General features: G+C 31.1%; 6 protein-coding genes, 1 long non-coding RNA gene and 1 pseudogene across 10 annotated transcripts; 4 read left to right on the plus strand and 4 right to left on the minus strand.

Moving 5' to 3' along the window:
- The first annotated feature begins 662 nt into the window (after positions 1 to 662).
- On the plus strand, positions 663 to 6,079 carry LOC108335616 (calcium-transporting ATPase 2, plasma membrane-type). Its single transcript, XM_017571641.2, has 7 exons — positions 663 to 1,236; positions 2,347 to 2,401; positions 2,477 to 4,422; positions 4,508 to 4,666; positions 4,801 to 4,972; positions 5,087 to 5,385; positions 5,510 to 6,079. Exons 1-7 carry the CDS (start codon positions 1,060 to 1,062, stop codon positions 5,747 to 5,749), a joined length of 3,048 nt encoding a protein of 1,015 aa, XP_017427130.1. The 5' UTR covers positions 663 to 1,059; the 3' UTR covers positions 5,750 to 6,079.
- A 184-nt stretch (positions 6,080 to 6,263) lies between these two features.
- On the minus strand, positions 6,264 to 12,974 carry LOC108335615 (uncharacterized). The gene is made up of 5 exons (XM_017571639.2): positions 11,761 to 12,974; positions 10,700 to 11,164; positions 9,553 to 10,614; positions 8,392 to 8,575; positions 6,264 to 7,414 (listed from the first exon to the last, which is right to left on the minus strand). Exons 1-5 carry the CDS (start codon positions 12,808 to 12,810, stop codon positions 6,450 to 6,452), a joined length of 3,726 nt encoding a protein of 1,241 aa, XP_017427128.1. The 5' UTR covers positions 12,811 to 12,974; the 3' UTR covers positions 6,264 to 6,449.
- A 151-nt stretch (positions 12,975 to 13,125) lies between these two features.
- LOC128194463 (uncharacterized) lies at positions 13,126 to 14,220 on the minus strand (annotated as a pseudogene).
- Positions 14,221 to 17,982: 3,762 nt separating this feature from the next.
- LOC108334777 (BTB/POZ and TAZ domain-containing protein 4) lies at positions 17,983 to 20,109 on the plus strand. Its single transcript, XM_017570714.2, has 5 exons — positions 17,983 to 18,249; positions 18,513 to 18,643; positions 18,877 to 19,183; positions 19,572 to 19,882; positions 19,977 to 20,109. The coding sequence occupies exons 1-5, from the start codon at positions 17,983 to 17,985 to the stop codon at positions 20,095 to 20,097; spliced, it is 1,137 nt and encodes a 378-aa protein (XP_017426203.2). The 3' UTR covers positions 20,098 to 20,109.
- A 4,474-nt stretch (positions 20,110 to 24,583) lies between these two features.
- Positions 24,584 to 32,371, plus strand: LOC128194224 (uncharacterized). Of its 4 annotated transcripts, none has more exons than XR_008245573.1 (5): positions 24,584 to 25,778; positions 26,566 to 26,832; positions 26,909 to 26,972; positions 27,061 to 27,165; positions 30,629 to 32,371. It is a non-coding gene; the product is annotated as an uncharacterized LOC128194224 (long non-coding RNA). The 4 variants fall into 4 exon arrangements; XR_008245574.1 differs by having other exon boundaries at positions 30,592 to 30,746; XR_008245572.1 differs by lacking the exon at positions 26,909 to 26,972 and having other exon boundaries at positions 26,973 to 27,165.
- On the minus strand, positions 26,430 to 31,960 carry LOC108335721 (formin-like protein 6). Its single transcript, XM_017571837.2, has 4 exons — positions 30,555 to 31,960; positions 30,259 to 30,458; positions 27,806 to 28,047; positions 26,430 to 27,696 (listed from the first exon to the last, which is right to left on the minus strand). The coding sequence occupies exons 1-4, from the start codon at positions 31,958 to 31,960 to the stop codon at positions 26,905 to 26,907; spliced, it is 2,640 nt and encodes an 879-aa protein (XP_017427326.1). The 3' UTR covers positions 26,430 to 26,904.
- Positions 32,372 to 46,480: 14,109 nt separating the features above from the next.
- Positions 46,481 to 48,416, plus strand: LOC108335210 (glucan endo-1,3-beta-glucosidase 13). Its single transcript, XM_017571174.2, has 3 exons — positions 46,481 to 46,761; positions 46,871 to 47,983; positions 48,099 to 48,416. Exons 1-3 carry the CDS (start codon positions 46,713 to 46,715, stop codon positions 48,128 to 48,130), a joined length of 1,194 nt encoding a protein of 397 aa, XP_017426663.1. The 5' UTR covers positions 46,481 to 46,712; the 3' UTR covers positions 48,131 to 48,416.
- Positions 48,417 to 60,487: 12,071 nt separating this feature from the next.
- Positions 60,488 to 62,555, minus strand: LOC108334731 (probable N-acetyltransferase HLS1). Its single transcript, XM_017570662.2, has 3 exons — positions 62,036 to 62,555; positions 61,715 to 61,887; positions 60,488 to 61,629 (listed from the first exon to the last, which is right to left on the minus strand). Exons 1-3 carry the CDS (start codon positions 62,216 to 62,218, stop codon positions 60,765 to 60,767), a joined length of 1,221 nt encoding a protein of 406 aa, XP_017426151.1. The 5' UTR covers positions 62,219 to 62,555; the 3' UTR covers positions 60,488 to 60,764.
- Between the last annotated feature and the right edge of the window lie 9,534 nt (positions 62,556 to 72,089).

A 72,089-nucleotide genomic window follows, 5' to 3' on the forward strand; every position in this document is an offset into this window, starting at 1 on the left:
CTATCATTTCTATTTTAGTCCCAATTGAAAAAATCAAAAAAACAATATCTTTGTAAAGAGTTGAGTCATATATATATATATATATATAAACAAAAACACATGATCCGATAAATATATTTTTCTTTATGATTTTTAAATTTACAAATACTCTCAAAATATTTATAAATACTAATTAAATTTCATTTGAATTTATTAAAAATCTAAACATGAACTTAAGTCTTATTAAATAAAAATAAAAAAACAAATTAAAAACAAAATTCACAATTTTTTATTTTCAGATATTGGCATAAAGATAATATGAAGTCTCTCTCAAAAAAGGCCCTATGATATGAGTGAGGATGGTCCTTGGGGACGACGAGTGTTCTTTAAGAGACTCATTGGCAGACCAATAATAAAGATCCTTGTCAGAGGCGTCCTTTCACGCGTTTTGCGTTTTGTTATAGGGAAATATCTTTACGCGTTTTGTCTGCGACATCAATAATCGAACGTTTTTTAGCATACACGGTGAAATAAAAAAAAGACACTAGTAATTAAAGATGAAAATGAAACCCCTCTAATAAAGATTTTCCACTAGTAATTAATTCTTTTACAAAATTTTCCAACTTTCTATATATAATAACATAAAACCACACAAGAGTTACAACGACCAGCAGAACAAGCATTCTTACTATTTGACCCGGTTTTTCCACCCTATAGCCTCCAAAAATAGTTATTCTATCTACTGCTACAAGACAAGAAGAACAACTTCTCTTACACAAGACGAGGTCTTAGAAAATTCATCCTGCTTTTCTACGAGGTCCACCCACACCTTCCTCTCTTTCCACGAAAGTCCATTCAAAGTTGGTGTCTAATTTCCGAGAAAGACGGCTATTACTTGTTGTTATAGAATTGTTTTAAAACCAGGGAATTAGGAACATGACAAACATCCCATCACCCTATATGACCCCGGTCTGAGAGTCCATTTCACGTTCATAACTTCTAGTAAAGGCATCCACAAAGGATAATAGCTCATAGCAAAGCTAAGTGTTTTTTTTTTTCTGCTGTTGTTGTTGTTGAAGGATGATGGAGGGTTATTTGAATGAGAATTTTGAAGTGAAGCCCAAAAACTCTTCTGAAGAGGCTCTTCAGAGATGGAGGAAACTGTGCGGGTTTGTCAAGAACCCCAAACGACGCTTTCGTTTCACTGCCAATCTCGCCATGAGAGACAAAGCTGCTGCTATGCGTCGTACCAATCAGGTATCTATTTTTATTCACCATATTCTGATGTTCAGATGATATTTTAGGTATCTATGCTCAGAAGAAAAATATATATTTTCTATTAAACACTGAGAGAATTAAATTAAAAAAAAAAACGAGCAGTGCTGTGTTTGACAGTCCTCAGTATAATATTGATGTTCAGCTAAATCATACTTGATACTCCCACGGGTCTAATTGAATCCATAATTAAAAGTTAATAGCCATTATGTCATTTTTTTCACCTTTCTTAATTTTGTTTCACAATTTTTTTTCATAAACATGTTTCTTATTGTATGACAGACTAAATAGTTAAAAAATTTTAAGATACCAAATAGATAAATAAAATATATATGAATCATGTAGCATCATTGTACTTTGATACTTCTTTTCTGTCATTCATTTTTGGGATTAATTGTTAGACTCTTTGGATATTTCTTTTCATTCACAGCCTCGTGTTACTGAGAAATGGAAATTGGTTTTCTTTCTTCCACTGAATGCAATAGACTCTAGTCAATTTTCGCAGTCAATCAGACACTCCTTGATCCTAAAAAATGACTGATAGAAGAGTTACAAGTGTTAGAGCAGCAATTTTGAAATTTAGCCAAATCGCCAATGCATGATGATGCTCACATTATCTTCCTTCCCCCCTGGTTCCTCAGACTTCATTCTGTTAAAGCTAATTTCAAGATTGTTGCTAATAATAAGTACATACTCGGCACTAAAGAGTTTGTATGTTTTATTGAGTTTATATCTAATTGGCTGTTGTTGAGCAACTTCAAGATACAAAATGCATTGCTACAAGTAATAAACTTCTCAAGATAATCATGAAAACATTGGGAGCTAGCTGGTTATTATGACCAACATTTGACTGCAGTCACAGTTGCTCTATACAAGTTTAATAATAATGTCATGTTCTTATTTTTCTTTTATGGCGTACTGTTGATTTCTCATTTTTGTTGTTGTAGTGTACATTCTTTTATTCATTTTTTTTAAAAATTTTCTCTTGGTTTGATAATTTCATAATCAGTATCATGCTTTTATCTCCTCAACACGTAGAAGGTGACATCTCCATGTTTTACTTCCCCACGACTTATTCTCTTCTTGCTGCAGGAGAAGCTGAGGATTGCAGTTTTGGTTTCCAAAGCAGCTATTCAATTTATCCAAAGTAAGTTTCTTCAGAATTATTCTTATAGCTTTTCTATTTAAGAGTCAATATGTTAACTTGTGATCACATCCGCAGGCGTGCAACTAAGCGATTACAAAGTTCCAGAGGAAGTTAAAGCTGCAGGTTATCAAATCTGTGGCGATGAATTGGGGTGTATCGTTGAAGGCCATGATGTAAAGAAGTTCAGACTTCATGGTGGGGTTAGTGGCCTTGCAGAGAAGCTTTCTACATCAACCAGTGAGGGGCTTAACAGTGACAGCGAGTCATTGAATAGGAGACAGCAGATATATGGAATCAACAAATTTACTGAAAGTGAAGCTACAAGTTTCTGGGTTTTTGTTTGGGAAGCCTTTCAAGACATGACTCTGATGATACTTGGAGTGTGTGCTATTGTGTCACTGCTAGTTGGCATTGCAACTGAAGGATGGCCGAAGGGAGCTCATGATGGTCTTGGAATTGTTGCAAGTATCTTACTTGTTGTCTTTGTGACAGCAACTAGTGATTATCGCCAATCATTGCAATTCAAGGATTTAGACAAGGAGAAGAAGAAAATATCCATTCAGGTCACAAGAAGTGGATACAGGCAGAAAATGTCTATATATGAATTACTTCCGGGAGACATTGTGCATCTTGCCATTGGTGATCAAGTCCCTGCTGATGGACTCTTTGTTTCAGGATTTTCTGTGTCGATTGATGAGTCAAGCTTAACAGGCGAGAGTGAGCCAGTTATGGTGAATTCTGAATATCCATTTCTTCTTTCTGGAACCAAGGTCCAAGATGGATCATGCAAGATGTTGATTACCAGTGTTGGCATGAGGACCCAATGGGGTAAGTTGATGGCTACTCTCAGTGAAGGTGGAGATGATGAAACCCCGCTACAGGTGAAGTTGAACGGTGTTGCAACCATTATCGGGAAGATAGGTCTATTCTTTGCAGTGGTTACTTTTTCAGTTCTGGTGCAAGGACTTGTAAGCAAAAAACTCCAAGAAGGAAGCTTGTCGAGCTGGAATGGGGATGATGCGTTGGAGCTGTTGGAGTTCTTTGCAGTTGCAGTCACTATAGTTGTCGTTGCCGTTCCAGAGGGGCTGCCATTAGCTGTGACATTGAGCCTTGCATTTGCTATGAAGAAAATGATGAATGACAAAGCCCTTGTGAGACATTTGGCAGCCTGTGAGACCATGGGATCAGCCACAACTATATGTAGTGACAAGACTGGGACACTAACAACGAACCACATGACTGTTGTGAAAACATGCTTTTGCATGAATAGCAAGGAAGTGAGCAATAATAAGACCTCTGGTTTGTGTTCTGAACTCCCAGAATCTGCTGTGAAACTGCTGCTGCAGTCAATATTCAATAATACAGGAGGAGAGGTTGTGGTTAACCAAAACGGAAAACGTGAGATTTTAGGGACTCCAACTGAGGCTGCAATATTGGAGTATGGTTTGTCTTTAGGTGGAGATTTTCTAGGAGAGAGACAAGCATGTAATCTTGTTAAAGTTGAGCCATTCAATTCCACGAAGAAAAAAATGAGTGTGGTGGTTGAGCTCCCTGATGGAGGCTTAAGAGCCCACTGCAAAGGTGCTTCCGAGATAATTCTGGCTGCTTGTGACAAAGTTCTCAACTCAAATGGCGAGGTTGTACCCCTTGATGAAGAATCAACGGGCCATCTTCAGGCCACAATAAACCAGTTTGCAAGTGAGGCACTTAGAACACTATGCCTTGCTTATGTGGAATTGGAAGACGGGTTCTCTCCTGAAGACCCTATTCCTGCTTCTGGATATACTTGCATAGGAGTTGTTGGTATAAAAGATCCTGTTCGTCCTGGTGTTAAGGAATCTGTGGCAGTGTGTCGCTCAGCTGGAATAACAGTACGAATGGTTACTGGGGACAACATTAACACTGCAAAGGCTATAGCCAGGGAGTGTGGAATTTTAACTGATGACGGCATAGCAATTGAAGGACCAGAGTTTAGAGAGAAGAGTGAGAAGGAGTTGCTTGAACTGATTCCCAAAATTCAGGTGCCACATACATTCTATATGCATTATATTTTTATTCCTACATACTGTTGATACTTTAACTAACATAGTGTGTAATTTCTTTTAGGTTATGGCTCGATCTTCACCTTTGGACAAACATACATTGGTGAAACACTTGCGCACCACGTTTGGGGAAGTGGTAGCCGTAACAGGTGATGGAACTAACGATGCCCCAGCCCTTCATGAAGCTGACATTGGACTTGCAATGGGCATTGCAGGAACTGAGGTGAGTGCAATGATATGCAATGTTTCCCTTTGAGAACCACTCATTCTACCCAGCAAAAGAAAAGGAATTTATTGTAATGTTACTCCTAGCTTTTTAGTGGAAGAAGCTAATATCATAATATGTGTATGGTACAGGTCGCAAAAGAAAGCGCAGATGTCATAATTCTGGATGATAACTTCTCCACGATAGTAACAGTGGCCAAATGGGGACGTTCAGTTTACATAAATATTCAGAAGTTCGTACAGTTTCAGCTGACCGTTAATGTGGTTGCATTAATAGTAAACTTCACGTCAGCTTGCTTGACAGGTTAGAAAGTGTAGCTTATTTTGATGTACTTCTCCCAAGCCTGCATGACAGGTTGCAAAAATGTTTTGTTCTTGTTATTTATCTTATGATCTTACGAGCATTTTCTCTCTCCAGGAACCGCGCCCCTCACAGCTGTTCAACTTTTGTGGGTGAACATGATAATGGACACACTGGGAGCACTTGCGCTTGCTACTGAACCTCCAAATGATGATTTAATGAAACGCACACCTGTTGGAAGGAAGGGGAATTTCATCAGCAACGTCATGTGGAGGAACATCTTGGGACAATCCTTGTATCAGTTTATGGTGATATGGTTTCTGCAGTCAAGAGGAAAATCAATCTTTTTACTTGACGGCCCCAATTCGGACCTTGTCTTAAACACGCTTATTTTCAACTCATTTGTCTTCTGTCAGGTAACTTTTCTGAAAAGTTGACAATTTGCTTAGGATTATTTATAATCCAAAATGTTATTCGAAATGTATGTTTGATTTTTGTACAGAAGTGTCTTACCAGATGTGGGCTGATTTGGTTTTGCAGGTTTTCAATGAGATAAATTCACGTGAAATGGAGAAAATAAACGTTTTCAAAGGCATATTGGATAATTATGTTTTCGTGGGTGTGATCAGCGCTACAGTTTTCTTCCAAATCGTAATAGTTGAGTACTTGGGAACCTTCGCAAACACAACACCTCTCACCCTGACACAGTGGTTCTTTTGCTTATTCGTTGGATTTTTGGGCATGCCAATTGCTGCTCGCTTAAAGAAGATCCCTGTTTGAAGCACGTGAATGGATAATCTCTTCCTCAAAAAGCAATCATTGATTATCATCATTAGTTGCTTCAAGGTCCCATTATTCCTATTCATTCTCTAACTTTGGCTTGGAAGAAAATATGGAGCAGCGATGATCACTGGAGTCTCGGAGCAAATGACCAACCATTAACCATTTTCTTTGATACATATTTTCTTAGCAAGCACAATTATTTATGGCTTGTTGCTGTAAATAACTAAATTTTTACTAGGATTCCTCTGTTTATTTCAATTGTTATTTACAAATCCCATTTGTTTTTTCTATAATTGTGGTCCTGAATCGTCCCTTCCATTATTTAAATACACTATTTCCTCGAGCATAGTCATAATCTTGTCGTGTTCACTGAGTTATAGCAAGCCGTAATACCAAACTAGAACCTCGATCCTCGTTGCTCCTTAGTTAAATGATAAATTTCTGTGCAATTCAGATAAAATAGATAACAATGTTTTGGGAAACTAGATGGGGGTTGGGATGTATGTAATAATAGAACAAGCTAAAACAATCTATAGAGGATTTGGATACATTTCTGTACACTTCAGGAAAAAACAAAACAACAATGTACTGGTGAACTATCGTTTTAATGTTGCCAAGTATAAAAGTATGTACATACAAGCTTTTATAAATCATACTTATATCCCTACAGAGGAAAGAAACACACAAATCAAATTTTTTAGTCATCAATCAAGGTGACTCTTCCAGTTTCATACAGATGATAAATCCACTGAGGTTCAATCAACTCCCTTGCACGAATTAGTTTTTCCAGCTCATCTTCATCATTTTCTTCTGCAATTTCCCTGTCTATCTTGGGAAAAAGTTCTTGCAGAGATGACAGCATAATGTCACCCCAATCCCGGTCATCATGTTTAAACAGCTTAAGACAAACAAACCGCAAGAGTCCTAATAACAGCCCAAAGTTCTTCTGTTCTAGCCCAACAAGTGAAGAAACCATGAAAATGTTGCCAACTACATCCATGATATTGCGATTTTTTTTCAGTAATATAATCAACATTGCAAGAAGCTTACTGAAAGCTGAAAATTTTTCTGGTTGAGAACATTCATCATCTTCTTCAGCTTCAGTTACTTCAAAAAGTTCGGTCTTGGCTACAATCAAGGGCCATTTTGGAAAATGCAACTTCATCTGTTCAGATACAGATGAATGTTCCTCATCAGAGTCAGTATTTTTTTGAAAACTTGTAGATCCCAACCCTAGAAGCACATCAGGCAGCCAAGTCTTTACTGATGCAACAAGACGCCATGCATACCCAGAACCCATACACGATTCAATTGAAATGATTAAATCAAGCATGTTATTTGCAAGAACAAAAACTTCTGGTAAAGTACGTGAGGATCCACTAGACCCTGCAAGTATCACATTAAGTATTTTCGCTGCATACGTGAAAGAGCTTTTCAGGCAAATAGAAATATTTCTTTTATCCTCTTCCTTAAATTGAATTTGGTTACGATGTAGTTGGTCCAATGACGATATGATATGTTGAACACATTTTGATGTGCAATTTAAGAATAATCCATGCTTGTGAGGAGCAAAACACATAGCAGTGACATCAGCCATGAACTTGAGAACGGCAGTGAGCATCTTTACCATACAAAATACTTGTTGGGCATCATTTGTGGATCCTATGCATGTGTTCGCAGATAATTAGTCACGGATAAAAGAAATATACAAAGAAATAACATGGATCGTGTCTGCATACACAAATATAACTTGTCAAAAGTTTTGATCAGTGTGTTAGCAACAATGGGCAAAGACAAACACCACAATACAAACACATTCTCTTCTCTTCTGCAGAAAATTGGAGTTTGTCGAGTCCCAAGCTATATAGAAATCAAACACGCTCTTTTGTTCTTAATAAGAAAAAAGCAGATGTCTTCTCAACAGACTCATATTTAAATGCAAACTGAGCCTTTACAAATTAAATAACACACATGTTTTTGTAGATATTTGGATGATATTTAATTCCTAACAGTTCAGAATAATAAATTGACATATTTTGCTCATTCTGTAGAACCAATAATATAAACGGTTTGAAGTGCGACATTCTCTTTATGATAGGAATGACTAATGGTACTTATTAAAAGCAGATGTCTTCTCAACAGACTCATATTTAAATGCAAACTGAGCCTTTACAAATTAAATAACACACATGTTTTTGTAGATATTTGGATGATATTTAATTCCTAACAGTTCAGAATAATAAATTGACATACTTTGCTCATTCTGTAGAACCAATAATATAAACGGTTTGAAGTGCGACATTCTCTTTATGATAGGAATGACTAATGGTACTTATTAAATATGAAGATCAAAAGACGAGAAACCTGAAAAGACTCATTAGAACTAAAAAAAAGTATAAGAAATCTGTGAATGATAATCCCCAGACCCAATAAACCAATATCTTGTTCAATATAAACCATATAAATTTATTTTAATCCAAGGATTGACTCAAGGGTTGCAATCAATTGAACTTCAGGTATTGTGCTTGAGCTGCATTTTTTTCCCTTCTATCCAGTGTGCTTGAGTTACTTACATTGGGTTAAAAGCACCTAATCCATTAGGTGACCAAAAAAACAGTGCCTTATATGTATTTACTCACCTCGGTTGCTTGGGCCACTTGCATCCGTAGGAGATAGCCTACGCCTTTTTGTGGAATTTTGATCCGTTCTATTAGTAGGCTGCGACTTACATGAATCTGCATCGTGGTTTTTCATGATGTCACCTTCTCCAAATAGTTTTTCCAAACAGTTGAGCACATGATCTATTGTCAGCTCCAAGATATTCTGCTTAAATGATTTTTTTTTTTAGAAAACAGAGGGAATCAAATCAGGTAAGCCATGATTGAAACATCAATCTGGTCAATGGATGATGTTATCAGACATTAATTCATCAATAAAAAGAATGGGAGTGTTATGAAAGCTGGCTCAGACCAAACTGTTGCGGCCTAGACGCAGTGATATATAAATGGTTTTAGCTGGTTGTTGTACAAAAAATGTAATGGAATCGATTACTCAGTAAAACCAATTTGAATACAAAATATGAATCTTTAATATTTTTTTTAATATAAGAACATTTTCAGTAAAACCAATGATTAGTTTGACCAATAAATTGGTAACCAAATGCTCTGATCAAGTTAATAACTGGTATAAGTCCAAGAACATGGTAGAAGGTCTTAAAAATAAAATTAATTAGTTCATGAAGTATAAACATTATACCATAATAATCTGCTGGAAACCTGAAAATTTCAAGAGATAAACAAATTCAACAGTTTGCCAGACAATTGCTTTTTTTTTTTGTTGTAGAAAATAATGAAAACGAAAAATCACCAAAAAAACTGGCAAAAGAAGATATAGGTAAATCAAATTCCATGGCAAACTTATGTTAGTCAATAAGTCAACATGAAATTGCAGTTCCCATAAAGCTCAAACTTTATTGGTGCACACTTCAATTCACCAAGCTAATGCATTTCTAAACTTCCTAGAAAGATTACATTGGTGCTGGCCGCAGGTATCATGCATGTGATCAAAGTTTATAATATATATTTTAAAATTCAAAGAAACAAGAGAAATGAGACGCAAGACAATTATAATTTAATAAATTAAGAAAATCATTGGCATTAATGTGCAAGGCAATGAAAATGTACAAAATCATTCTACGAACACATTAAAATCTGAGAAAATCAGAAATCCAAAAAAAAAGTCAGGTAGATAAATTATAACGAGGCGAATATTTAAAAATAAAGTGCAAAGATTCTACTTGCCTCCGACAAAAATTTAGAAGAATCAATCTTAGTTTTCTTCCTCTTTGAATCACCGTTTTGTATACTTCTGCCAACGTTATCAACAGTCATTTGCAGAGCAAGGGCTATATATGCCAAAACAGGAGATACGTCCATTTTTTTACAGTGCCCACAATGCACAATACTGACTTCAGAAATCACCTTAAGAGAAACAAACAACATCTCTAAACTCTGAGATTTCATAATAGCCTTTCTGAAATCTTCATGCAGAAGCAAATCTCTAACTTGCCATGCCACTCCAATAGCTACTGAATAATCGTCCTTAAAAGACTGCTTTCTGTTAATTATCTTCAATTTAATAGAAAATTGTCCAGCGAATTTAGATTTCTTTCTTTTGGCAAATGAAACACTTTGATTTGGCATGTCTGCACCAAATTTAATATGACAACGATAGGCAGCCTTATGCAAGAAGGCCGTTAAGGCTTCAATCAAGTCATCAAAACCACCCAGTGAAAATAATAACTTATGTACAGACCTGATTTCAGTTTGTCGACCAACATCCTCAGTTAAACCACTGCAGTTTGTGACAACACCCATGCATTCTTCAAGAAGTCCAACAACATCATCTGGACACACAGTAGAGACAATGTTGAATAAAGAAGAACGGACTTCACCTTTAGACACCAGAGATAGTAAACCTCTTAGTTTCTCTCCATCAAGTAACTCTTTGAAAGCATTTATATAGTATGGTTCACTAGCTAAGTCATCACAAACATAGCAAATAGCAGCAAGGAAACCCTCAATCTGATTAGCATCTAGCTGATGTGGTGACAAAATCAAACTCAGGAATACTTTAACCAGTTCCATAAGATGAGATTTAGATACTCCTTCCAAGATGGCAAACTTGCAAAATCTTGCGCCAGCCGTTGGAGCCCTTTTTACAAGTGTAATGCAGCGATTACATGCTTCCTCAACGGGTACTTTTGAGGGAAAGTACGAAGGCATAAGTAATTTTGTTATCTTCTGAGCTACAGGAGGTTGATCGATAGCAAGAGCAGACAATAGCACATCTAGCTCCATCACCTATATAACAAATAGGTAACGTATACTACTAAGAATTATATTAGACATAGAACCTTACTAAACAATTATAATTTAACTCGTGTACCTTGTTGAACTGAAAATTTCTAACATCCTTAAGATGGACTAAGAGATCTACTGCAGCAATTCGTACTGCCAGGGCCTTGTCCAGCATTAGGTGCTGCAGTCTTGGCAAGAGCACCTTAAGGATTTCGTGAGAATGGGGACTTCCAAGCAAATAAATGATTCCGTTTAACGTGGAAACCCTAACATCAGTGCATTCATCACGAGACATATCAACAAATATTTTTGTCAATACCTTTGTTATGATTGGTGAAGGAATAACTTCCCAAAACAGATGGAGGACGCGACAAGAACCTTCAACAGCAATTGTTCTCACTTCTGGACAATCATCCATAAGTAGCCTTTCTAACAGGAAAAACTGCTTATCAAGTAATGTATCCTTCTCCTCTTTGGTGGAATCGGGATCTTCAAGGGGAAACATGTCCAGAAGTAGATGCAAAGCATTTTGACGAACATTTGAGTTTGCAACCTAGTAAAGAGAAGGCTATGTAAAACTCTGAATGCAGAGACAAAAACGAGAGATTAATGTAGATGATGTATACATCAGCAATATCACTTTTACTAGTTTAAATTTATTGCAACTCAAACAAAACGGTTTTCGAGAAACTCAACTTAACAGGTTCCCTTTAATTTATATGAGCAGCTATAAAATTATAATTTAGTATAACAGTCATAGAATTAGTTTGGTTCAAATGAGGGGAACAAAGGAAAAGAATGTTAGCGGAAGGAAGGAGAGGAAGAACCCCTTGTTTGGTTAAAAAAGAGGGAGTTGGGAAAATAAAATAATCTACTAGTATACCTTTTCAACAAACAAATTAAATCATTAAACTTATAAATTATTCAAGAAAACTCATATAACACCATTACAAAAAATACCTTCTGAACTTTTTAAGGATCCATCAGTTTCACCTTAACACTTCCCCGCTAGTGATCTTAGCAACCTAATAATCAACATAGTCTACCCGCCAAAAACAAAATCAAAATCAGCATACAACAAAAGTAAACCAGAAGAGGGAGGAGTGCGGGGGCGGCGGGGAGGACTTTATTAACTCTATCTTCATTTACCTGTAGAGACCTAAAGACGACAGGCTCGGCGAGACGAAAAAGCATTTTCTCAACCCCATCGGTGGTCCTCTGGTTAATAAAAGCTCCCAAGACTCTCCTAATATACGAAGCAAAAGGTCCAGAAGAAGCATGTATGGCAGCATCAATCAAATCCTGCAAGAACCCATTCTCTATCTCACTTTTCGAATCCCCTTGGGCAGCTCTCCACGCCCGAAACAGAATGTCACCATAAGCCTCCAGCATCGACTTTCTCCCGAAGGGAATTTGGGACCGAATCATCGCCAACAGTTCCTTCCCAACCTGATGGCTCAGCCCAAAGACAAATGCAAGAAATCTCCTCCCATCCTCCGCTTTCAAATACAAGGGCGAAATCATACACCGAATCAGCAACAGCTTCAAGTCATCGATGCTCTCGTCGTCGAAATCGAACAGAGTGAACGCCTCGCGGAGCAGGCAGACCTTGTGCACGTCCACCTTCTTGTTGAGCGTGAGCGACCGAGACAACAGGAAAGGGAGACTCTGCGAAATCAGCGACTCCCTTCCCACCAAATTCTCCTTCCACCATTCCTCGCACAAACCCTCAATCGCCGACGACAGAGACAACTCCGACTCAAAAACAATCAAATTATCGTGCAGCGCCTGAATGCCGGGAAGCAGAGCCGAGAGCAGGAACGGTTTTCTTGGATGCGAAACGCACAGCAGAGCAATGTGGGCGAGAATTTCGAGGCGCGCGATAAGTCCATGTTTCTCGTCGACTGGTTCAGGTTCGGAGCAGCGGGAGGAGCTTCGGCGACGCTTGGAGGGAGGACAGTGAGGGGAGCCAGGGTTTTGTTCGGAGTTGGACCGTGGAAGGTTCTGGAAGGATTGGACGGAGGCGGAGATGGAATCGGAGAGGGTGGAAGGGAGAGAGGTACACAGAGGAGAGGAGGGTTTAATGGAATGGATTAGGGTTTTGAATGAGGATTTTGAAGATTTGAGGTTTTGTTTGGTGGCTAAGGAAATGAACTCTTCCGCTGAGGATTGCAGAGAAGAACGAAGCCTCTTCTCCATCACGCTTTCTCCACTGTAACATCACTCACCTCCGACCTTCTTTTTTCAAATTCATAAAGAGAGGGAAAAGATTCATTTTCAAATTCTCGTCTTCATTGGGCCTTTTTAAAATTCAAAGCCCAAGGTTCTGGAGCTTCAAATTTTGAGTGTTACTCCCTCCACCATCACACAATACTTTCTACATCTTCTCATTTCCCTTTTGTCCTTATGTAATATTTAATTTATTGTGGTTAAAATTTTTAATTCTCATCAGCATAATTTATATCTTGAAACGGATGTGAGTATCAGTTGTATTCTTAATCAGATATCAACACTCGTTCACGTATCTCTACGTCTGTTTAAGCATAAACGGATCTCGATAATTAAACAAATATTGTTACAGTTTAATTTTTCACCACCTAGCTTTAAACTCTTCCGCATTCTTTTAAACTCTCCAGCATTCTCTTAAGTTCATATATGGTCTTGTTATATTATGCAGATCATCAAATGTCACATTTTCCTTAAATAGGTCAGAACTACTGATTGAACCGGAGAATCAGAGGACATGTTTTTCGAAAAGACTATGACGTTATCTTGATTTGGGATGGGAGAAACTTCTTCAGGAACAACAAATACTAACCACCTAATTGGGCAATTAGAATATGAGTGTTAATAACTTTAGTGGATATTTCAACACAAATTTGAGTTGAATCCAGACACAAACTTAATCTACTACCGATAAATATGAAATAAATAGTGGTGCGTGATGCAGATGGGAAAAGACAAGGAAAAGGTGAAGAAAGAACAGTAGAATAGGAAGAGCAATGCTGCCATTGCCGCAACCAACTTCCAAAAGCTTAGAGTTTGGGGGACATGAGAGTAATTTTGGGAACTCCTTCAACAAATAACGTCTTTCCTGAATGGCAATAAGCGGTTAGGTTTGGAAATTTGAAAGCGAAAAATGCGAAGAGGAAAACGGAAGGGACCTTGAAGAATTTTCCAGAAGCGTGACGGATGTGAAATTACTTCCATGTTAGGACGTTAGATTCGGGTGGAGAAGACGATGACGAAGAAGACGCGGATTCAAAGTGGTAGGCATAGGAAGGGTTTGCTTCCACCTTTGCTCGTAGGTCTTCCCAGTGGAAGTCCTTGCAGAAGTATTGCGCTTCTGCTTCTCCTTCACTACTAGTTGTCCCTTTCTCCATTTGCTTCCACTCTTTTTTTATAGCTACAGTGATCAACAACAAGTACTAATTACCTAATTAACATTTGCTACAAAGAGCATAAACAAACCTTGACCATCATATCTATCACATGAGTCAGTGACAATGGAAGCAAAAAAATGAAGGAGAAAACGAAAAAAATAAAGTAAGAGAGTTAAGAGGAGGAGAGGAAGAAGACAGTGAAAGGGAGTAATGAAGGTTGTGTGAGGGTGTGGGGGCAGTGAAAAAGGAAATGGGGATGAGATAAAGGTTTTATATTAAAATATGTAAAAGTAAAAAGTAAATATTTAGATAAGGTTACTTTTGGAAATATGAAAAGTTGGAGAGATGCAGGAAAGACTGTGTGGTGGTGGAGGGAGTAACACTCTCAAATTTTTTTCCTTAATTTCCAAATTTTTTTAAATACCTTATATGAAATTTTTGAATAGGGTAAAAAAAATCTCTCTTTTAATTTTATTTATTTTTTTCTTTTGTTTAGAGTTTAAGATTTATTTTTTGTGATCTTAATTAGTTTATTTATTTTCTTTAAATTTAGTTATTTGTTAGATTAATTGGTTTTAATCTTTATTTCAATTTGTTTGTTATAGAATTTGTAAAAACACACCATGCTTCTATATATATTGGGTTGAGAATTTTACACAAGGTGAAACTAGGACTGAGACTTTCAATATCTCTTGGTAGAAGGGTCGTGATGGTGAATCTAGAGAAATTGCAATATTAGTCGGTCCTGGTGTTCAAGAGAATTTATTTAACAATAATGGAAAGTTATTAAGCACTATAAGAATATTGTTCATGAAGAAGATGAAGTGGTTGGATATTGACCCACATGACACTTTTTTACTGACGATTTATTCTTATCATGTTGTATATTCATCGTGGGAAGGTCGAGTTAGTAAATTTTTTTATGGTTGATAACTTTTTAAAATTTTATATACAATTGTTATGTGTACATCACTGAGAAATAAAATTAATAATTTTTATTGACTTAAATTCTTAAAATTCAATTATATTAGCATAACTTTATTCACTTAAATTCCTAAATTTCAATTCTACTAACATAAAACTTAGTAAATTTTTTTCAAATCAACTTGTTTCTTTCTTAGTTTATCTAAGAGTAACTTGCTTGTTCATGTTCAATAACAAATTTTAATAATAATATCAATAATAATAATAATTAAACATCTATATTTTTAAAATGAAATAAATAATACAATTATGCATCTTTACTATTAAATGTAAAAAGTTATTTCACATTAAAAAAAATTACAATGAAAGTTAATTTATAAAAACAAATTGTGTTACATAGATGTATACGTGAAAATTATATACAAACTTATAATACAAAATAATTAACTGAAGTAATACAAACTTTTAAGTGACACGGGAAATTTAATTAAATCACTTAAAATTAAACGAATTGCTTATGCAGGGAAAATCTCCAATTTTTAAAATAGCTATAAAAATGGAGGTGATCATTTCTAATCAATATCAAATATATTAAAAAGGCATATACTATATTTTGAAGTATTTTGATTAACTCATTTATTTATAATAAAAACCATTTTAGTAAAATGTGTTTTTCTTTTCATTTTTAATTATAATTTAAACATGTTATATCTCTCATTATTACAAGTGTATAATGTGAGACATCTTGCAAAAATAACAGAAACACAAACAAGTGAACATACAGTTGCACAGTTTGATGAGGTATTACAGCTCTGACATGCACGATTATTTGAAAATTATGTTAAAATATAGCAAACAAACAATAATTTTGTGAAAAAAAAAACTTTGTGCATATGGCATGTGTTATTAACAGATGTTGATATTTATAGCTAAAAACGAGTGGGGGATAGATTTGAGGTGTTTTTTTAGCTTTATGTTTCCTTTTTCATGGAAACGTATGCAAAATTGCAGTCAGGCTCTGATAACTCATCCTCCTCGCTCTCCTATTCTCTTTTGCATCACCAATCTTCACCCATATTTGAATTTCTTATGCAAAAGGTGGTGATCTTCTTGAAAGGAGAGTTTTACTTCAATAATTTATTTTAATTATATTAGTTAAGATTAAGGTCTTGAAGGATTTTATTGTGATTCCACAATTTTTTGTTGTGTTTTTATCCTCTCTGGGATTGTAAGTTTTTTGAAACAATATTCAGAGGAGCACTTTAAAAGTTCAGACCAGGTAATCCAGTTCACTTTCTTTCTTTATTTTTCATTATTAATTTGGATCATAATTTGTTCTATTGATATTCATTTGTTTATCTTTTGTTGTTTATTTAAGATTGTCAATTGATCCACATAAACCATATCATTTAGATCCTTTTCACATATGTAGAAATTTCATTTGTTTCACATGGAAAAAATCTCGATTATTTAATGCAGTTTGTTTACAAACCTGCTGAGAGACAATATGCAAAAACTTACAAAAACTTTTCTCAAAATGATATATAAATACATTTTTTATTTGAAATTAAACACTCAATATATAAATACTAATTTATCACAAACTCTACATCATTGTTGGACTTTGCTGTTGTTGCAATTTCTAATGTCATGCTGAAATTTATGAAATGAACCAACACTTCTGGATATGGTATAAAGTATTTGGTATGAATTTTTTAGATGTTATTAGAAAGTGAGTTTATGCCTAACTGTACTCACTTTCTAATATGGTATCAGAGCAATGGTTAGAGCCTATCCTAGCGAGTTCTAAGTGGGCATTCTATTCTTCTCTTCCACCCGCAATCGGGCCGCTATCGGACCACCCAATTTCTACTATCACGCACGAGATGTCTATACCTCGGCGTGAAGGGGGTGTGTTGGAAGTCCCACATCGACTAGAGATAAGGCCAAATGATAATATATAATTGAGGTGCAAACCTCACCTTACAAGCCGGTTTTGTGGGGATGAGTTAGGCATAAACTCACTTTCTAATAGATGTTTAAGTTGAAGGTATAGATCCATTAAAGCTTTAGATTTTTTTAGTTAATAGTTTGCTTTTGTCTAATTAATTGATATAAAATCTCTCTACAACAGTCAATTAAGACAACTGGTTTTCAAAAGTTAAAGAACTAATTATTTCTGAAATATATTTAAAACTATGAAAATAAATATAATATATCAGAATTTTCTTAGAAAAAATAAAGAAAGATGAAACCCACTTCACCAACCTTGGTGTATTAAAGATGTGGATAAAATTTCATATGATACTTTCTTTTCAATTATTTGTGTGAAGCTACAATCAGATAAATCAGCTTGGGTTTATATTTTAACAAGATCATAATAATAATAAACATTGCATATAACATTGATAGTGTAAATGATATCATATACATAGAAAATATGAATATTTTGTTATGCTTCTGATGATATTTATTATAAAGAACAAGACACTTGAAAGTAAAACGATGCTGGGTTTTAATCTTTAAAAAAATGGAATGGAATTTCATGGATGAAAATGTGTAATATATTTTTGTATATTAACTTTTGTATAATTATTTTTAAAATTATAGGATTATTTGTTATTACTCATGTTTCTTTTTTTATACTAAGAGTACAAAAAATTAAACAAATTTTAACCAAAAATTAACATAAAAAAATAAGGATCTAAGATATTTTCATCGAAGACTTAGAAAGATGATTTTATTTTTTTTAAGATTTAAAAATAAAAATTCCCCGTAACAGAGAGATTAAAAACATTTAAATATTATATTCAAATAAATGTTCGATGTTTAAAGTGATGCATTATTAAATGATAATTCAATGTTTACATAGGTATATAATACACATGTTTCTTATTTGCTCTTAAAATATTGTCTAAAATTAAATGTAAACTAAGTTATGAAATTAGAATAAATATTTTTTTTAAAATTACTTATATGTGATATGAATTATATTATAAATAGTAATTTTTTTACTAAATAACATTTTATATTTGTTTATGTAGGAAAAGAAAAGCGTAAAACAATGACTAACATGATTAACGATCATTCTAAGTCTCTTCAAAATGTCAATAAATTAATTCCTATATCACCTCCTATGTCACGTTCAATATCAATCAATTCATTTTACGATTGTAAGACATCTTATAATTCAAAACCAAGAACACAAAACAACAACGACTCTTCATCAAGAAAGGATTTGTGGGAGCGCCTTTTCTATCAAGGTTATAAAGCAGATGTTTGCATTAACACTAACAGTGGTGATGTTGTTTATGCTCATTCTAACATTATTGTAAGTTCATTCATCCTATTCCATTAAAGACTCATCTTATGATCGTATTACGAGATTATGATATGATGTTAAATTTTTCTAAAGTATTGTTTACACATAAAATAAAGTCATTCATATTGAGTTAAGGATATTTGGAATGTTTTGTATTACTTTATGATATTAATCATCGGAAAATAAATACATTATATGATCAGTCCTTAAAAACACATTGAATTTTTTTTTTCTTCCATTGTTGAAGTCATTAATTCATATTAATTGAATAGGCCATGGCTTCTCCTGTATTAAAAGGCATGCTAAAGCAAGCACATCGACATGGACGATGGCGAACAATATCAATCATTGGGGTTCCACATGATGCAGTCCAAGTTTTTATTCGATATTTGTACACTTTTAGGTATGTTTGATCCTTTGTCATGATGGCATGTAAATCATTAACAACACACACAATTATACAATAATGTTTGATAATATTTTGAATTTTGTTTACTACACTTAGATGTAATTGATTTGTTAATGTAATCAAACATGATAGTGAGGGTTTTGACCTTAATTCATTGTCTTTACTCTTCTTTATAATATATTATTTTAATATACATTTGTTAAAACATTGTTAAATTTTTTTTATAGATACGAGAAAGAAGATATGGATGAATTTGTTCTACATTTGTTGGTGTTGTCACATGTATACATGGTTCCTCACTTGAAGTGTGAATGTGAACAAAAACTAGAATTGGGTTTACTCACCATGGATAACTTGGTTGACGTGTTTCAACTAGCGTTGTTATGTGATGTTCCAAGACTTAGTCTCATTTGTCATCGCAAGATATTGAAAAACTTCAAAGTTGTTTCAGAGTCAGAAGGATGGAAAGCAATGAAGTTGAGTCACCCACTTCTAGAAAAGGAAATTCTAGAGTCAATGATCAATGAAGAAACTGTAAGACCATGTTTTTTTTTTCCTTCATTTTATCTTGGCTAACCGATCCATTCTATTTTTTTATATTTGTTTCTATTTTAAACTTTAGCCTGTGTAAAATAAAATATATAAATATCTAAAGTAGTTTTTATGACAATTTATAATTGTTAAAAATATTTTTGTTGCAAAGTTATACAATTCAACCTCTTTATAGTCTTAGCAATGTAGATTAAACTTAATTTATATTCACATTAAGAACTAAACTTGTCGTTTTTGTCTGTGAAAACTAAAACTCAATAAAAGGACAAATATATTACGAAATAAACAACTCAACCTTTTTTATTTACCTTGTGGTGTGAAATTTGATTAGTCATTTATCTAATTGCTTTTACATTAATTTATTACGCAGATAAAAAAGGAAAGGATCAGAAAAATGAATGAAAGAAAGGTATATCTACAATTGTATGAGGCCATGGAAGCTCTTGTTCACATATGTAAAGATGGTTGTCGAACTATTGGTCCTTATGATAAAGATCTTCAAGCAAACCAACCATGTAAGTATTCAGCATGCAACGGATTAGAGTTGCTTGTTCGTCATTTTGCTGCATGTAAGTTGAGAGTTCCTGGAGGATGTGTTCATTGCAAGAGGATGTGGCAATTATTCGAGTTACATTCTCGATTATGTGTTAATCCGGACGATTGTAGAGTTCCTTTATGCAGGTAATTAATAATAATATGTGTTTTATATTGAAAATGTACTTTTTTACAACTTGTTCATCCACTGCAATAGTAACACATTTTCTTTTTATTTCAGGAACTTTAAGGAACGAATATCAAAACAAAGCAAGAAAGATGAAATTAGGTGGAAAATTTTGGTTGAAAATATCTTGAGAACAAGAGGAATCAAGATAGCATCATGTTTTTTGCAACAATGATTGTGATGTTGTGGTAGATGCATAAATTTTGGATACTAAGAGTTGGTCTAAAACCAAATGCTAACTGTATATTCAATTTCTGTAAGTGTTAATAAGAAAATAAGGTTAAAGATGAAAATTTTCTCTTTGTTACCTTAATTAAAAAAAAAACAAGTAGAAGAACATCTTTTTCTAATATGTTTATTATTTTTTTATGTCATTGTTTTATATATTTATTTAGTTTCTTATTCATTTGGTCATGGAACTATTTATTTATACTAAAGTGTGGATATCAATCTATCATTTACATTTATGAATAGAAATTTAATATGTATATGACTTTCAATGATGTCATCTTACATCATTAGTAAGTACATCTTTGTTAACTACTAAGAGTTGGTCTAAAACCAAATGCTAACTGTATATTCAATTTCTGTAAGTGTTAATAAGAAAATAAGGTTAAAGATGAAAATTTTCTCTTTGTTACCTTAATTAAAAAAAAAACAAGTAGAAGAACATCTTTTTCTAATATGTTTATTATTTTTTTATGTCATTGTTTTATATATTTATTTAGTTTCTTATTCATTTGGTCATGGAACTATTTATTTATACTAAAGTGTGGATATCAATCTATCATTTACATTTATGAATAGAAATTTAATATGTATATGACTTTCAATGATGTCATCTTACATCATTAGTAAGTACATCTTTGATTAATGAGCGGTATGTATTTGAATTAAGCTTTCAATAAAGTGGGTACTTACAATAAAGAAAAACACATAATAGCAAATAAAAAGATTAAATATGTTTTTCATTTCAAACTATTTATTAAAATTGTTATTCGTCACTAATTAAAAATAGGGTTAAATATGTTTTTAGTCCCTAAACTATTGGTCGTTTCTGGTTTTCGTCCCTCTTTCAAAGTAAGGTACGATTTGGTCCTCAATCTTTAAAAAACGTTCGTTTTAGTCGAAAAAACGAACGTTTTGAGGACTAAAACGAACATTTTTTAAAGATTGAGGACCAAATCGTACCTTACTTTGAAAGAGGGACGAAAACCAGAAACGACCAATAGTTTAGGGACTAAAAACATATTTAACCCTTAAAAATATTCATAAAAAGTAGGTAAAATGATCCGGAATGATAAACCAATTTTTCTTTGATTTTTCTTCAACTTTCCAATTACTTTCATGAAAAACCATTTATCTTCAAAATCGGCTTGAGAACCCAATTATTTTATCAACAAACCCTAAACACAAAGAAATTTGATAAAGATTGTGAGAGAAGTTTGTGACAAAGATCTTCAACCCCAACCAGCACCATTCTAGGGTGTACTTCAAAACATTTGAAATAACTCTAACCCCTTTCCCGAATAAGTAGTTATAGGTGAAACTTCGTGGTGGAGATTTGCCCTGATAACCACCATCACCACCACCAAACTCGTCACCTTTAGGGATACCTCTAAGTCTGTCACCACCAGAAAGAGTTGTGTAATAAGGAGAAAAAGTGTTGTAAAGAGGGAAAAGAGATTTTGACGTCATTAATGTTGAAAAAAATTTATATTTATTTATAAATTTGAGGAACGAAATTGATATATACTTCAAAACAACAATGAAATGCAAGTTTAGTAAATAGTTTAGAGACAAAAAAAATATATTTAAGTCTAAATAAAATAAGTAAATTATAGTAGATTGGATTTTCTATAATATTTACTTAATATTTTTGTTTATTTTGTAGACAATTTTTTTAGGAATTTTATTTGTTTTATATACATCTCTTTTCAAAGGACCTAGATAAGCTAACCTAAGTAATTTAATACTTAAATTAAATCAACTTTTAATTTTCAGCAAGTGCTATTAAAAAATAGTAAAAGAGTGTTGTGTTTTTTTCCTCAAAACTCACGGTTTCTTTGTGCAACTTCTTGAAGTGCTTGAAAACTATTTGTCCGTGTTTTAAAGTTTTAGGTTGTGAAATTTGAAAACATGTTTTAGATAGTACAATTTGAAATATATTTTAAATAAAAAAATATATTTTAGATTATGTAATATATATATATATATATATATATATATATATATATATATATATATATATATATATATATATATATATATATATATTCTACACCACACAATCTAAAAATGTATTAAAGAACGCATTTCACATCTAAGTGTAATTTGAAATATAATTTTTAGATTATGTGATGTAAACTACATTTTTGCACAAAGTTAAATAAATTTCTAAATTAAAAAATATATTCTAGATTATGTAATTTATATATATATATATATATATATATATATATATATATATATATATATATATATATATATACAATTTTATTTTTGAATTACACAATTAAAAATGTATTTCAAAATGGATTTCACATATAAAAATGATGTAATTTTAGATAAAATATATATTTTGGATCGTATAATTAAAATCATGTTTTTGGACTATGTGATGTAAAATATATTTTTTGAATTTTAGGTTACATAATCCATAATCAATTTAGAGATTATATAATCCAAAATGTTTTCTATAGTGAACAATTGAATTTTTTTCACATATAGAATGGCAAAAAGAAAATACGATGATGTTAACAACATAAAAAATAATGGTAAATTAATCATTTATAATTAAATTAAAAAATAATAAAATGATGCAACAAATTAAACAGTTATAAATAATCTAATATACTTAAAAAAAATACTAAAATAATAATATTTAACACTATATAGAAAAATTTTTAAATTTTTCATATCATTTTTATATAAATTTATCAATCTTAAATAAATTTAATTTTTTTCATAAATTAAATTAATTCATATAAATTATCTAATTAAACATTTATAAATTATCTAATTAAACATTTATAAATAATATAATAAAATATTTTAAAATAATATAATAAACATTTATAAATAATATAATTAAAAAATTATCAAAAACATTACATCGGATATGAAAATCCGATAGAAAAAACACCAGATTTCGAAATCCAGTGTTTTTTCTTTTAGATTTTCATATCCGATACAATGTTTTTGATACTAATAACTTCTGTATCCTACATGTTTTATTAGTTTCATTGGTTATTAAATTTTTTAATTTTCTAGCACAAATCAAAATACCAAACACAACACAAATGCTAACTTTAATGTATGACAATAAAGTCATAAATGAGTAATAATAATAATAATCAATAATACAGTGATTAAGACAATATTGATAATCATAAATAATTAATTGAGATCTAATATATTATTACTTAAGAAAGCTAAAATCATTAAAACTGAAGTAAAGCACAAAAAGCAAAAATGATAATAACACTAAGAACATGTTAAACACATGTCAGATATCAAAATCTTAAAACTTATATCAGATGTCGAAATGTGATTTCTTTTATATCAGATTTCGAAATCCAAATAAAGGAAGATTCAGATTTTGACATTCAATATACATGTTTTCAAATTTTGACATTCAATATACATGTTTTCAGATTTTGATATCCAATCGAATGTCAATAACTAAAGGGTATGTGTTGGATTATGAAATCCGATCAAGACCTGAAACTTTCAAATAGACTCATACACCAGTCTGACACAAAACTTAAAAAATCACTCCCCCTAACTCTAATGTCAACCACGAACACAACAACACTTTCACCACACTTTTACAACGAAAAACTCTTTGCATATACACGAGGACCATATACCAGAAAAAACAAAATGAAAAAAAATGAAGAAGAGTGCGGGCAAGATACTATAAAATACAATCAGCTCATTAAATAAGTTAGCTAATCACTTCATTTAACTTCATTAATTTTCACCTGACTTCGTTAATCAAAAGATAAATCTAAAATTGTCCTAAAAAGAATTGTCCAAATGTTTTTTTAGATCAACTCATTAGAAAAAAAATGCATGACCATTTATTCTGCACCCCACTTTGTTTGTTCTGCATCCAATAAAAGTGTTAATATTGAGATTATTCTTTGTTAAAATAATAAAAAGGTTACATCTCTTACTCTTAATATTTTTTGAATTAGATAATTCAAAATACTTTTAAATTGGAAAAATATCTTTTAAAACACGAAAAATAAATATAATCTAGATGGAATGTTTTGAAAATATTTTTCAAAATATTCATTTTAGAAAGTAAAAACAAATTTTGAAACATATGTTCTAGAAAACATTTTTATATCCAAAAATTTCTTGCAGAAAACTTATTTCAGAAATTTTTTTTCAGAATTAATTATTTCAAAAACAATCAGAACATCCAATCTCAAATTATAATTATAATAATAATATGATAATATACTTTTGCATTTATTTGATACATACTATAAAAATAAAATAATTGTTAAACTTTATATTATTTTAAGAAAGAAAAAAATAAATTTGTTTTAAGAAAGAACAGACTAAAAAGTAAATAACAACAATGTAAAGTATTTAGGTTGTTAAATAATCTTTAGTCTTATCACTATTATATAATTATTATTTTCAGAACTAGTGTTCCAAAAGAAATTTGTATGTCTTTTGAAACAGCTAGCTTCAGGGTTTCTTCTTCTCGAAATTTCCCTTCTCCATGATCCTTCACCGTAGTTACGATCCATCTTCTTCTTCTACAAAAAAAATTCAATTCTTTCTTTCCGCTAAACTTTCCACCATCACCTTCCACTTCACAAATATAGGTAGAATCTGGGTCAGTTCCCTGAAATATTGTCGCCGGCGTCGATGTCGCTGAAATCGCCTGGGCTTTTCTAGAAACCGCAGACAACGTCGTTTTGGCACGACTTGAGCCCGTTTTGGTCAACTCACAGCTTCGTCTCAAGTTTGTTGGGGGCAGCTCTCTGCCGCCACGATTTCTCCGTTGCCGTCTCCGGACATCTTCAATCGTGGCAACCTGTGCAGAGCCCTTCCGAACGAGCAGCTGCGAAGCGTGGGTTTTAGCAACCCCTGCTTAGCAATCTTTCGGTGCCGCCGTTCCCTCAACATTCTCCGCCAAACTCGCTGCCAAACTCACCGGTGCAGAAGGAGACTGGTACAGGGGCCGGTACGGGGAAGAAGGAGATGACAAAATCGTCTTTTAATCAAGTCTAGGGAGTGCAGGAAGAAGAAATGGAGGTGCAGGAAAAAACAGCCGAAAGCATGAGTTTGAGGATGCAACTCAGTCCAGTACAAGATAAAAGAAAAAACAATGGACATATACCTCTAACTTTCTCTCACCCCTCTCAAGCAAAAACCAGAGAATGAGGAGAAAATAAGAAAAATTAAGACTATTACTCTCCTCTTATTATCTAATCAAACTTCAATAGTTTATTTTCAAACCCACTCAACAGCAACATTTTAATAAAGTGAGCGTAGTTGTTCAAATGTTCTAATAGACTCATTTTGACCAGTTCATGCCAACAATATTTTATTTGGTAGATAGTTAGATATTTTTGGTATATGTTACCCGTGTTATTCATGCGATTAAATGGCGTCTTAGTCATTTACCTACCGTTGGCATTTGAATTTCTTTGTCCAAATATTTAAGATCATATTTCTTTTGGTATCATATAGAAAATGTTGTATATTGTTCAAGGATCCTGTCTCTCACGCGTGTCTTTCAGGTATTATCTACAATGGTTCAAGCTGGAAGCTATTTTAGCAGGATTTACTGTGGATAAAGTTACTCCAACGATGATTCACCCTAGAAAGGTACATATATCAGTGTCTGATTGTATTTTAATTACTGGAATTTATTGATGATGGTGACCATTATAACAATGAAAGACTGGTTTAAATCTAGTCAACGTACTACTATCACAATGTTTCCTTACATTTTAGTTTATAAATTGCTAGAATTTTATAGAAATTGATTTTATGATAAACTGCTGTAGAAAACTATCGCCATATTCCCTTCTAGGAGGTATTGGGGTATGCTTAAACTGAAATAGGATTTTGAAACGAAAGATTTGCACAGTTTGTGTGAATTATTAGATTCTTTTTAGATCTCATTTCTTCCTTCCAAGTCTTCTTCAGTGGAAAAAAATATAATAACCCAGTAGAATACGTAACGATAACTTTTTTTAAAATTTATACGAGATCTTAGATTAAAACAAACATAAAAGTTATGTATATATAGTGTTCAGAATAGAGGATTTTGGCTCGGTAACCAAGCCAGTGGAACGTTTTGACGATGAAATTTGCTTACTGGTAATGTTCACTTTCGAAGCTCACTAACGGATTGGTTTTTCCATAGTGAAACGAGTTCTTAAGAGATTGGGGTTTATCACCCACTGCAACATTTATTTTCTTATCCCACGTGCTTCAAACATTAAATGTATTTTGTTGGGCACACACAAAGAGTTGCTGCAAAATTGATATTTATTATTTATAATTGATTTAAAAAATACATATAGGAGCCTCTTAAGTGAAATCGAAACGTTCTACAATATGACAATTGTGTGGAGCTCTGACCTAATAAAATCTATTTTGACTGTAGAATATGCATTGGAGAAGAAACAAAATGACGCATTCGCTGAACTTCCCATTTAAAATTTTATTTATGCTTCATATGAAGTAGGATGAGGATGCCACGAACCTTTGCAGCCCATTTCTGTATACCGCCGGTAAACCAGCGAGTTCAGTTTCTTAACCCCACCCCAGCATGCATTTTGGAGTTTTGATGTTTGATGTTCAGTCTCACGGAGGGCTGTCTTTTCACCACCATTACAATTGAAATGGCCCCAATGAATCCAATTCTGGGAAGGTGGTTATCGAAAATCATTCATTTACTTTGCCTGTTATTCTGAATGACACTGGTTTCTTTCATATTCACACACTAGGGGGATGAACTTTCCTCGTCTGAGCTTCTATCCTGCTTTGGATGGTTGTACCTATTGATAACAGGTAATGATACATTTGGAGGTATTCGGAAAGATCTGCCAGAACCACCAACAATTTTATCATGCATTTTTTCCACTTCTTTGCACACTAGATCCAAAATACTCAGAAAGTCTCTCACAATCATGAAAATTCTGAGAGGGTGGGCTTCTTCCTTTGCTGCATTCCCATGAAAGTATTCGGTGACTTCTTTTACAAGGTACAAAGCTTTTCTCTCATCCGCTTTAATCCTTACAATTTCATCTTCAGCATATTTCAGAAATAGCTTCGTAGAGTTAAAGAAATTGCCAAGCACATCTGGCTTTTCATATTGCAAAACCAATCGCACTTTATCAAGTCCTGTTTCAAGCTTTGAAAGATAGCTGCTCAAGACATCTGAATCCATTCCAGCTGCCTTTTTTACATTACTAAGATCTCTACTAAGCCCTGCCACAACCTGCAATCCTTGCTTCTTAAACTCATCCTCATTAAATTTGGAATCCATTTTCACATTCTCATTTGCAGATTCAGCTCCTGCACCTTCGGATCTAATGATCTCTTGAACCACAAAGTGGAGCAATGTGGTTTTTCCATCTGTTCCCTTTATATCTACTAGTTTCAAGAGTGTCTCCAGTTTGAAAGCTTTAGCATCCCCTCGATTAGTGCCAACATTCATTCTGTTTCCCGTCCTTAGAACAGCTTCAAGGAGTTTGAGGAATAAGCGGCTGTTCTTTAATTCATCACTTGCAGCCTGAAAGATATTAACAACTGAATGATCACTTTCCTGTAAGAGATCAAGAAATCAAAGATAACAAGGAATTTGTGCAAAAAAACAAAGATATAAAGGGTAGAAACTAGACCTCCATGGTTTGAAAAGACTTTCTAAGGTAGTTAATTTCTGCATCAAAGTTGGCTCTATAGAGCATAGCTTCAACTCTTTTAAAGGCAAAAGGGATATCAAGCACTGCTTTAAGAAACCTTTCTGCAGATCCCAGTTTTGAGAGATCACCATCGTAGTTTTTAAGCTTTATCTCTTCCTCTTTAGTCGGAGCCATCTTTACTAGTGTTTCCAATAGCTCAGTGCCCAAACCTTCAGGATTCCCTGTTTCATTGAAAGAAATACTGCCAATTAGCAAAGTGAAAATACATCCTTTGCTGTTCTCAAAGTGAAAATACAGGATGCAGATAAGGAATTGCTTTTGAAAACAAACAATAGGCATGTCAAGGAAAATTTCTTTCAGTACCCTTCTCTTCCTCTACTTCTTTTCAAATGGCTATATCCCATGCAATTTACTTACACACAGTTGCCTACAATGGCCTTCTTTGCCTGTATCCAAATCACCTTATTTTCTAGTTTCTATCAATATTTTCTAGATAGGTATCACACCAATATCTCTTCAATATACAATAATTATGTATTCTTTATTCTCTCGTGTAGTCATACATACATCCATCTTAATATACTCACTTATGCTAATCCCATTTTTTTCTCTTGCACCTTCAAAGCCTAACATTTACTACCACCATAGGTACGGTCAGATCATATAGAAGTATAACAACTTTTGAATATGTACTTTAGAATAAAAAATAATTCCTCATGTCTTTCTCCATTTTAATCACACAACTTGTAACCATATTCATATACTACTCTATCATTATGTAATATTGATCCCCATGTAAATAAACTCAGAAACTTGTGGTATTACACATTTTTCATTTTCTTCTCCTCAAGCAAAAAAACTTTGATTTCAATCTGTCTCCAAAATTCAAGTTTAGAATTCTTTTTATTTTCTTGATTACTCGATCAAGAGAATGCCATCCTTAAAATGCATGAACTTGAATAAAGCTTCTATATATCCCTGTAAACACATCCAGGACTATATATTAAACAAGGATTTAATATTGAGTCATGGTGTAAACCTATGGTTACAGGAAAGTCCTCAGTTTTGCCTTCACGGGTTTTCATGCTAGTAATTACCCTATCATATGTCTGCTTTTAGAAGGATAAAAAGCCTTACGTCCGTCTTTTTCTTTACCTCGGTACTTTTTATCAACCCCCACAGAAGATAAACACTATTAAGAAATAAGAATAGCTTTACTTTAAATTTGAGTGTAAAATATAATGGCAGGCTTTTTTATAGAACACGTTACAATTATTAGTGCTATTTGAGGTGGATGTACAAAAGTAAGGCAGACCCTCTGTTAACAATAAGAATGAATAGACAGTAAACCTGCATGACGTTTAAATCTTTGACAGCAATATACTTTAAACCGTTTCTAGGAAAAACTGCTGACAGGCAATGGATTATAAGGAAATTAGAACTGCTTACTGGCTTGTCCACAGTTTATATCAAGGAATTATATATCAGTACTTCTAAAGAAAGGATATACACCGACACAAAGACAAAAGATTAAAGAAGAAATGTCGTGATCCCACAAGGAAGAATAATCCATCTTTTGGATTACAGCACAGGAAGCAAACATGGTGTGTTGGTCTGGTTGTGCCATGTGTGAAATTCATGTGTTTGTTAAACAAGGTCGCCGCTCTGTTTAGTGACAGTCAGAGCCCAAAACTGCACATCTTGGAAGTTTTGGAATTGTAACAGTGATAAGCTAATTAAGTACAGTGACCATGTCAGTATTGAGTTTAGTGACAATAATTCCAATAGAAATAAAAGAATAGTATGTGAATAAAAGATCTTTCTCAGTTTGGAGTGGAGGATGAAGTGGGTGTGATCCCACCTTGGTGGATGTTCAATTATTCTTTTATACTTCTAAAGGATGTTTTATGACCGAGAGTATTATAATTTATGAGTTGGATTGTATCTATATCGCACTTTTAAGATCACAGTTACTGAATACCTAATTTCATAGCTTAACATAATAATGCACATGGCATGATGCTGCTTAGACATTCTCATACTTAATTTCAGATGCTATGATGGTGACTTCAAGATGAAGTCCTTGTACTATGCACTCTGTCTTCTTGTATGATTTATTCTCTCTACATCGCTGGCATAAACAGTGATGGAACTTTATGCCCCTCACTCCATGTTTCCCCACACAGTATACAGAATCGAATATATTAACATATCTTAGAAGCATTGTTTTGGTAGGTGATATTAACAACCTAATTAAGGGAATACTGCAGATGAACTCAGTAGTCAACACTGTAGCGTAGGGCCCCAAAAATGTCTAACAGTAAGATGAACGAATCACCCTTTTAGTATAATTTACCCAAATTAGAAATCTGTCCTCAAGTATCAAGTCTAATTTGATCCCCTAATTTGAAAAAATGAGAAAAGCAAGTTACCATCTAAAAGAGCTTCAGACACCTCCTCTCTGGTCACATTCAAAGCCCTGAGCAGTATAGCTATGTTCTGTGACTTCTTCGGGTCTAACACCCTGTTCTCCTGATCAACAGAAGGAAAAACTGATTTTCTGGGAGGTTCTTTCGGAGCAGAATTCGTGGCTTTGCATCCAAACAACGATTCCATCATGTCTTCATTTAACCTATTTAAAGAAAAACGCCATATCATAGAAACAAAGAAACATTAGCTTCCAGTTATACTAATATCTGAATACTGTTAGTTAACTAATTGAACTCACTGAAACGAGCTTGATTTTATCTGGTCCCACACTGTAGCACGGTCTGAGGTCGCACGCACTTTATCCCAATGCAGAGCCTTTAATTTTGGTTTGGCTCCATCCCTGTCATTGGCTTGAAGCCTCTCGGAAGAACTCACACTCTGTTCAACCTCTTCTGAACCTTTCGTCACACTACCTTCAATTGGTGACAAAGACTGCCTCTTTACAGATGCAGAATTAGAGGAGACACTAACAGCCGGAGACTCTGATTTTCGCGGCGGCGGTGGAGGAGGCGGAGGTGGAGGTGGTGGAGGAGGATTGAGTAAAGTATTTGACACGTGCGAAACAGTGTCGGTTGTTGACTGAAGATGCTTCAAATTCGGAGGTGGGGGAGGCGCCGAAAATTTCGGCTTTCTGGAATGCTTAGGTAGCGGCGGCGACGGTGGAGGGGGCTGCTTTATCGACGGAATGATGACACGGCGTATCTCCGGCGAGGGTGCCGAAACGCGTGACTTGGGCGAAGTTCTCTTGGAAAACGGAACAACGGGTGTGGGCGTGGAATTCGTGTCACGCTTCGCGGGACTACCGTTGACAAGAGAGCTCTGCCGCGAAGCCGGCGTGTAGTACCCATCGACCGACGAGTTCTGCGGCGAGTGAAACACCGTGCCGCGGCTTTCCTCATCGGACTCCGATGAGGAGGAGACCGCCGGCGGGTAGTTTCCGTCGGGAGGCTTACTGAGCGGTGGCATTGGCTGCAACTCAGGACTTGGACGGTAGCGATCGGATCGCTTGAGCTTGTGATACGGCGATCTGTTGGCCTTATTAACATCTCTGTTGTCTCGCGAGTCGTTGGTAGAGGCTCGCGTGGGTTCCACTGTCCCAATGTAGAGGAAACTCGACGGTGGCGCAGTTGAATCAACCTCGTTTCTGTTTGAGATATGGCTATTGTTATTGGTATTCCCACTCCCAGCGACCAGTTTCTGAGACTCCACCGGGTGTTTGGCTCTGTGTTTGTACAAAAAGAAGGCCAACGCTGATAGCATTCCAAGGGTCACAATCCCCACTGAGATCGCGATTGCTACCTTCTTTGTTCCCTTTGCGGGTTGTGTTGCAGTTGGGTTTGCAATTGAAGTGTTGGAATTGGACGGGGCTGCTTGGCTCTGATCCGGTGGGGGCCCCGCCGGGTACTCGTGGAAGAAGGGGATGTTTCCGCCTTCCGGCGATGGAGGACTCTCCACCGGAAGTGGTGGCGGTGGTGCCGAACTCGCCGGGAACAATGGCTGGTGCAGAATTCTTCTTGTACCAGATTCATTAGCGCTGGTATTACTATTGACCCTTTTTGCAGTGTTGACTGGTATGGATAGGAAGAGGAACAGTGTGAGGAGGATGATGTAGAAGTAGAAGAAGCTCAAGTGAGGAGCTTTCATGGCGAATTATCGTGGGGTTCGCTTGTTACCTTTTGTTTCACCCAATTCATGTCTGGGTTTCGTTTCTTTCCCGCAAATTCCTCTCCTCGAAATAAGAGAGAGAAAGAGAGTGTGTGTGTGTCTGAAAAGAGAGAGAGAGAGAGAGAGAGAGAGAGAGAGAGAGAGAGAGAGAGAGAGAGAGAGAGAGAGAGAGAGAGGAAACTTCTTTCGGCTGTAATGTAAGATCTGGATGCTACAAAGCTTCCGTCAGCAGGAGCCGTTTTTATTTTATTTTTTTTATGTTTTTTACTTTAATCTTTTTTTAATTTATGTCATTCTCAAGTGCAATGTTGTTTCTAAATTTTACTAAATTATGAATTTACGGTGTAGTAAACGAAGTCAATGAATAGAGAGGAAAGATTATAACCATTATACTATTAGTGGGAATGAAACGTGGCAATGTTCTACGTTCTTCATTTTCGCATTATACACGTGGAAGTAGATAAACATACTGTGGATATATAAGGAAAATATGACATATGGTTATGTAGTGGTAATGTTAAAAGAATAGTACCTTAAGATCCCTCATTTTTTGTTTGCAAGTAATGAGGGAAAAGCACAAATTCCCCCTTGTTGGTGTTATATTCTGCTTGTATGGCTTCCCTTCTACTTTCTTTATCCAAATGAATAATATTTAAATATAAGTTAAAAATTAGTTAATTCTATGAATTGTTATCATTATAATTTTCTGCACAGTTAGGGTTAATTTTGAATAGAATCATTTTGTCTACTAATCTTTTACCATTGTGTCTTGAATACACTAGTCAGAAGAAAAAAATAGTAAAAATAATTCAAAAAAAATAGCAAACAGGGATCTTGTGGAGAAAATGTGACCACACACCAAAAAGTGGACAAGCAAAATAATGAGAAGACATAGCCATTGGATTCTAGAGGTGTGTCTATCTTCGTCTTGGATTGTTTGTTTGTGAAAAAAAATCAAATGGACGGTTTGTTTATTGATGGAGATCCTTAATTAATAAACAAACGTATATTTTACTGTCAAAAACTATCATAATTTTCATGAAGATAAATTATTTTAAAGAGGGGAGCTATTGTAGGTTTATTTTAAAAAATGTTTTAAAAACATACTTTTGATTTAATATTGTTTAGATAGAGATATATACAAATTGAGATTTCCTCATTTAATATATATATATATATATATATATATATATATATATATATATATATTACACTTAATAATTATACTAAAAAACCATAATAAAATAGTACTAATATAAAGATAAAAAAAATAGAAAAAAATGAAGGAAAGGGATAAAAAAAAGAAACTAACAAATAGCAGAAATAATGAGTTTTCATTTTATAATTTTTGTCGTATATAATGTTATCTAATTTTCACAAGCATAATCACATCCGAAAGAATTGGTAATTGGCCTGGAGGGTTTTTTTAGAGATGATGATTCAACATATGCAGATGATGAAATTAGAGAGATTAGTGAAGATGGTGAAATTGAAGAGATCTAATGAACCTTTGCCTAAAGGTGAATATGTCAATGACTCAACCCTTTACAAAGGTAAATTGTTTAAAGGCAAACGTTTCTGATTTTTTCAATTAGGGCTACAGTAGGGATGACAGAAAAAAAGAAGTTGGAGTGAGAGAGATGAAAGAGAAAGGATTGAGAGGAATGAGGGAGGTGAGTAAGGGTTTGGGGGGTTTCTTTTTTTTTTTTTAAGTTTTGAGAATGGAAATTATTAAAATACCCTTAACCTTAAAACTTAGAATCCATGGTATATAAGGATATTTTTGTCTACTAAAACCCGATACACATTACTAAAATGTACCAACTGAAAAACAGGCGTACGCGCGTTAGCAAACCTATATATATATATATATATATATATATATATATATATATATATATATATATATATATATATATATATATATATATATATATATATATATATATATATATATATATATATATATATATATATATATATATATATATATATATATATATATATATATATATATATATATATATATATATATATATATATATATACACACACACACGAACAGAACCGCTAGTATATATATACGTTTGTTATAATGGACATTAATATTTATGACTCATAGTCATGTGATAATTCAAAAATTTATATCAAAATAAATATTTTCATTTTATTTTGAGAACATCTAGCTTTTGATTTGTCTTTAAACTCAATTACTTATTCTCATTTTAGTTTTTAAATTTAACCATTTATTATTGTTAGATTATTGTTAAATTTAACTCAAGATTGTCATTAAGCACTAAAAAAAAATAATTCAATCCACACATTCTCGAAATCGATTGTGAATGTTCTACCCTTTTCTCACATAAAATATATCTTAAAAAATCATCCATGTAGTCCTTTAAATCTCCACTTTGTCGTGTTCGTTCATATACACCACTAACAGATAAAACTTATAGTGGGAGCACTTTAATGTTCCTTTGTTATCTAAAATTTACTTCTTTCTTTGATTGTATTTTACTTTTCGTGCTTTTAAAATTTTGAATTATGGAATATATATATATATATATATATATATATATATATATATATATATATATATATATATATTGCTGACATAAATATGCTAATAATTTTAGATACAACAGAGACTTAATTGAAAAATTAAAAATACTTTTATGAATGAAAGCAACAATAAATTATTATATTCAAGGATCACATTGATAGATTAAAGATTAGACTAGTAATGGTATATTTAAGACTTCATACATATATTTTAAAGAGTACTCTAAACCTCATGTTCCATATATAATAAGAAAATAGAAGTGGTAGCCTTTAGCATTTGTGGAGTAACTGAACAAATAACATATCCTGGTTTACTGTATATTTTTTTAAAAAAGTCAAACATGTAAACTATAATCCTTTTTATTACAATAACCAATGCGTGTTAAATTATAATCACTTTTAGCTTGAATTTTTAAATACGTCCCTGGTTAGAGCCTGGTATGTACGAACATGATCAACAATATTATTATAACCTATTTTATTTATTAATTTAGTTATTACTGCAGATCTATCAATTGAGGCAAAGGTAGGTTTCACCTGCTAATTAGAGATTAATTTATCTGGTGAAGTATGTCTAAACCACCTCAAATATATGTTATTTTCAAGTAATTATTAGAAAAGTTCATCGCCTTATTATATATTATAATTAATAGTTTAGATGATAAAATATAAAATTTCTTCTTAAGCAATTAACATAAACAATGATAAAATTATAGAAATTTGTAAAATAAAAAATATTAACATCATTTATTTATTCTAATAAAGTCTACTTTTAATTCTTTAAGTAATAAAAAATAAAGAGCCCATGATGTCTTTTGATATTAACATTTAATTTATCCACTATATATCTTATTTTTTTTCCTCTCCAATGTGAACTCGTATGAAATCTCTTAATTCGTAAGTATTTGTTATTAATAATTTTAGCCATGTGTTTCGTAGCTATACATATTGTGACAGGAAACATGGGTGAGGTTCAAGCTTTTGGCGTCTTGCCATGAACCATGTGAATAGGTTTCACTGTATTTGGTCATTTCTATATCAACAATTCAAGCTAAGCAACAATCTTCTGAACTAAAACTACATATTTATTGATAATTTAATTGACTCCAAGTGTTATGAGTCTTATATAACAATGGTAGTTCGATCCAAAATTAATCATCAACTCTAATGTTGTTGTTGGATATTTACGTTTATATAATGTTTAAATGTGAAACTTATGTTTATATTTAATTTTTTAATAATATATATTAAATTGACTTCATCTAAATTATGACTTCCAACAATATTATGTTCAATAATTTATTTTGGTGAGATCAATTCAAATTAAAACAGTATGAATGAATAAATATAAATATTTGAAATAATAAGTGAAATACGAATACATAGTCATATATATATATATATATATATATATATATATATATATATATATATATATGAAGATATTTTGGAAAAAATTATTAAAATTGTAATAAATTTTATCCTTTCAAAGATTCATTGATGGTAATCAAACCGAATACAATTTGACAAAATTGATATTGTATTGTATGGTCACCTATGTCAGAACTAACTGGATGAGACCACCAAAAGGAAACGATCGGTCGAATAATTTTCTGTCAGCCACCAAATTTCATATGATTCAAATAATTAACATACACACCTTTCGATCATAGAAGAAGGGAGACTGAACAGACAATCTACAACCATAAATCATCCCTAAACATCACCTCTAATTAAGATTACTGAAAAGCATTACTTAGTAGGTGGTGGACTATGATTGAGCTGTGATTAAGGTTTCACTGATATCAAACTCATATAGAAACTTATAAATAGGAGTCAAAAATAAGAAGGTAGGTGATTTCATTTATTACAGATTTAAGACTTTGTTGTGATTCCAGACTTTGTTGTGATTCCGATCGAATTAACTAATGACTTATGCGTCAGAGTGCATTGACAGGTACAAAAAGATGGTTTAGAATGTAACCAAAGAAAGATTTTGAATAAGGACACTCAGAATTACTTAAACTAACTTGGAATAAAGTGTGTTATATGGAAATCCTCGACTCTACGTCTAAAACATTTTTAATCACGGAAAAAAAAAATTATTTATACAAGTTATTAAGTACCTAAAATGGTTTATGAGTTTAGAAAGAGTCTGTATTAAAAGACTTATAACTGGTACGAGACAGTACTGGAAGAAAAGCATAAAAAAAAAAGAGAGGTGGAACGCTATGCTTGTCGGATCCTGCCGACGGAATGGAGGGAAGTGATTAGGAAAACGGTAAACATATTTATTGTAAATCCTGGAGGTGTATTATGTGTGAGAGGATGTTGTAATAGAATGTCGGGAAGCAGTTAATCTGCAATTGTGGGAAAAGATGTAACCGTGGGGTCAGCTTTGACAAGGTCTTCTTCCACTTTGTGCTTTGTTTGGCTGATTCGCCGAGCCTGTTTGTGGTGTGTGGGGAACATGCACACGCCCCAGGCTAATGCTTTTTAGCTTTTCTTTTCTCCCTTTTCACTTTTGTTTGTATTTGGACTCCTCCACTACGCAATCACACCCTCTTACCATAACTCCTTTTCTTCACAAAAGTTATGCCTTTCTTCACCACTATGCAATTTGTCACTTCTAACTACAGGATTACCTTTCATTTTTAAACAAATACGTAATCCTTTTCTTTTCACTCTTCCATCAACTATCACTGTACTTTTCTTAGTCTAACCTCTTAAAAAAGTTTCAACAATGATATCACTATGGTCAGAAAAAATATGTTGAGATCACTGAATTAGATAAATTATGTCTTATATTATGATAAAAAAAACAAAACTCGCAAACATTAAGGAATATATATATATATATAACGTCTCACAAACATAACATAAATATTAGATTTTATGTTAAAGATAATACACTTTTTTTAATTTTCCAACTCTATTTAGCATACACCTCTCTTTTGTTGTGTTAAAATGGAATACTATAAACTAAATATTGAAGTTCCTTGTTTTGGCAGTTTCTTAAATTTGGTAGTAGGTCAAGAGTTACAAAGCTCCACTAGATTCTTTTGGCTCTCTTTTGACCCTATTTATCAGGCTAATTATATATTATTAATGTATCCGTTAACCATAATTAGGAATAGTATTTGGTGTTGAGAAGGTAATTGATCAAAATACCCACATTTTTTAACGAACCCTTGTCGGCGGTTCTTTAAGGATGCTATGGGAAAAGTCTTACCCATATCCTTACATGTAATTGAATATATTCTTAGATCATGTGGAATAAAACCAAACCATCCTGTAATGTTACATTGTATTTATTGTTTTGCTTCCTTACTAAATGGTTGCATATTCCCCTTTATGTTTCTCCTACCTAATCACAACAAAAAGAATAAGCCATTAATAGAAAATATGTTTTGTATGCATTTTTTTTCCAAATACACCAACCCTTTCTCATTTTCATTCTCAGTCTAACTTAATTATGGAAAACATGGGATAAACCCTTGTTTTAGTAGCAGTGTTCTACATTATGAAAAAGGCCTCTCTGAAACTTAACCTAAGCTAAATTATATCCATTTTTACACAAAATCTAAGATCTATGTTATTTTAGTTAATTAATTAATAAACACGTTTTGTCTAGTTTTTAAAAAACTAAGAAAATAATAATGATGTTTTCTTTTATAACCAGAGTTCTTTTGATTGTGATGATGTCTTTAATTAATATCTAAATACCATTGATGTGAGTCGTCCCAAAACTAAACAATTTTAAAAGGTTAACTTAAAAAGGAAGTTTTCTTTATTTTTTTTTTCTTATAAAAATATGCTAATACTTTTGGAGGTAACACAGCATGTACTAAATAAACAATGCCGAGATTTTAAACTAGTGTTAAGTTGATAAATTTTAAAATATAATTATCTTTCAATTTAAATTATCAATTATTACATAACAGACAGATTATATGTTGCTTTTTCATTTAAGTAAATTATTAGGTCATTTATAGAATGGAATGATTTGTTTTTCGATAACTACTTGAAATTTTTTAAATTAAATAAATTAAATGACAAATTATCAAGTAATTCTATAACTAAGTGCTTTAAGGTGAAGTTGACTGTTTAGAAAAGATGAAATTGACTCTTTTCATTTATTTAACATTTTATTGTTGATCTGTAGTGACAAACAATTACAAGTGAATGTTATGTTTTTATCAAAAATATTTTTATTCTTTTATTCCCTAAGTAATGTAGGGGTTAAAATGGAAAGAGATTTATTTTAACACTTTTATACCTATCTCTGTGTTCATATTAATCAGGAAAAAAAACATATATTGTGTCTTGTGTATAAAGGTTGTATTTAATTTTTATTTTCGTGGTTTATATATACTGTAATGCACATTGATTTTAAGTGTATAGTCAAAGAACAAATTTCTTAAGGTTTTAGTTAAATTTATTCAAAATTTAAAATTGTTTGTACATTTTTTTAACAATTATGATTCTCATCTTATAATTACTTTTTTAAAAAATCATTATCAATATATTAAAAGGAAAATTCTCCAATTTATAATTTATCTTGGTTGATATAAAATAAAATTAAAATAGCTTGAATTTGAAAAATGCGTTTTTGTCTTTAAAGTAATATATATATATATATATATATATATATATATATATATATATATATATATATATATATATATATAATTAAATTAATTCATCGTGATGAGGTGTTCACAGACAAAAAGTTAGTTATTTATTTGACATAACAACAACCTTTTATATTAATTATTTTAGATTTTTTTTATGTTTGTTTTAAGCTCGATATTAATATAGAATACATAAATTTACGTGGAATTATATAAAGTTTACATAAAAATGACAAATTTATGTTGAATTATATCACATTTGACTTATAAAAGTTTGCTACCAATAAAAAAAAATTATAATAAAATGAGTATTTTTAAACTTTTTCAATTTGTATGTGTTACATATTAAATGAAGTTGGACTCTAAAAAATTGAGTTAGGTATTGAAACATAATTGTGAAATTTTAATCTTTCTATATCATTTTTATTTGTATAATTTAATATTCTTCCCGTATGACTGTCTGATGATGGTGATGGACTAAAAGTTAAAGGACAAACATTTTTACCAATGCGAAAATTGAGGTTACTAATATTTTTATCAATAATGAAAAAACATAATATACAAATAAGATGACAATAACCAAATTCCTAAAAAAAACCATCCCAGTCACAAATGAAAATACATATTTTAACAAACAAACCTCATCTAAAGATGAATACTTAATCATAAATAAATCCCAAACCCACAACATTTTGACATCAAAAATAAATATTAACTCAAATTAATGTTTTCCTCGTGTTTTCACACAAAACAAACTTTAAGTTTGTTCTTTTAATATTTGACATAAATTATATATTTTATATTAGTCAATAAAAAAATTGATGTTAATATCTTTCGCTCATTTAATAAGTGTCATTTTTATTAATTTTAAAATTTAAAATTTTATTTATATATTTATAGTAACTATCCTCTTATGTATTGACATATATTAATTTAATACATATAATAAAAGAAATTAGAGAATACCATAATTATTTTATTTTTAATTAGAACCTTTACAATCATAAAATGAAAAGATAAAATGTATTTAAAAAAAATTGCATCAAATTTATATATCTGCTCATAAATAAAGAAGAGGGACATCCCCTTAATATTTTTTTAAAGTAAAACATGGTTATTTTTTAAAATAAAATACAGAATAAACTGTTATTATCTTAATTAATATTTTCAAATAATTACTTATTTAAACAACCAAAGAAAAACATATAATTAAATATGCACTCCTCCTTTAATAGTGATACATACCCTGTGTTTTATGATGAAGATGTAGTGCACGCATATTTGTTCCCTAAAGAACAAACCATTCACACCACTCTTTCTACATGTTTCTTCAGTAGCAAGTGAAATTATTAAGCCCATCAAGGACCTCCATGAAAATTAAAGGTAAGAATCTATTATTAATAACATTTCCTTTTGCTTCTCTTGGGCTTTGTTCTCTTGAGTGAATTTGGGAGAGAGTAATTGAAAGAATTTGACAGAATTTGAAGATAAATTTTTTGTTGTTTATTTGAGTGAATTTGGAGGTATGAATTTGGAAGTAAAGTTTGTGAGAATTTGTATAGGATTTTATTGACGTGACAAATTAAAAAAATTTACTTCCAAATCCACTCTCATTTATCTCCAAATTCACTCAAATAAATGACAAAAAATTTTATCTTCAAATCATCTCAAATCTCCTTAATTACTCTCCCTCAAATCCACTCAAGAAAACAAGGCCTTACTCTCCATTCAGTTCATCAACAAAACCATTATAAGTTTACAAATGAATGATATTGTTCATATTAATACCATTTATCATATAACTTCAATATTAATTGAATATTTATACTCACTATATATATATATATATATTATGATTTAGTTATATTGTATGAGATTTTTAATATTTTATATTTTTACTTAAAAAAAACAACTTGTATAAAATTTTAGTTTCGGACAACTATGTACTCTTCTATCTAACATTAAACACTTTTTTATTATTTTTCTTCTTATCGTATTATATATTTTACAAATCTATTATTTAATTTTTTTAAGGAAGTATCTACGATGAATATGAATATTTTGGATATGTATGAATATTTTTTCTTTATTTTAATTAGCTTACAATTGACACAACATGTAAACAGGGAGAGTAGTCAATTTATATTTGGAAGTATATCACCCTGTTTTATAAAGAAGCACATAATCTTAAGATTCCAAAGGTGGAAAAAGAAATTCTAAAAAAAGTCAGAGATATGGTTTGTGTGGACCAACCATCATGGATTCAAGCTAGGGTTCCAGCTGGAATATGGTGTTCTGAACTCACACCGAACAATCTTTTTTCACAGTGAAATAGTGAGTAACGTCTTTCTTAGCTTATAACATAGAAAAAAAAGAACACTAACATCTCAAAGTTTACATGGTTGTTGATTAACATGATTCAAGTGTTTCAGATCATATGGTGAAACAAGAGTTTTTTTTTTCCTTTTTGTTTAATATTTCAGTTAATTTAAATATTATGTTCCTGGATAAAAAGCATTTTTAGTTATTATCAAGATATTTAAATTCGATTTTAATCTTCTAAAAACTAACCCATTTTCTACTGGCCTGATTTTGAAGTATTTTACTTTTATAGTTCTTAAAATAATCATAATTTATATTTAATAATGAGAATAGACCACCACAAAATAAGTATTGACATATAAGGGAAATACTTTTAGATTAGAAGGAAAAATCTATTGAGAAAACTAAAATCGAATTTGATAAATTTTAAAATGAAAACATATTTTATATTTTTAATCAACTAAAACATGTCAGTAGATATTTTAAAACACTTTTCATTATTGGTTGTAATTTATAAACAAAAAATTTACAAAAATCAAGTGTGTGTTTTCAGTGTATTTTATCTAATATTAAACTAATAATCACTTTGATGATTTTTCTCTTCTTTTTTTCTCTCTATGTAAATATATTTTTTTCCTCAATCATATAATAAAAAATATATAGTTTTTTTTCTTTATATTTTTCTTTTCCATTTAGTTTTCTTTCACACGAATACCTAAGAGTGTATTTTAGGCAAATAATGATACCCAAATGATTTATTTTACATACTCATTTAACACTTATTATTACTCTTTATATAAATTGAATATTCGGGTTGAGTAGTTGGAAGCAAATATAAATGGACCAACATCTTTTTTCCATAGAGTTGAAAAACAAACAAATAGAAGAGTTCAATACATAGAAATATGATTGATGGGAAATTCTCATTCATATTTTCTAATCAAATGTGACATATTAACTACTAATTAACAATTTATTTATAATAATCATTATACAAACAAGACGTATTTTTCAACATTAACTAGAAATAACTTTTATAAAAAAAATAGTTAATCATTTAAAGAACAGGTATTCTAGAACCTATTATTTTTGTTTAAGAAAAACATATTTAACACAAGTGATATCAACTACTTAAAATACAAGTAGCCACTGGCTATTTATGTCAAGTGACTCATTTTAATTGATGTCTCTTGGGCCTAGTTCTGTCCAATGCTGCTATTTTTTTGAATTGGTCCAGTTGCTCCCTTTCAATATATTTGTTTAGTAGCACCTTTCAAACGTGAAAAAAAAAGCTTATGAACTCAATTTATGGAATAATTAATTAAACTATTTTCTTCAGGTAAATAATAAATAATTTTAAACCTAGTTGTAAGTTTATTATATAAATAATTAATCTGAAAATTTACTTTCATAGACATGATAAAACATAATGTTTTACTATGACAGCCATGAACGGAAAACAATATTGTTTAAGTTGTTTGGTGGAATTTTGATTCAGTAGTTGTACGTTACGGGTAGGAACCGTCAATGAGGCTATTGTCCTTGACAGTCTCTTCCAGCAAGGTACTGAGAATTGGGCCATTGGGTCTGTGGTGGGCTCATTGTAACGTCTTGATTCCTTTTCTGTGCTCGTTCAGTGTGGGTCTTTTTCTTCAATTCACGAGTTTCACATGTTACGTTCCTTTCGACAAATTGGCATTGAAAATTATTGTTTTAGGTTATTTTAAAAAATAATTATAAATAAAATCAAATTGGGTTAAGTAGATATGATTTTATTATAAAGAAGTTGTCATTAAATTATAAAATTTTAAATTTTTGAAATTAAAATCATGTTTACAAAACATTATTTTTGTGTTAGTGATGAAGATTAAATATAACTTTATTTAAAATTAATCCCGTTTAAATAAAGTTGTGTAATATATACTACTGCAAAATAAAGCTTCAAAGTCTCACGTTCAACTTCATAAAACAAAAAAATTAACGCTAAAAATGATTGTTGATATTTTTGTATATAGAAGTTCAATTAAGACGTCAGAATTTAGACTTTTTTTTACGCAAATTGGTTATAAGATGTCAGAATTTAGAATTCCGACATCATATTAGATAAATTTTTAGCGCAAAAGTGAAAATGTATTTACATATGACGTCAAATGTCCTAGTTTTTATAAGACATCAAAATATCACTTTTCAAATGTTATATGTTAGTGAATTCAATAAAAAATTGGGCGAAAAGTTGAAAATTCATTCACTTTATTTTTGCACAAGACTTTCTTCTCTGCTTAAACTTTTAACCCACAAAGTTTGCCGACCAACACATGTAATCTTTCTCTCATTTTATACAAATGCATGTTGATTAACTACTTTAGGTATGATTTTTGTTTGTTTTGACTTATTGGTTTCATGTTCTCCGTCATTGGCGTGTTCTCCTTTCTCTTTCACTGGTGACAACACGTTATTTCGACTAATCTTTTTTCAAAAATGTTAGTTTTCGTTTTGAAGAAGGTTGAACCTATTAGTATTGATATTGATATTGTTGAACTTGTTTGTTGTATTGTTGAATTTGTTTGTTGTATTGTTAAACTTGTTTGTTGTTCATACTAAATGTTGTACATCACAACTTGGGGTAAAACTAAAGTATATTCAAAACAACTCCAAATGACTTGAAAATTTGTTCAAGCACCAAAATATCATGAGAAGCTCTCACAAAGAAAAAATTAGATCAAAATTCAAAGTTTAAGTATGAGAAATATTTTTGCAAAGTTTGTAAAAAAAATTGACAAAAAATAGAAAACAACCTTTTTTTAAACCTAGAAGGAACAACCGTCTACATGAGCTATCACGTGATTGAAAATTTTTTTCTACCCTAAATCGTATAATAACGACAAATCGGTCAATCGAAGTTAATGATATTGTTGTTTAAAGATATATTACAACTGACTTTCTAAATAATTTTTATATTTCATGTAGACTCAAAGTAAAGGCTTTTGGTGTTTTTTTTATTCTGAAATACAGGTTCTAAGAAGTGGTAAAAAAAATCTAAGAGAAAACAATAACCATAACTATCAAAACAATTTCAAGTTCATACTACTATTCACCATAACACTATTTACTTGTGACAATTTTTGTTTATAGTTCATAGTTTATAATTAATGCTTTATAAAATGCCAAAAATTGATCTACATTTTGTTAGTTCTCTTCTTTTCAGATCTCGGTAAATTTATTTAAATAAATTATTGTTAGTTAAAAAAATAAAAAAATTGATTGACGTCAGATAATGACAAAAAAAATAAACATAAAAAATTGTCATTTTTTAACATTAATTAACACATTATCTTATTTTCAATGTTAATTAACGTCTTAATCTGACATATGATAACCGTCTTCTTATATAGCGTTAATATTTTTTTTTTACTTTAAAAACTAAAAAAAAACACATATGTCAGTACATTTTTTGCATTAGTTATTCTTTGCTATACTTCTTTTAAATACGATTAATTTTAAGTGAGTTTTTTCACAACATCACCACTATGAAAGTATGTTTTATAAACATAATTTCAATTTAAAAAATAAAAAATTATTTGATTTAATAATGATTATTTTTGTAGTATTTATTTAGGACGCATCTATAATTTTTATAAAAAGTAACTTAAATATGTAATTTTCCCATCAACTAACCTAAATTTGTCAATTTGGCGCACTTTTTCCTAGGTCTATTTTCTAGTACGAGTTGACACAAATTTTAGAATGATTTATTGTTTTTGTCTTTTAAAATTTCATCACAATCATTCAAGTTGCAATCAACACATTTCAATTTAAAAATCACCATTGTATTGATAACACCATACTTAAATGAATTAAATAAGTTGGATATAGCGCAAATATTAATATTTTGAGTGTTCAATAAATTTTAAATTTACAAAAGATTCCTCTTATAAGTGGTTGGATTGTATACTTGGAGTGGATTTTCTTAGTTCCATCTACTATTTATGGGTGTATATAGGTTCGATTTAAGTGAATTAATTACTGAACTTGGAAAGTAGAGATTAATACTTACATTTTTATTAAATTTAATCTAACTTAATTAATCTTTAATAGTACTAGTTTGAATCACAAATTATTTTTTTTTTCGTAAAATTTGTAGTTTTAAAATGTTAATTTTCAAACTGTTTAAGTTTTTTTTTTTAAAAAAAGGATATACTATCCAATATGTAAGGAATGGAATTATTTAATATTAAAAATACACGTTTAGTTCATAAAGTACATTAAATAACTTATATTATTATTTAATAATTTTAATCAAATAAAATTTTATACTTAAATATTAAAGGATTGGATTTAATCAAATAAAATTTTATACAAAAATGTTAATTTTTATAAAATAAATATTAAATTTTATACTAAAATTTTAATCAAACAAAATATAAAATAGATTGTGATTTAATTTTGGTAAAGTATTACAAAATATAGAATGTTTAATTATATGGTAATTTTAATGGTGTGATTTTGTTGACATTGTTAACATATAACAATTAATTTCTTTAACTTTATATTTTAAAATTTTATTTTATTTTACTTATTTAAATTTTAGAAAAAAATTTAGTTAATAAAAAAATAAAAAATATTAATATTGTTTCGTTAAAAATATAAAAAAAGGTAAGTATTTATTTATTTACTTTTAAAATAGTATGATTATTATTTAAAATAGTAGGAAAAAGTATATAGTGTAACAATTTACCTGAAACAATGTAAATACTAACTTTAATATTATATTGTAAGTGAAGTCTTTCACTATATTATTACCTTTGGGTATTTATCATTATAAATATATATTCACTTGGTCACTTTTTCTTTAATTCTCAATATTGCATGACCATTAATTATGTGTACTGATGTTATTTCTCCATTTCTCTTTGTAAGAATTTGTTAGCATGTTTGTCCTTTTTGTGTATTTATTTATTTTCTCGTACGGTTATTACACGACGAGTCTTATTTTCTATTTTTCCCCCAAATGGTTCAAACTTTGGATGTGGAACTGCAGATGTAGGCATTGTGGAGAAAGAGAAACTCATAAACATCGCAACACGAGTTAAGTGTTCTTCTGCGCTATTAAAAAAGGTCACATTTCCAATACAAGAAGTGCATGAGCCCGAGAACTTCCCAGCAAGTTCGAGTTTGTTTAAAAAGTGTGCTTCAAGACAAAAGCTCTGAAGAAAATGGGGTGGCTATTTCCTATTTTCTTTCTTTGTTTTCTGGGTCTTACTGGTAATGTGTTTTGTTTTCATAAAGTTCTCAACTTTGAATGTTGTGCAATGTGTTTTTTTTTTACTTCTTCTGAATCTAATATTTGTTTTTTGTTGGTTTAAATTTGCAGTAACTGGTCAAGAATCCATTGAGTTCCTAAACCTATGTGAGACGAGTGATGACATTTTACAAGCCTCATCACAAGCTGATGAGCTTCCCTTGGCTGTTTCAGTGAGTGCTGAAGACCTCAATGAGGTCTCTTTCAGTATTCTATTGGCTGAAAGATGGCTCAGACACAACGTTCTTGCACACTACCCTGCCTCCAATATCACCACCATAGTTGTGGGAACCACTGCTTTCTGCCAACAGCACCAACACAACCACCTCTCTGAGGTTCTGTCTTCCCTGAAAAATGTCTACCACTCACTCAAGAGGTGGGGTTTGGAGAAAGACATAAAAGTTTCTGTTGCTTTTACTCTGGAGTGTTTGTCTCTAAACAGAGTTTATTCTAACAATGATTTGAAAATGGTCAAACCCCTATTAGAGTTTCTCCAAGAGGTAAACTCCACATACTCTGTGATCCCACATAATGGCTTCTCCCATTTCTCTGATAAAAGTTTGAGCTTGGTGTCTTCCCACTTTGAGTCCTTGAAAAAGCTTGGATTTTTCTGTCTCGGCAACATAAATGTCATCGCCATTGTTACAAAAGGGAGAAAAAGCACGGCAAGAAAGCTTTCAGTTGTTGATTTTAGCCCAATAGGTTCTTTACCAGTAAGGCCAGCTCCAACACCAGAAATAGCCAAGGCACCAATGACCCCTTCCAATGTACCTTTGCCTCCTTTAGCACAAGTAGTTTCTTCACCCCCACCAATTCTTTCTCCCGCTTTTGCCCCTGAAGAGCCACCATTTGGTGTTCCAGCTAGTTCACCTCATGGTTTCACACTCCCTCCTTGTGATCCACTACACAATGGCTCACCTTACCCCCAGATATTCCCTGTCCAGAAGGTGTGGTGTGTGGCTAAGCCCAGTGTTCCTGAAGAAACCCTGCAACAGGCTATGGACTATGCTTGTGGAGAGGGTGGTGCTGATTGCATGGAGATTACGCCACAGGGAAACTGCTATTATCCTGATACTGTGGTTGCTCACGCTTCCTATGCTTTCAACAGTTACTGGCAGAAGCACAAGAGAAATGGCGGAACATGCAACTTTGGAGGCACTGCCATGTTGATCAATGCTGACCCAAGTAAGCATGCATTGTCCATATTGTCTTTGTTTTCTCAAATCTGTTTTAGCTTGGTTGGTGCTATTGTTTTCTTCTCTTGTTCCCTTCATTATTAAAGAGTGGTATTGATTTGCAGGTTTTCTTCACTGTCGGTTTATTCTTAGCTAAGCGAAATCAAAGTGGTGCTGGCGACCTTCTTTTTCTTGCAGTTAGTGTTGAGGATTTTATGTTAAGGTGACATTGCTTTTGATTTCCTTGCAATCTGTTTATTTATAATGTATGGACCTAGGCAGCTTCTATATTGGGAATAGAACAAGGACTAACTTAGATACGTTCCAGCATAATCGTCATGTTGTTTGTTTTCCCATGGTTTATGGATATATGTAGTAACTAAGTTGTAGTTCTGTTCTGAATTACTTTTCCGATCTATGTCTATTTTTCCTTCAATTTTCTACTAGAATTGTCTTTTGTTGTTTTAGCTGTAAGAATACAAATTTTATCAGATGTACCAACACATTTTTGTTTCTTGCATAACATTTAAATCAGTTAGAAATTTGCGTATGGAAATAGAACATCTTGAATGGTTAGTTTTCAAAACAGGATTACAATTTGTCGTTTTGAATCCAGTCATTGTTGATTATCTTCCCCAATTCAAACATCCTTGCTCTGTTTGTCCGAAGGGTCTTTTCTTTTTTGATCTACAATGTTTTTTTCTTGCTCTGTATGACAGAAATGTCTTTCCTTTTGTCATCTAAAATGTTTTTTTCCTCAAAAATCTAAGCCGGAACTACGCTAATCATCTAGCACATAAACAAAATTGAGGTATGTCAGCATTATAGTTTTATTAGAATTTCATGTTAGAGTAATTTGGATTGAATATTGGGCAGTGCTGTACTCAGATGTCCATTTTTCCTTATAAACTGATAATAAAGTGTAAAATATTCTATTGGAGTCAGGTTAGAATGATTTGAGTTTTATACTATGATGTTTGATTTGGGTTATACAATCGAAAATTTTGTGCAAGGTAGTTTGATATTTGTGGAACGTTTTAGTCCTTAATTTGAATTTTTCTTCTGTAGCATTTGATTTTACTTTTTCTGTAAAAGGTTAAGCATTATAACGCATTTATGAATTTTGTGTAGCTATCATTTAAGAAGGGTTTTTAAATTTTACTGAAAGGATAAAATGTTTGATTATACAGTTCTGATGAGTGATTTAAAAGATGTGGGGGGCAGTGTTAAGTGTTGTCCTCTCAACTTTTTGGGTTTCATGGCCCACCTGCTGCAGCTTTTTACAGTTTGTTTTATATTTTGGTGTTTCCGAAAGAAGGTGAAACAAAATTCAAGAAAAAAAGCATTATTGGATGGGTTACAGTAGGATGAAAAAGGAGCAACGGTCAGCCACAGTGTGTATTCAACGCACTTGTCTGTATTTGAAGAGATCTAAAAGGTTTTGAAGAGGATATAGGTGAAAGAAAGGGTAATTTCGGGTAAAACCTAAGCACCTCAAGCTGCACCTTTTATTCTCTTTCTTAATCATAAGATCAAGACTAATTTAGACAAAAAAAAATTTATGTACACCTCTCAATTTTTATACCTCTTTCCAACACTCAATAAAACAATATTTTTACTTTCCTAGTCTATTCATTCTAAATGATTTTATTTTGTATTTTAAAGTACAAATATTATTTTATTGGTGTTGGATAGGTGTTGAATGAAAAATGAAATATCAGTCTTACTATGCTTAATTTTTTTTTCTTAAATAAATTTAGTGTTTCGGAGTAATTGAGATGCATAACTACATTCCTAAAAAGCTTTCACTGAATTGATTGCTCTGGTTCATATCACATCTCTCGAATTTGATGACCTTGTTTGTTGTCCCTGATTAGGTAATCTGGTTTGTTATCCTAGATATGATAAGTTAAACTGGAATGGGGATTTCGGTGCACTGAATGTTGCCCGAATTTCGTAATCTGATTCGTTATGGACGGATTGGTTATTATAGAAATGATTTTTGCATGCAATCCCGTGGATGTGCAATTATGTAGAGAATTTTGTAGTCGTATTAGTTTATGTTGTTTGTAGGTGGCTATAATTTTAATATTGGAGACGGAAGCTTATTCTTTAGACTTGAGAGACTTCAACATGAAAGATGAAGATTATACTAGGCCTTTTACAACTTATTAGGTATTTTCTATACATGATGGTTTACTTAAGTGAGTGAAAGGTATCGCTTTTCAGCTTGGGTTTGTTTATGTTATTATGAGATTTGATAGAGCTAATAAGCAACCTGGAAGGAAAACATGTGTTGTTAGTATAGGAAATATAAATATGACCTTCAACATAGTATAATGGCACAAGAAAAATGTCATTATCCCTTTTAATTGAGACATAAACCAATTGATAATAGATAAATACTCAAGAAGTAAGAGTACAGACAATTAAAATTGATTACATCTAACTTCAACATGAGAAAGTTCAACTATCCAGAGAATATTGTTATACAATTTCAACATCATCTACATATAAGATTTACAATAAGAACATTTCTCTAGCTTTACATACCTATTTCTACTCCATCACTACATGTTTAATCCTCTACTCAATGTCTAAAATGAGAACATGAGGTCTTTATTCATAAAATTTTTTGGACTGTGCTAAGTCCAACTTTTAAACTCAGTCACAAAGGTTTCCTTCCATGGAGGGATTTTTTTTTTCTGTCTCTACAACCTATGTGGATGAGCACCACTTTCTTGTGCTTCAGTCATGCATCACCTTAAGTGTTCAACATCATTTTCTTGCAAAAGTAACGTTCCAAATTTTTGCTTGGCCACCTTATTGATGTTCAATTGCGAATTTTTGGGCTCAATTACATCATTTTTGAATTCTTCAAAAAATTGTTGCAAATCATAAATATTCATCCAATTCCTATTTTTCTTCTTCTTAGTACCTTATCCGGTAATTATAAAGTAAAAGGGATTATTTTATACATAAATAGAACCATTTGATATATGATAAGTGTCAATTTCATATGAAAAATTTACTTATTCTTGACACTACAATAGAGCAAATGTGTAATGCAATATATACTTCCAAATGATCTTTAAGATGACACAAAATTGAATTACATCAATTAATGATCTTGTTAAAGTGTGATAAATCCATTCATTAAAGTAGATGTGTAGAAGATTTTGATGTGGTAAGTGACCTTTTTTTGGACACATCTTGATGCAATCAAGTTGTTTAATGCATTTAGCATTTTTTATTGATGAATGACACCTACAAAACCAACTGATATAGGTTGTCTTTACTTGAGATAGTTGGTGTCACATTAATGTGGTTAATTTTTTTTGTGGCTTTTGTCTTTGAGTGAACCATAGAAATAATTCCATTTAGGGTTTTCAAAGGCTAAGAGGGTTGTTTATGACATCTAATGATCTCCCTATGGAAGGACTAGGATATCCTGACCATAATATGTCATAAACAATACTCTTACCCTTTCAAAACCATAAATAAAGTTATTCAGTCTTCACTTGAAGGGAAGACAAAAGCAACAAAAAAAAGTTAACCATGTTGATGTGACACCAACTATCTCAAGTAAAAACAACTTTTATTTGTTGGTTTTGTAGGTATTATTAATTAACAAAACAATGTTAAATGCATTCAACAATTTGATTACATCAGAATGTGTTCAAAAAAGGTTACTTATTACATCAGAATCCTCTATATATCTACTCTAATAAATGAATTCATCACATTCTCACAACATCATTAATTGTTGTAATTCAGTTATGCTTCATCTAAAAGATTGCTTATAAGTAAATTTTGCATTATACAATTGCTTTATTGTCACATTATTTTCTTTTAGTGAAAACAAAATGTTGACATATTTAACTTGACTCTTAGTTATGTACACAAACAATAACTATTTATTGTGGTTTTAATCTTTTAATATAACGGTGACAAACTAAAGTATTTACATATTATGATAATGAGATCCACATATTATCCTCACCTTTTTTTATTACGAACTGAATTACCTCTCAATTTAATAGAATAATCACATTTTTTTATGTTGGTTATATTAGGTTAAAGGTCAAATTCATATTTTCTATATTTTTCATATCTTTTACCCTTTAACAACACATATTTCTTTCTTTCAAGTGTTTATTTGTTCTATCATATCTCATAATAATAACAAATTCAAGTTGAAAAACAATATCTCACACCCACTCAACTCAAGTAGCTTTCACATGTAGAAAATATTTTATAATTTGAAAAAGGTCTAGTATAATCTTCATAAGTCATTTCACTTTCATTGACTAAAATGAAAGAATATTCCATGTTGAAGCTTTGATTTATTTCATGTGAGTATTAAAGCCTAAAGAATAAGCTTTCATCTCAAATATGAAAATTTAACCGCGTACAAACTAATAGAACTACAAAATTCCATGTATAATTGCACATTCATTAGAGTGCATAAATCTTTTGTAGAATAACCAACCTGTGCATAATGAACATGATTACAAAATTTAGGAAACATTTTGTGCACCTGATTACAAAATCGGGTCAACATTCTATGCATCAGATTGTCCATTCCGGTTTGACTTATTGGATTCAGATAACAAACTGGATTACCTAATTTGAGAGGATAAACTGAATCATCAAATTTAGGAGATGTGATATAAACCAAAACAATCAATAAAGTGTAATCTTTTGAGGGTTGTAGCTAATGAATTGGACAATCGGGTGTACAATTGCGATAAAAGGTAACTGGATTGATTGATTCGGTTCACATCTTTCACATTTGGTAATCCGATTAGTTCTTCCGAATCTGGTGACTCAAACTGGATTGCCCATTTCAATGCACAAGAACGTTGCCCAAATTATGTAATTTGGTTCCTTTATATGAGAACTCAAATCATCACATTAGAGAATCCATCACTACTGTTTACTACTTCAAAATAAAATATTATCTCGATTCAATCAATGAAATTGCATGACACTTTGTTGGGTAGTCCATCACCAAAGCTAAGCATGGATCCCACAGATGCTTGGTTATTTAGTGTCAAACCCAAAAAGGATTAATATGTAGGAAGAATAGTTTGAGTTTTGGGGGGGCGGGCGGGCGGGCGGGGAGGAAGAAGATGACAGTTTTATTCATTTATTAGTATATAATTTGGAGGGAGCAAAATAGGAATCAATTCAAAATCTGGAGGTGTAGGATGAAAATAATAATGGGGTGCAGGAAGAAGCCCCCTCCTTAATTAGACCTAGCTAAGCCCAATCACAAGGTCATGTTGGGCCTTTATGTTGTTACAGGCCTAGTTCCTTCTTGGGTGTTGCTCCCTCCACCATCACCACTTCTCTCTCTACCTCCCCAACCTTCTGCAAAAAAAAAATTAATTATAAAAATAACTTTTTTTACTTTTAACCCTATTTATTTACTTTAAACTTCATGACGAATCTTTCAAGCACCACCACCACACACCGATCTTGGCACGACTGATCAATTGCTTCCACCATCACTTGCAATCTCTCACTAAGCACACCAGCTAATGAAAGTCCTATCACAATTAAAGAATGAGAGGAAGAAGTGGAACGTGAAAAAGAGGAAGAAGAGCATAATGAAACAATAAGGGGACGAACGATAAAGAGGAAGAAGAGTTGTCGCGACATACATGTACAGGATTGGAGTGGGTAGAGGTTAAAAAATATTAACCCTAAAGTTTTAATAAGGGTAAAGTAGGAATGAAAAAATAAAAAGAGGGATAAAACAGGAATGAGATGGTGGAGGAAGGAAGGAATGGTGGTGGAGGGAGCAACACCCTTCCTTCTTTCAACCTCATCACAATAATTTTGCATCCAAAAGGTTCTATTCGTTAACGTAGTACTCCTTTTCAATTTTAGTACTATGCACTCTGGTTAATATTGAATAAGAGAAATATTTATTCTAGTAACACTCTTTTAACCCCTGTTTGTTAGAAATCTGGACTGACATGAACTGTTTTCTTCTGGATATGTTGAAACAGCAGAAAATACAATTAGGAGAAATAGAATATTTTGTTCATTTAAATAGGCTAAAAATATTAAATAAAAAAGGAGAAAAATGGTTTATGTTTTTTTTTTGCTTTGTTTTGAGTTTATAAAAAGAAAACATTTTTGTGTGACGTAAGAATGCTATTTAAAATAGTAAGCTAACTTACAAATTTTTTTAGGATATACATTTTTTCCTTTTCATTTAATTTGACACTTTATTTCTCCTATAAACAAGCCTTTTTTTTTTTTACCATAATAAGAAGCATGGAGTTTATCAATCAAATTAAATATACAGTTTTCCCCTCTTTGATTTCCTTCTGTTCATGTGGTGTCAAACAAATAAATTTTTATGTAATCTCATTCAATTAGTACATAATTGTGACATTATCTTTCCGACAGCAGTTGCCACCTTTGTCCGATCTCTCCTTAATTTAGACATGAAAAAAAGGTAAAAATAGAGCCACTTCACAAATGATACGTTGTGCTATTTAACAGATAAGTTTTACACTAGTCCTTGACTTGAAAATGGCTAAATGAATCTACACAAAGTTAACGGAAAATTCATGTATAACAAGTTTACCTTTCTATGAATGCTTTTGTTCAATCAAACCTATAAATTATCATAATAACTACTATTATTTGATGAATGAATTTATTTTTGTCAATAATTATACAAATTATGTCATTAGATGAAATTTATATTTACTTATATATTTTGAATTAGTTTTATTTTTAATTAATATAATATTTTAATAAATTCTCTCATATTGATATGTATAAATGTGAATTAAAATATTAATGGATGATTTGATAACAACTCAATATGAATATGAATAGAATAATAAACATATTTTATGAGAATAAAATTTAATTTATAGTTTTAATATTATATTAAGAAGTGAATTTTAAACCTAATTTAATTTTTTAAATGATTTGTAAGTTCATTAATCCAATTGACATTGAATTGATCTAAAATAACTTAGTTATTTGATTAAAATAACATAGTTATCATATAAATGAGAATTGTTAAATACTGAGGCTATAAAAAAATACTATCGTCCAATCTTGACTTCAACTTTATAACAAACCATTTGTCATTTTGTGCTTAAATCCAAACCAGTGAATTAGTCCATTAAACTAACATGGGGAAAAAGAAAATGGAAAACAGGCACTGTGAGTAGCTTATAATCGAGCTTTTTTAAATTCTATAGTGGAAAAGAAAAACGTTTCAATCTTCTACGTCTCTCTCTTTTCTTGGCAAACTGGGAATCACTTTTGTGTCTTTGACCTGATCCGTCGAAGTATCTATGGTCTGTCTTATGAAGCTCTAAAATAGAAAATTCTGACTCGAGAAACGAGCTTCTACACCTAAATTATGTTTAATTAGTGACCATTAGGCAAAACTCGGCATGTTCCATTCACATAATTGACTAATACCAATAATAATTTACGCAGTTTGCTTGCAGAATATAATTAATTAAACTTAAGGTCGTTTTATTGACCTAACTAATCAAGACTAATTTGTTTAAGAGATTAGTTAGTCAAATGATTACTTTTATTCTTTCGGGCTTAAGACGCGGAAGACACTGATCCGTGATCACTTCACTTCACTTCACTCGTGCATGTTTCTCCTTCCTTCTTCTTTTTATATGATTGCTAATCTTTTTTTCTGCTTATTTTAATGTTTCAGATAATTACAATTACAGGTAGGCCTTTGAATCTATCTATCACTTCACAATTTAAAAATCGGAACCTTTGTATGCATTCAGTGGCGGGAGTACCTAATGTTTATGTTTTTTATTTGCGAATGTCACAAATAATTGAGTAATAGATTAACGAGAGATTTTTACTAACAGTATATTTCATCTATTCTACAATTACTTAGTTAGTGAATCTAACTCGACTCATTTATTAGTAAGCTGAAAAAATTCGAATTCAGTATGACCTATCACGGATTGATGGGTTAAACGTGTTGGCTCACTGACTCACTTAATTATAAGTTTTTTTAAAATAAAAAAAAATTATAATTTTTTTAATTCAAATCTAAATAAATTTCACTCTAAAATGATGTTAAATTCAAAATAAAAAAAATATCATATAATCTAAGCATAATCCAAAAACAACTTATCCATTTATAATATTAGAGTCTTGAATAGATAAATCTATAATATTTTTCTCTGTTGGAAACATTTTTTTATCCCCATCTACGATATAATTAAAAAATGTTAACTAATAATATTGAAACATAAAATAATAAATAATTAAGTTAAATTAGGTGGATTGGTGAGCCAACTCGGCTCACCCTGAGTTCAACCTAGGTGAGCCAGTTTATAAGTGAGTCGGGTTGAAAAGTAACCCGCATAAAAAAATTACATTTTTTTTCAAACATAATTCGGCTCAAACTTGTAGTAGGTTGAGTTGGCTCGCGGGTTACAAGACATTTGACACCACTATTATATATATATTTGACACCACTATTATATATATTGCATAAGAGAAGACATGTGATTGGAAACTATTCAAGATAAATGTAATATTTAAAATAAAATATGAGGTGTGAAAGTTAAGCAAACTCTTTTGAGTCACTAAATTAAGTGCATTGATGAGCCAACTTAGCTCACCACGAGTTTAACCTAGGTAAGCCGGTTTTTATGTCAGTCAGGTTAAAAAGTAACTCGCATAAAAAAATTATATTTTTTTTAAATCCAACTCGGCTCAAACTCGTAGTAGATCGAGTTGACTCGCAAATTACAATATATTTTGGCACTACTATTATATATATTGAATAAGAAAAGACATGTGATTAGAAACTATTCAAAATAAATGTAATATTTAAAACAAAATATGAGGTGTGAAAGTTAAACAAACTCTATTCAGTATTATTTATTTTGAGTCATTAAATAATCAGAAGGTAAACGAACGCAACCAACTTCTCAATTATGTGAATAATTTTTGTTGAAGTTGAATGTGTTTTCTTTTTCTCTGTATTTTTTATTGTTAACAATATTTTACTCTTATGAATGTTCACACTAAAATTCTTGACTAGGGTGTTTCCGCGTGCTACATTCGTTGAAGGTATCCCTTGGATTTTTACGGAATTTTCGAACCCCTATTCTCGATAGGCTCCTCACAAAAGGACAAATGTTATTATGTTTGAAAATATGAATTTAGTCACATAAACAACTACATGCACGTATGATCATAAACCTAATTTTGAGAACGAGAAGGTTATTAAAAATTAGATTTTAAACTTAATTCAAATTTACAAAATCAATTTACAAGTTAAAATTTATATTTACCTATATACTCTAAACTAATTTTATTTCTAAGACTTTCAACCATTGCAAATTATGTTTGTTTTATATATAAATTAATGATTATGGTATGTTAACAATTTTCTTATTCTATATAATTATTTTATAACTTTTTTTACTTTTTATTAAATATTACACTCAACTGTTTGTTTAGGCAAAAAAAAAAACGAGTATAGCACAGGAGATAATCACGTTTTCCCTAAAGAAAGAGAAATACATGACCCTGCTCTTGAATTCAACGATCAAAATATCATAATACGAAAAAAAAATTGAAAATCATTGTCAGTTCAATTATCTATTTTTCCCAGCAATATACCAACTTATAACTATAAACTTGTATAGAGAACACATGGGTGCTTATTAAATGTGGAGTTTACAATAAAAAAAAGTAATATAAAAGAATTTTTGGTAATAAAATATATATAAATATTTTTTTATTAAAATTAAGTTGGAGCAAGTCGTCCATTTAAAATTTTATTATGAAAAAAAAATTCAGTGTAAGAGTGCAGTAACGTATTCATGCAAATAACAATGATAAAATATGTTTTTAACTTTTTTGTAATGCGTGACAGTGAAAAAACTTAAACGTGTAGAATAAAATGTATATATGACTAGTTATAAATAAGTTTGTCTAATGACTTATTTATTGTTGAGTCAATAGATTAATGATGAAAAATGAACTGATAATTTGATTCAATTTTTTTTATTAAATCCCTTATTAAAAAGGAATTTTGAGGTTAATTTATTATCATAAACTTATATGTTTATAAGGTGATAGTTGTTTTTACTTATAATGTATAATTAACACTCTTATCACTTCTATATTTGTAGGTTATCTAATACCAATCCAATAAAATAGACTTTCTTATCATGTTAAAAAGTGAAATTAAATTTAACTTATTTTTAGAAAACCAATTTGTAGAATAATTTACTTATAGATTATAAATTAATTTGTATCTAGTATAAAACCTGCAATTTCTTTTATGGTATAAGCAATTTATTAATCTATTTATATTTATTCCATATGTTATAAAAGTAAACATATAACAATAACATAATAAAATAAACCCAATAGTTTACAATTTTTTTTTTAAATTCCATTTAACGTGGTTAAGCAGTTGGATGTGGATTAGATGAAATTCATTCAATTCTTAATTGATTTTTTTAATCCAACATGTTACTCCATGAGTTAACAAGACAACATATTTTGTATTGTTCAAATTCAACATAATAAAATAAAGTAAAGACTACAACATAGGATGAAAAAGTTATATTTAAATTTGAAAAAAAAATGTTTTTATTTTAAAAGTTAATTATATTAAATTGAATAATTTATATAATCAAGAATACTAAGAGTGATTATGATAACCATTTTCGAGACGAACAATTGTAATCATTTTAAAAAATAATTAATCCTAATAATGATTAATTTAGGACAAAACATAATTAGTATAAACGAATCATGTTAGACAGTTGATAAATCAAAGTTTATTTTAAAATCTATAAATACTAATTTGAAATGAAAATATATTTGATTCTATTTAATATACATAACTTTTAAAACAACCAACTTTTTAATAACTTTCACATCAAATTGTCTTTTGTAAGTAATTTTGAACCAAACAAAATTTCAAAACAAACAATAATATAAACAAACATCCAAAATATAATAAACAAATTACATCGATCCCGTAAACAAAACACTACTAATATACATTTAACTTAGAAAGTTAATTAGAGTTTTGTGAAGAATGAAATATCCTTGAATGGGGAAAGACATATATGGAAAACGACAAGGAGTGAGTGAAGGATAAGAGCAAAGTTGATAGCACTACGATACTTTTGAAGGAATTAGGTAATGCTAGGTACGTGGTGAACTCCATGTAGTTCGATTGACTTGCAAAATGACTAAGTTATCCTTTCCATAACCGCAGGTACAGTTTTGTAGCTATCTCTTTTGGAACGAGGAGTCATGTGTCAAAGAAAATGAATGGCATGTCCATCACCCAAAAAAGATGGGGGTGAAGGATATCATGAATGGGGGTGGCAAACCCCAAAAAGATACTATGATTAGAAGGAAAATGAATCACAAAGAAAAGATAACACCACTAAGTCCCACACTTCCAACAAGTTAGTACTCATCACTTTAGTGCAATCCTAAGGCCACACACACTCTTCACTCTCCATCCGCCACCTCATCATCACCTCTCCCCATTACTTCCATGCCTTCCACACTTTACTTCTTCCCCACACAAACATTACTAAATAACACAAACAAAACCATTACAACACTCTGACATTATATATTCCATTAACATAAATACTAATCAAATTACCATACAAAAGGGTGTCAAATATATGTTGACCGTTTCAATACAACATATTTAATCATCTTAACTGTCTTTTATTCTTACTCTCTATCTTTTTAACATTTTTTAGACGTTTTCTCACTTTAAAAATTCCATTTTAATCCTTCGATGAAAAAATAATCATCAGAGAGAAAGGAAGTTAAATATAAAAAAAGGACAAAGTAGTTTAGAAATAAATTTTTATGGGGAGAATAAAAGCCATCGCTATTGAGTGAATAAGAGAAAAAAGTTAAGAAAAACTGCGAATATAATGAGGCCTAAATAAATTTCATGGGTGTGCTTACAATTGGGAGCTTTTGACTCATACTAGCACCATTAAGAAATAAATGTATATTATATTCTTTAAATTTAAATAACAGGGTTTTATCGTATCACACTTATAATCTTATCTCACATTCTTTGTTCTGTTGTAATCTGTTTGCATAAAAAAATTATGCAAATGCATCCTGCAACTACAATTTATCTAAGAAATATGCGAGGAACTCAATAATCAAATAAAGTTAGGCAAAGATAAGATCCTGAGCTGCGGGCATATTATCAAAGGACAGAAGACATTGGCGTCAAAAAGGTTCTTTAAGAAAAGATTAGAAACAAGACATGTCCAAACAAAAAAGTATATTGGGATTCACCCACGAGTTCATATCCCCCTCTCTCAAAAGCCATATCCCATTATTGATATAAAAGCGTAGCATAGTCATAGATTCCGATACTTATATTTAGTAAAATAACTATATTATAAAAAACAATTAAAAAAAGAAGCAAAGTCCAAATTGCTAAAGAGGATAGGTAAATAAGAGCGGAAACTAAAAGGGTCCTAAGAAAAAGCTAATTCGTAACAACAAAAGTGAAGGGATATATGGTGGATATAACTTACAAGGATATTCCTTCAACATAGCAAAAACGACAATAAAATCACATATACTCAACTATCTGCATTTCCACCCCCAACTCGTTACCCTAACTAGATAATATAATTTGAGAAAGTATGCACAAAAGGAGAGAGAGAGAGAAGGAAATAGGAGGAACCGAAAAAGAAAGAAAAAGACAAGAGAACCAAAAAGTGGAGATGGACGTTGACTCGTTAGACCTCTCTCGGGTCAACAAAAATGGACATTCCGGGTTGAGATTTGGTCCAGTCACCAACGGAACCGTCACTGTAATCTTCACCCAACCGCTTCATACACCATAAATCTTCGTCACAAGACAGCATCTTCCAGTGGGGTATACCGGACCGTAAGGGCTCGTTTGGTGATACTTCCGTGGCCACCACCCTGCAACCTTTTTCCATCGCGAGGTTGTGCGCGAACCCACAGAGGGCCTTCACCATCTTCGCTGCATCTGGGCCTTCACCTCCAAGCCCGTACATGAAGTGAAACCCGAATGGCCTGAACAAGTCTGGGATCGACGGTACCCGCAGCCACGGCAGGGCCCGGTCCACCACCCTCGTCGTCTTCGCGAGAGTGCGCTTCACGCGCGACGCGCCTCGCACCTCGAGCGTGAACACCTCCTTAGAGTTCCACACGCTCACCAAGGCCCACGACTTGGGTGGGTCCGACAGGAAAAGATCTGGCCCGGGCCATGTCTCGGAACTGTAGGACCCGCCCGGGACCGCCAGAAACGTCCCCAGACTCAGCTTGTTCTTCAGGACGGAGTCAATGTCGCGCGGGAAGAACTCCGTCGTGGCGAAACGGCGACGGTAGAGAACCTCCGCGTCGGAAGGGGAAAGGCTAATGATTGTGACCTTGGGGGACACCCTTGCTCTGTGGGCGAAAACGGGGTTGACAAGAATAGACGGGGTACGGAACTTTGAATACCCGCATTTGTCGGTGAAGAGTTTAACGGAAGCTAAATTGTCGTTTTCCGTTGCCATGTAGGAATACTCGGCACCATTATCCCTGAACCACGCCTCCATCCTGTGCACCAGCTTCAACCCTATTCCCATTCTCCTGCATCATCACAGCACAAGCAAATAATCAATTAACATCTCATCAACATATCATTAACACAATCATCTATCTAATTTATTCTTACCGTTGATTGGGCGAAACGCGAAGGCCTAGTATGTAGGCGACTTTAGTGTACACCGGAACATGCTTAGTGTTATTGGCATTGTGTTTTCCGTTCCTGGATAGTCTTTTTCCGCATGTCACCGTTTTTATGCATCCTCTTATCATTCCTACTACCTCTTCACCAATCTCCGCCACCTGTTGATCCACATGAGAAAATAATTATGTACACAGAACATCTTATTATCTCGTTGAAACTTGACAGTAGCATAATCATCTCTCATTGAGTTGGTGAGAAAAGTGTCTGTGTAGATACATTGATTGAAGTTGGTCAGTTGATATATACCAGCATGAGAAAAGCAGGCGAATGGCGAACCCTGCAAATTGGGTCACGGAGCATGTCCGTGAAGAGAGAAAGCTTGCCACTGGGTCCAACTTCGCATATCCTTTCAACAGCTTCTACTCTCTCTGTGTCTCTATCAGGATCGAACTCTCTCACAGACAGCATAGGTTTTAACTCTTCATCCATCAGAAGAAAGGTAGGATATTCCTGTGGTGGTGAGAAATAAGATAGAAGAGATAGACGGCAGAAGGAAGTGCGAAGAACTATAGCAAGGGAAGGATAGAGTTTTATAGAGGAGTCTGAGAGTGAGGAAATTGCAGCTTTTTCAAGACTGATTAATAGTTACACTGTGCCATAAGCAAAAAACCTAAACTACCAAGGGTTCGAAATTTTAGAACCCAAACAGAGGCTGAAATGATTTGTATAGGTATGAATGAATTTGGAAAGTCAATAAATAAAAAAAAGAAAGAGAAGAGAAGGGGCTGTTTATTTAGATATTTCAGCTTCTATTATTCCTCCGCAGTTGCCAGGTACAACTCTTGTGGGCTTTAAATACTGAACTTTTGAGTTCTTCTTTGTTAGTTTATTTTTTTCTTGGTTTTGTTCATTTTCAATACATGATTATTTTTTAGTTTCTCTCTCTAGAATCTACCACTTCCTTTTGCTTTCATTTCCTATTATTCAATTATATATACTATAACTTTAAAATAATTTGGAATATGTCTTTATCTATTCTTCCTTCCTCCATCTATTGTTTTTTCTATATTGGGGAGACTTTTTTTTCTTCTGTTTTTGGACTTAACATTTTTAATTTTCTTCTTTATGAGTAGCAATAATAATGACGGAAATGAATGAATAATATTGATTGCCAGAGGCAGGAGAAAAGGCAATGGGATGAATAAGTGGCGGCTATGACTGCGCAGTATTGTGGTGATGTTCTTAATTTAATTTTTAATCATTTATTTTATACGGAAGGACGCGTTGCCATCATGACCCCATTTGTAATCATTACCTTTAATACTACTACATACTCTCACTTTCCTTACTATGTATGCATTACATAGAAGAACATACCTGTTTTATTTTTTTTATTTATAGAAAACATTAAAAATATTTTTAAAATATAAAATCAGTTGTATTTATTTTCCATCTGTTTTTTTTTTATTTATCTCTTTATTTTGCATCACATAATTTGATCATATATTCTAAGACATTTTTATTTATCAACAATAAAATTTTTATTTTCATCTTTTTATTTTGTTTTTTCAAATTAAACACGAGAAAAATTCTTATATACCTTGAATTATACGTATATTTTAACCTACGGTACATACACATTAGTGTGTGTGGAATGTTGTGAACTGTTTGCATGCATAGGATGCCAGCGATAATATCAATGTTGTATTCCCTTTCTACCAAACTATAGTGAAACCCCAACCAGCAACCTATTTAGTTTGTATTTTCTATCAACTTTTTCGATGAAATTGAATTTAATATATATTTTTAAAAATTTATGTTTTAAATTGTAAAATTCAAAAGCGACATATCAGTACGTGATCTCTTACTTTTCTACACATATTATATGACGTAATCATGGTAAATAAAATTGAAATTTTAATATACTAAATATAATGATTTTCTTATATATTGTTTAATTATTAATAGAATTAAATTCTAATTTATTTTTGTTTATTTATGTATTGTCGCAGTGACCATTGAACTGCAAAATCGATTCCTCTTACACTGCTCTGCTGTTAGTTGATTTTCTGAACACGATCGTGGCCGTTGATATCATTGTCTCTGAACCGACTGCTAGGATTTCTTTGCTCGTGAGCAGCAAAGATTCTCCTTACTTTTATCATACCACTGATTAAAGCCTATGAGCCGAAATTTTCACTACTCCTATGGGAGGCTCGTACATACTGCCACAAGATTAGAAGATGTCATGTCCTAAAGTAATGATTAAAAATTCACTTTTAATTAATTATGCAAAAAAATAATACTAATAAAATCAACATCATTATAATCATGGTACATGACAAAAAAAATCTAATTACAACACTAGATGTCATGCTTTTAAAATCCTTCTTAAGATTATTTTATTCATTTGCAGATAATATGTTAATAAATATCGTTAGTGTTATTACCATGAGAAAAGATAAAAAAAAATACATTACAAATATTTGCATTGTAAATGCACAAAAGTAATAATAAATTAATTGTCTCAAAGATGTTAATGCAATAGTGATATAATTATAATAAAAATATCTATTTTGTTGTGACCTATTTAATATTTTTTAACTATACTCTTAACATTATTCCCAATATATACGATGAGAGCATCTAGCATAACTATTCTTATCTTAACAATTCACAAGATAGCTTTTAATTTTGAAATGATCAATCCTATCATTATTGAAAAAAAAATGATAAAAATAAGTATATTATATTCTTAAACAATTCTATTAACATAATTTATTCCTTTCAATAAATATAAATTTTTTTAATTAAAAATGATTTTTTAAATTAAATAATATTTCATTAGAACACCTCGCAAAAATAGAAATATAAGGCAAATTCTATAATGAAAAAAAAGGACTTGACTAAGGCTAAACCGTGTTTGATTGACATTTATGTACGTGTCCTATTGTTTAATGCACCAATTTGGCATATTTAAGGTAGTGCAAACCAAAAGGTTTATTTTGAAAACCACCTTAATCATCATTAGTAATGGAAGAAGTTAATACGTTACCATAGTTTTGGGTTTTAATTAATAATTAATGACTCAATCATTTTCTATTACTTTTATTCTTGTATGACGCAACTGCCACATTAGAAGGGATGTGATAAGAATCTAAGGGAACTTTTTTTAATATTTTTTCCTCTATTTTCTTAAAGTAGTTGTATTATAATAAACAAAAAGTTTTATATTATTAATTAAAATATTGTTATAAGTATTAAATTTAATTAATTTGCTTTTTTTTCATTGAGTTAGTGAACAAAATTCTACAACCACCCTAACTTATGTTTATAATTTCTGAAATTTCGCTCACAGGTAATTTCTTACCTAGAAAAGACTATTCTTAATATTTATATTTACTTTAATAATGTTAATATGTAATTTCATAGATTTCAAAGGCATGACTCAATTCTCTATAATGTATATTTATGCTTTGAGATAATAATACATATCGATATGAAAGTATTATAGATATTATATCTAGAGAAGATAAAATGACCCTATTTTATAAAATATGAAGGAATGAAGGTCTTTGTACCTACTAAGAGATGCTAATAATATAAGTCATTCTTAAAATGGGTTTGAATTTGCAGCTATATATATATATATATATATATATATATGGGGTTTGCTAACGCGCGTACGCGCTGTTTTTCAGTTGGTACGTTTTAGCAATGTGTACCGGGTTTTAGTAGACAAAAATATCCTTATATATCATGGATTCTAAGTTTTAAGGTTAAGGGTATTTTAATAATTTTCATTCTCAAAACTAAAAAAAAAAAAAAAGAAACCCCCAAATCCTTACTCACCTCTTTCATTCCTCTCAACCTTTCTCTTTCATCTTTTTCACTCCAATCTTTTCTCTGTCATCCCTACTGTAGCCCCAATTGAAAAAATCAAAAATTTCTCTCAACCTTTTCTCTTTCATCTTTTTCACTCCAACCTTTTCTCTTTCATCGCTACTGTAGTTCCAATTGAAAAAATAAAAAACATTTGCCTTTAAACAATTTGCCTTTGTAAAGAGTTGAGTCATTGACATATTCACCTTCAGGCAAAGGTTTATTCAAGATCTCTTCAATTTCACCATCTTCACTAATCTCTCTAATTTCATCATCTGCAGAATCATCATCTCTAAAAAACTCCTCCAAGCCAATTACCAATTCTTTTGGATGTCATTATGCTTCTGAAAATTAGATAAAATTATATACGACAAAAATTATAAAATGAAAACTCATTATAAAGTCATTTTTTGTAAGAAATTGTTTAACAATGAGTGTTTCTGATTTTTTTCAAGGCCAATTACCAATTCCTTTGATGTCATTATGCTTGTGAAAATTAGATAAAATTAGATAGGACAAAAATCATAAAATAAAAACTCATTATAAAATCATTTTTTGTAAGAAATTGTTTAACAACGAGTATTTCTGATTTTTTCCAGATCAATTTCCAATTCTTTTATGCTTGTGAAAATTGGATAAAATTAGATAAGACAAAAATTATAAGATGAAAACTCATTATAAAATAATTTTTTTGTAAGATGGTTTAACGACAAGTGTTTTTGATTTTTGATTTTTTCAATTGGGGCTACAGTAGGGATGACAGAGAAAAGATTGGAGTGAGAAAGATGAAAGAGAAAAGGTTGAGAGAAATTTTTGATTTTTTCGATTGGGACTCCAGTAGGGATGACAGAGAAAAGATTGGAGTGAAAAAGATGAAAAAGAAAGGGTTGAGAGGAATGAGAGAGATGAGTAAGGGTTTGGGGGTTTCTTTTTTATTTTTTTTAGTTTTGAGAATAAAAATTATTAAAATACCCTTAACCTTAAAACTTAGAATCCATGATATATAAGGATATTTTTGTCCACTAAAACCCGGTACACATTGCTAAAACGTACCAACTGAAAAACAGGCGTACGCGCGTTAGCAAACCCCTATATATATATATTTAAATTAGTGTAATTTTCTACCTAGTAAGATATGCGTACCATTACAGATGATACATTTAGAAAAAAATGATGGCATAATGCTGAGTACAATCATAAGTTTTAGTATAAAATTATAACTATATTTTTATTTATATACAAAATTTATTATTTTTATTATTTTAATATAAAATAAGAAACAATTTATTTCAAAATAAAAACACTAAAGAATTGTTAATATTAGTTTATTTTCTATTTAAATGATTGATCCTCTCTCTAAAAAATCACTGCCATCATTATTTTTTTAACTCTTATATAATATTAACATGTCAACATCTAGTAGATAAGTCGAGGAAGCATTTAAGTATTAATATTTAATATTTTAAGTATGTTATAATTTTTAACTTATTGGTTAAGAAATAGGGTACAATGTTTACTAAAATAATAAGGATTTAAAGTTTAATATAGGTCAGATGCTCTTTTATTTAATTGCTTGAGTTACATCTGTCTCCCTTCTTTCTTCTCTTCTTTTTATTAATTTGTTTTTTCTACATAAACAATCTCTTAATTCTAACTTGAGTAACAAGAATGATAGTGACACATTTTTTGAACACGCTTTGTCCATTTGATTAAAACTTATAAAAACATAATTTCATTGTAGGGCAGATTTTATTGATAACATCACAAAATATAACAAGCACAAATATAATTTTTTTTCTCATTTTAATACCAAAAATTAAAATAATAAAATATGTATAGAAACCCCTTTAATTTTAATATTTTAGAAGTATTCTGACTCTATCACTCTGAAGAATTTCTTTTTTTTAATTTTAGAAGAAAAAAAACACTCTCTACTCTGTGTGATTGAAATTTATTGAATATCTTATGCCATCTTTGTCCGGAAAAAGGTTGAGCAAAACTTCATCATTTCCTGCAAATTTGACATATTGTCTTATTGTGGTTTGCTGGTTATTTGAAACCGTTTCTATAAAGTTAAAATTATTTGATTCCCATGTCCAAACTTTTCTTCCACACCGTGTAGGTGACGAATTGAAGTAAAACAGAGGCAGAAATGATCCTCAATTCATATAATAAAGCTGAAAAACTGATAATATACAACTTTCTACTTGCACAAGAATATTCAATCAACAAGAATTAAATGTATATAATGTATACATCATGCATGCATAGGGGTCATGTCAAATGGTTCCTCCCTCTGATTTATATAAAGAAATATTCCCTAATATTTAATTTCTTTTGTGATAATAACTAATGACAATGACATTAACTACAAGAAATGCAAGAACAGAGTGTAAAAGAATACAACCAAAATAATTTCGATTTTTAATAATGATATTTTATTTAATATATATAATCATTAATAAAAAATAATTGAATATTGTTTTCATATTAAAATTTAAATTTATTTATGACGAACTAACCTCTATTTTGTTATATTATATAAATGTATTTATACAGCGTGACAATAAGTGTACATCACCACTTAGTTTGCTTTGCCAAAAGATAATAAAAAGGAACGCATATAACAATAAAAAATTAATTTGACTTTTTCATCAAAATAGTATAATTTATTTTTTAAATTAGAATATGGTTATCTCACAACAATATTGATCTTAGTTAATAATACAAGTTTGTTTACTTTCTTCGTATCTAAGTAACTTTTTTTTACCATTCACAACATTTGTTAATAATACAAGTTAGTTTACTTTCTTTGTATCTAAGTAACTTTTTTTTATCATTCACAACAATTTGAGAAATTCTAAAATGTTTTGTATTATTTTATTTTATTTTTAATAATTTTTCATGATGATAAAATAGATGAGTTTTAGATATTCAATATATGGGATTTCAAAATTCACTTTATATATGACTTTATGTGGAAATATTAACATTATTATAATATCTTTAATTGAAAATAAAATAAATTATTATGTATTATTTTTTTCTTCCTGTAAAATAAATATTAATTTAAAACATAAAAGAAGTCTTCAACCGGTATTATATTGAGGTGAATATTACTAAAAAAAGAAAGAAAATAAACTGTTTAATTTTTTACGGACGTAATTAGTTGATTTTTATAAGTTTTAATGTGAATAGAATTTGATAAATTGAAATATTGCTCTCTATACTACAATAAAAAATATAAAAACATGGAATCAAACTATATTCACTAAAAATAAATAACCATTATCTCACAAATCATACAACTAAACAAAACAAAAATAATACGTAGTTGATATCTATTACAAAAATGAGAAAGGACAGTTAAACTACTTAAAATCTAATATATTATCAATTTCATAGTTTTTTTTAATAGTGGCAATAACTTATATGGGATGGTAAGACTAGGAGTTAAAAGACAAATATACACAAAAGTGCGAAAAGGAAAAAAGAACACTTAGGTTAATTTGTTATAATTTACTTATGATATATTCTGTGTGGTAAAGTCTTTCATTATTTCTTTAATGAAAATAAGTAAGTTAAATTAATTTCTATTTATAATAAGTGGTTTAATATTTTATTTTTGTAAATTTATTTATATATTTTTATAATAAGTATAGTTTGTTTATGCTTTATGAAGTTTATCATTATGGTACTAAAAGAGTTTTGGCACCAATTATTTTAAATATTGAATTTCGGTTTTATAATTGAAACATATCTAAGCAAGGTGAAAAAATATTGACTTTTTGTGTTCATTTACCAAACGAATCATTAAGGTATCTATTATGCTTCAATTATCTTGGAATTGAAATATGAAACTATAAATAAATAACAACAAATATAACAAAATGTGGATTAGTCTTTCGGTTCAAATAATAACCGAAACAAACTATTTCTGATTTTAAGACTATTTTATATCAATTCTTACAAGAACAAAGACAAAATAAAGTATTTGACATCGGAAGAACTAATGTCAAATATCCTTAAAATTAAATAATATTTTTAATTAGGAAGGATATTAGATTTCGGTTTTTCAAGAATTGAAACTAAATATCACTCTACATTTGAGTTATGATTATAATCGAAACCTAATGAAAGTGTTTTTTATATAATATTCTTTTTTGTTTTTAATTTCTTTTTACATATTATACATGTATAAAATACTACAAAACCAGCATAGAAACAATACATTATATTTATCATACCCATAATATGCGAAAATTTAAATATAAGAATATGTTATCTTTACAATAAGTAAATGTGCTAAATACTAATTCAACATATATAAAAAATACAAAAAAGTACATCAAACATAAAAAAAAAAACTTTAACGTAAATATACAAAAAAAATATTAAAAACATATTTACAAAAAATTAAAATTTTTCATGAACTTGGGAATACAAAACAAGTTAAAATTGGAAGCCACACAAATTTTCTGAGATAATGTGAAAAACCTCAACAAAAGTTAGTTACGTTAGCCTTACAAATAAAAATATATAAAAAACAACTTAAGCAATTTTCTTGCGGGATTTTGAAATGAAAGCAAAGTGAAGGTTGTGGAGTTCACATGGAAGGAAAAGAAAAAAGAAGAATGAAGAAGGAGTAGTTGTGGTGAAGCGACTATGTGGTGACGTTTGACGACGAAAATAGTATAGGATGGTGGAAAAATGACGTTGCTTACTTCATCACTGCTACATGCCCCTTTGACATGTTTCCATCTTCGTTGAGCCAAACCGTCGTCTTCGTCGCCACCTACATCATCAAGGTTGGGATCTTATGCTCATATTTTTCTTCTCTAACACGTGCAAGGGAGGGATAATGGTTATGTTCTTCTTCTTTCATGCAAGGGTGCATCCAGTCCAAGCGCATTGTCGTTGGACAATGATGGATTTGTGTAGGTTATGAAATTGTGTGAATTTGTTTGAAATTTTTGTAATGATTGGGTGATAATAAAATTGTGAAACAAAGCAAAGCGAAATAATGAATAAAAGTGGAGTGATTACATTTTGTGCATAAAATTGTTTGTATATGTATAACATTCGTGTGTAATGTGTTTATTTTTGTGGATTGGAAAAAAGAAGGGAAAAAAGAAAAAAGGGAGATAGAAAGAAGATGAATCAAATCGCGGTATTTACCAATAGAATCACTGATGAAAAAAATCTCTTGATAATTACCGACAAATTTTTGCTTTATTTATCGACGAATATAAATTTACGCCGGTAATTATTACCGATTGCATTGTTACCAACGAATTTTACTCTACGAGTAATCCGTTAGAAGAAAGCTATTATCGAGAGATTTTTGACGTTTTGACGAATTTTGACCATCGGTAATATTTGTTTTTCTTGTAATGTAAATATGTATGATAGTAAGTGTGATGCACCATAGTGAACTGAGGGCCCACTATCTCCAACTTTTATCCCTAATGAAACTTAATAACAAAGGTACATACTTCAAAATGAAAATGTGTTTAGACATGTGTTTTTTGGAATATATTACAACATAGGAATAAAAGTTTATTTAGGCCAAGATGTAAGGAAAATTCCTTTTCATAATTTAAAATTTGGATATGGATGATGTAACACCCCGGAATTTGGCGTTACAATTTATGTTCCATAAAATACATATAATTTCTTTTTCTTTAACAAATTTCAACACCCATAAAATATTAAGTTCTTTATTACAGCACAAGTCTTCTGAAAATAAAATCTCACACAGTTCATAAACTTCTGAAATTTAAAATTTCACACAGTTCGGAAATTCAAACATAGATTTATTTTAGAAATTTCCCATGTCTCCTTTTTCCCACAGATCTCTCATCTTCTAAGCAAGTCCAGAACCATCTGCTAATTCATCTGAAATAGTTTCTGCTCCTGTATAATACCACACATTATACGATCATTGCATTCACATACACAAACACAAACAGTAAGGTGAGCTAAACAAATCAAGAAATATACATTATCCACAATCTTACTAATATCTCAAGTGTGGCAATCAATCAAATACATGCAGCTCAAACATACTCAAAAACCAACTATTACACTGATACTTTATAATATTTCTCCAGTCAAAAATCATCAGTCGATTCACTAGAGTCAATACAACATATTATTAATCTGCCTACTTGCCAAAGCACAACAGTCAACAATCCTTCTGTCTACTTACCAAAGTAGTATAACCATGATATACTGATTACTTACCAAAGTAATATAACGAGGTGATCTACTTACCAAAGTAGTATAACCATGTGATACTGACTACTTACCAAAGTAATCTAACGAGGTGATCTACTTACCAAAGTAGTATAACAAGGTGATATTGTCTACTTACCAAAGTAGCACAATAATGTAATATTATCTACTTACCAAAGTAGCATAGCGTGGAACACTCCGCCTACTTACCAAAGCAGTGCGGTTTATGTCAAGTTCACCT

Source organism: Vigna angularis, chromosome 10 (assembly GCF_016808095.1).
Source record: "Vigna angularis cultivar LongXiaoDou No.4 chromosome 10, ASM1680809v1, whole genome shotgun sequence".
Lineage (NCBI taxonomy): Eukaryota > Viridiplantae > Streptophyta > Magnoliopsida > Fabales > Fabaceae > Vigna > Vigna angularis.

What these genes read in the sequence shown, in the direction of transcription:
- LOC108335616 (XM_017571641.2), top strand. Translation starts at nt 1,060, where the DNA reads ATGATGGAGGGTTATTTGAATGAGAATTTTGAAGTGAAGCCCAAAAAC. An exon ending in AACTGATTCCCAAAATTCAG is followed by an intron (nt 4,423 to 4,507) that starts GTGCCACATACA and finishes AATTTCTTTTAG; the next exon opens with GTTATGGCTCGATCTTCACC. An exon ending in CACGTCAGCTTGCTTGACAG is followed by an intron (nt 4,973 to 5,086) that starts GTTAGAAAGTGT and finishes TTCTCTCTCCAG; the next exon opens with GAACCGCGCCCCTCACAGCT.
- LOC108335615 (XM_017571639.2), bottom strand. Translation starts at nt 12,810, where the DNA reads ATGGAGAAGAGGCTTCGTTCTTCTCTGCAATCCTCAGCGGAAGAGTTC. An exon ending in GAAATTTTCAGTTCAACAAG is followed by an intron (nt 10,615 to 10,699) that starts GTACACGAGTTA and finishes TTTGTTATATAG; the next exon opens with GTGATGGAGCTAGATGTGCT. An exon ending in AAGTGGCCCAAGCAACCGAG is followed by an intron (nt 7,415 to 8,391) that starts GTGAGTAAATAC and finishes ACACATGCATAG; the next exon opens with GATCCACAAATGATGCCCAA.
- LOC108334777 (XM_017570714.2), top strand. Translation starts at nt 17,983, where the DNA reads ATGACTAACATGATTAACGATCATTCTAAGTCTCTTCAAAATGTCAAT. An exon ending in ATGCTCATTCTAACATTATT is followed by an intron (nt 18,250 to 18,512) that starts GTAAGTTCATTC and finishes TTAATTGAATAG; the next exon opens with GCCATGGCTTCTCCTGTATT. An exon ending in CAATGATCAATGAAGAAACT is followed by an intron (nt 19,184 to 19,571) that starts GTAAGACCATGT and finishes TTTATTACGCAG; the next exon opens with ATAAAAAAGGAAAGGATCAG.
- LOC108335721 (XM_017571837.2), bottom strand. Translation starts at nt 31,960, where the DNA reads ATGAAAGCTCCTCACTTGAGCTTCTTCTACTTCTACATCATCCTCCTC. An exon ending in ATAAAATCAAGCTCGTTTCA is followed by an intron (nt 30,459 to 30,554) that starts GTGAGTTCAATT and finishes TTCTTTAAATAG; the next exon opens with GTTAAATGAAGACATGATGG. An exon ending in AGTCTTTTCAAACCATGGAG is followed by an intron (nt 27,697 to 27,805) that starts GTCTAGTTTCTA and finishes AATATCTTTCAG; the next exon opens with GCTGCAAGTGATGAATTAAA.
- LOC108335210 (XM_017571174.2), top strand. Translation starts at nt 46,713, where the DNA reads ATGGGGTGGCTATTTCCTATTTTCTTTCTTTGTTTTCTGGGTCTTACT. An exon ending in TTGTTTTCTGGGTCTTACTG is followed by an intron (nt 46,762 to 46,870) that starts GTAATGTGTTTT and finishes TTAAATTTGCAG; the next exon opens with TAACTGGTCAAGAATCCATT. An exon ending in GTTGATCAATGCTGACCCAA is followed by an intron (nt 47,984 to 48,098) that starts GTAAGCATGCAT and finishes ATTGATTTGCAG; the next exon opens with GTTTTCTTCACTGTCGGTTT.
- LOC108334731 (XM_017570662.2), bottom strand. Translation starts at nt 62,218, where the DNA reads ATGGATGAAGAGTTAAAACCTATGCTGTCTGTGAGAGAGTTCGATCCT. An exon ending in CGCCTGCTTTTCTCATGCTG is followed by an intron (nt 61,888 to 62,035) that starts GTATATATCAAC and finishes GTGGATCAACAG; the next exon opens with GTGGCGGAGATTGGTGAAGA. An exon ending in CGCGTTTCGCCCAATCAACG is followed by an intron (nt 61,630 to 61,714) that starts GTAAGAATAAAT and finishes GTGATGATGCAG; the next exon opens with GAGAATGGGAATAGGGTTGA.